Below are 72,089 nucleotides of genomic sequence, written 5' to 3' on the forward strand. Positions count from 1 at the left end.
TGGAGACGTGCTGTCTGACGCTCACACTGCCCAGCGCAGTCACAGGACACAAGGAATGGGTTTTCCATGAATGTAGGTTAACACTCGTGCTAAGGATGGTGTAAAAAACTGGACAGCACTTTTACGTTAATACATTTTTAATGGTGTTGGCTTTGGCTTGGTTTTAATTAATGACTTGGCTAAAACAGCTGCTTAAGCTCTGAGAGACCAGACCCTGAAGTGAGTGCAGAACCTGGATCACTTTATGGACTTGATGCTCCCTCAGAGCAGGACACACGTTCAGTCGTCACAACAGACGCCGTTACGGTGCGAGTGGGAGAGGAACACATTACAAGGTAGGTTTTACACAGTAACTGTATTGCAAAAGTAAACAAAGCGGACAATCATATCATTTACAACAATATGTTTGTTCCTCAGGATTTGTCGATGTCTTAAAAAAGTGAGCAATGATCTCAAACAGAATAGTCTAAATACAGAAAAATATAGATTCAGCTCAAAAAGGATTGTAAATACTTACTAGTACTGCAGATAACAGTAAGGGAAGACAGCTACAACAGGTACGATCCGCTGTCTGGCACAGCAGATGCATTTAATAGGTCGGACATACAAAAATAAATCACAACAAAACAACACGCATATTGTACAAATAAAAACCTGAAAATGTGCCCCGCTGACAGTTGGATGGGAGCGCATCTCATCTGTGAGAAGTGGACGCATGGAGTACATGTGTGACTAAAACATTGCTGCTATACAGTACACAGCGCGTTACACTGAATATGACCTGACCAGAAAAAAAGGGTGTGATTATAACTGTAATATTACCAAGAAGAATAATAACACTTTGGACATGTTTCCTATCATAACATTGACATTGAGAGAAGACAGTATGGAGATAAAAATGTGTGCTAATGGAGATCCTCGTGTGTAAAATTTTCCTGATGTCCCCTAACACACACGCATCCTAGAAAAGGAAAAGAAAAGGAAAGGGAAAACAACAACTGTCTGCTAAGGGAAATTTCACAAGTTGATGAAATAATTAAAAAGAATACTCTTAAGAATTTTACAAGTATAAAAAGCTACAAACATTAATAAATTACATCACTGACACATAAACACTTCACAAGGTGCTAGTAAAATAATTCCGAAAGCCTTCATGATACTACAAGTGGAACAAGAGGCTGGTAGCAGAAACACAGTTTCCTTTTTTCCTGTTATATCAGTGTCCTCCAAGCTGTGTCTGTTGTTCAAACAGAATCACAATACAATTAGCTTTGTGTATGTAAGGCCATATGACAATACAATGTATTATTTCTTCAGTTGTTTTCCAGACAACACCTTTGCATCTAATGGGGGTTCAACGAAGTTCTGCCTTTAAAAAATGTAATCAAAATCAAAGTAAATATATATATATATATATATATATATATATATATATGTATACATTTTTTTTGCAAATCTGGTAGAAATGTAGAATTAAGCCTTAAGGAAAAGCAAGGATAGAAAAGCAGTCATTTAACAGGCTATGTACAAGCTACATTCTATATACTGTACTGTGTGAAGGTGCTGCCTGGGAAACCAAGAGAAGAGAGAAAGTATCCCCATGTGACTGCACACCTGACATAGATGAGGCTTATCATTGGCTACAGCGCCACCTACTGTCGCACATCCTATGCTTTTCATTTCCAGACACTTGTGCTTTACAGTTGAAGTAGCTTCCTGTCTGTGACTCCAATCCAATAAAAACGTGAAGTGTGAACATAATGAGAGAAAAGGAGGGGAGGGGTGTTAATCATCAGTGTGGCAATGATAAGCTGCATCCATATAGGAAGAAATATTGAGTCGAATCCCCACACCCTGACTCAAGCGCACATGCAACTGAATACATGCAAGGGATACTTTCAGATCCTGGAATGACTGCAATGTGTTTTAATTCATCTGTTTGCAACCCCTGATAAACTGACAGCTGTAGTAAAATGAGACATGTTCTCTTAAAAAATATTTATAGTAGGTTCTGTACATCTTAATATCTGAAAGTTATAAAGTATAAGTAGAGGCAAAAACCTATTTGAGTGATGTTCTTCATAGAAATTGAAAAATGCATGATCTTTTCTTCCATCGTTGGATTTAATCAGTGAACGGGGGTTCCCAGTCCGTCTGCTGCATGCTACAGGAGGAGCTTTCCATTCCGATGGATCTTTAAAATCTTTCCAAGTCTCTGTTTGGCTGTCGCCATGCCTTTCTTTAGCCGCTTCGCTGTGAAGAGAAAAAGACAGGGGTGAGTGTTGCTGAGCCCTTCCACTGACGCTCTACTGCTGTGAAGAGAATGCTGAAAACGGCCATGTTCCTCTGGAGCGTGGCTTTGTTTTATGGCCCTGAAGTGCCACCAACTGTCCGACAGTGGAACGACATGCTGTTATATAGTGGTCAGACAGGCTGGAATACAGAAGGGTCAGAAGGGAGCATGCTACTGAGGCTGCTTTCAACAGAGGAGGGTGTTAATACTTATTGTAAGTACAGATCACTGCATGTAATATGCACATTCAGGTAGATAGAATCGAAGGATGAAACCCTCTTTATTTGTCACATACATGCACACAGCAGAGCACACACAGTGTAATTGGTCCTCTGCTTTTAACCCATCCTAGTACTAGGAGCAGTGGGCAGCTATTGTGCAGCGCCAGGGGAGCAATGGGGAGGGGGGATTGGAGGTGTCCGGTGCCTTGCTCAAGGGCACCACAGCAGGGCATAGGAGGTGAACTGGGACCTCTCCAAGTAGCAGTCCACTTTCCATACTTTTTCAAGTCTGTTCGGGGACCTGAGCCACTGCTGGACAGGTATTAGGTGACACTGCACTAACCTTCAGCACCAATCATTCACACAATGACACACAAATCTAAAGCTCTGTCTCCTCTGACTAGAAGAACATACTTTGCACCTGCTGATTGATGAGCCACTCACTTCTTATTTTATCCCACTGACTGTAGTCCATACTCATTATTAATCTGGTATGGGAACTTTTATTCATCATAAATATTTTGAATGTCTGCTTGCCTGTTCTACTGATCCACAGATTCTCATTCTGTTACTAAGGACTTACAAGAACCTTCTTGAGAAATGATTGTCTTCTTCTTCTTCATGTTGTATAAATATCTCCAAGATCAGAAAACAAGCCATCCTTAGCGTGCTAATATTAGCGTATTAGCATGCTAATATTAGCTTATTAGTATTACACACAGGTTCTTAGCTATCTTGCGTCTGATGCTGAGGCTGGAGGATCAGCAGGTCTCAGCGTGGTTCACGTGGAGGACAGCAACATCTGCTGTTAGATGCCTTGTGAGACAGCGTGGCTAACAGATCCACAACCCCCCGCCTCTAAACATCTGGTTGATGGGGGCTCACCTTTGGCGTCTGCTGACACCACACGCTCCACCTTGGCCATGCTGCTGCTGGTGGTGCTAATGGAGTTGCTGCTGTTGTTGTTGGGAGAAGAAACCGAAGGTCGCCTTTGGCTCAGAAAAACCCCGGGTGCCATGGGTTGTGGCCCCCCAGGCGACTTGACTGTTCCTGTGTTGAACTCGGGGTCCGTCAGGCTGCCATCGTCCACATTGTGCTCCGGCGAGCTGCTGTCCTGAGAGACTTTCGGGGGCTCCTCTATAACTACGGCCTTCTTTTTGGTGCTTTTTTTCTTCTTCTTGGTTTTCTGCTGCTCCTCCTGTGGACACACACATGTGGTTGATCGATGCTTACAAGAATAGTTACCATTGTTCTGTAAAGCTACTGTGGTGGCATACCTGATGAGAAAGCTTCGCTGCAGCTGCGGCCAGGCCCGTTTCTATGGAGGCCACTCGCGCTCCATCTCTCGCCGGCCTCTCCTGACGAGGAACAGAGGGTCCTACCCGTGCTGAAAGGACACCCATACAGATGTTTAAAACACATGTGCCTTTAAAGTGTATAACTTTCATTTTCATCTTCAGCAATACAAGAATGTACCTGTGGGGCTGTAGGGAGTGTCGTCATTGCTTTTTCGTTTTTTTGATCTGGATTTGAAAACCGGATTATCTTCTTCAGACTCCAACGAGGGATAAACTAAAACCGAGAGATGTAAAGCATTACTGTTAAGTTGGGCATGTAGGTTTCTGATGAGAGGATGTAGACAACTAAACAGTACTGGGTAATTATGTCACAAATGTAAAACATAGAGTTACTAAAGTGCACTTCTTTCTGTTTTCCATGTATGTGACGTTTCCAGGGACAGCATGCAGGACAGCTGTGAGACAGCTGTGAGACAGCTGTGGACTGCACAGGAGAGCTCTCATGTCTGATAATTGCATGATCAAGATAAAAAATGGCCTGTTTACAAAGAAAGAAACGAGTGCCAGTGTGAGAGAAGGCTTCACACTGGCCTGAAGATTTGTGATACAAACAACTAATTAGACCCAAATTAAAAGTTCAAAAAGGATGTAAATGAACAATTGGCAGCTCATGTTAATGGCTTACTAACAAGCTGAACAACTGTTTGGATTGGACTCTCAAAGAAAACACTTCAAAGAAAAAAAAACACAACTTGGAAAAACACGAAAGGCAGATTTGGAATGGAAGGCACAAAAACTACCCTATTGTGTGCTCTGTGTAATGCGAGGAATGAAAGAGCCACATGTTGATGCAGTTTTCTAACAGCACCTGTGCACGGAGGATCCGTCCTGACCACGCTGAGCAACATCCGGCGTCTTCCTAAATTAAATACAACAGGGGGGTGCATGGGCTTCAGCCTACCATAATCGGAGTCCTTAAAACACGCGTCCATGTGGTCCTGGTCGTCATCGTAATCCAGACTCTCGATGCTGCTGCTTTTTCTGGGTTTCTTAGGAAGCCGTTTGGTGGGCCGCTTGCTGTTGCCGCCGCCCGCCCCCCCAGTCGCCTTCCTGCCTGCCGGGGTGCTGTGAGAGTTGCTCTTGGACTGGCTGTTGCTCCACGGCTGCTGCAAGCTGTCTGAAGACGACAGGTTGGCCATGGACAGCATGCCCTGAATGGCCTCCTGTGTGCTGGGAGATGCAGGTGGCTGACTGTAAGTACGTCAATAAAGAATACACAACAACACAGCCATTACACAGCAGTCAGCACGCCTGCAGAGGTGAAGAGTCACTCAGAGATATGATCGTCCAGGTAAACGTCAGCAGTACTGCTGTGTTATTATCATTTGACAGCAGCAAAATAATAAAATATAAAAAATCAGAAGAGCAGTGTTAATCTGACAATACTCTCCATGGAAATATATTCCCACACCATTGTGCTATGAAGCTGCCAGGCTGAGGCTGGAGCAGATTGTCGCTTCACTCTCTGCACTCTCTGCGCTCTTCAAAGCCCAGAAACTATTTAGAGGGTAATATATTGCAGCCAATGTTTCTGTGTGTCTTTCACTGCTCATTTGTAGCTTTCAGTGTGGGTGAAGCAGACCATCACGAGCTGAAGCAGGCAGCACACAGCAGAAAGCGGGGGTGGGGGGCAGAGCCAGGAGCCGCCATGAATCAATCGACCGATGACAGGACCTGCTTCACTTGCTAGTGGATTTTTAAGCTCCAATATCTGCTTTTTCAATCAATTACAATGCTGTTGAGCAAGATATTTGTTTCCCAGTCGTCCCCGATGAAGGGGCATAAGACCTCAAATGTATTTGAGAGGAGAAAGAAAAGGGAGTGTGTTGCAGGAGCACAGTCTACCTGTTGGTGCTGTAGTCAATCCCTCCCACTTGCTTGCTGGCTTGCAGCAGGTCAAGAATCCCTGCTGCGCTACCGCCCTTCTTCTTGACCTTAGCGTTGCGACTCTTCACCTCGGGCTTGGCCTCTGTGTCTATGTGCAGGGTCTCTTCATCTGAGGAGTCCGCACTCTGAGGAGAAACAGACAAAAGAAACACAGAGGAATAAGGTGTGACTTCAAAGTTGAGACATATGCAGCCAAAGTTGTTTTCAATGTGACTTCTCTGACGGATTGTTCCAGGTCCTGTTCATTACTTCTCAATGTTTCTCTGCAGTTTTCAAGGCAAAACTGAGTTTGGACCCCTGCTGACCATCTCTTTGTGGTTCTTTAGTTTAACACAAATGTATTTTGAAATATGCAGTCTGCAAGACTACGTCATGGTCTGTACGACCGCCTCACAGCCCATAGTCCACATTATGGCCTGTAGGAATATGTTATGATCCAGAGTACTAGACTTCTCGGTTTGAAGGAACAGTCGAACTCTGTAGGACAACGTTACGGGCTGTATCTTTATGCTGCGGTTATGATGGTAGGGTGCCAGTGACCTCTTCCCAGCCCAAACAAGCACCGGCTACATATTCATACCCCATCTGTTACTTTCAGCTCAGGGGGTTCTGCTTCAGATTCATCTTTACACTTTAATGTGAGTTTTAGGGAGCATTGCAGCATGGTCTTGTCATGGAAAGCTGAACAACACGCTGGCTTTGTGTACATAGAGGACTATATTCACACAAGGATTGTCATCTGTAATACGTACCGGTTTCCCCATGGGCTGGAGCTTTGGTTTCTTGGCTGGTTGAATGGGTTCTTTAATGTCCGACAAAACTGGAAGAAAAAACATTCACCATTGAGCAACAGCTCAAACACATGTTTCACAGAAATATCGCTTCATGTTTGACTGTAAGGCTGGTTATTAGTGCTAATACTATACTGGACCAAAACAACAAAGTGAGACCCTGTCAAAATAGACATTATTGAGACTTGCTATTTTGTGTGCTTTTATCTTGACCAGAGTTTTACACAAGATTAGTCTCAGTGACCTAAAGCACTCTGTGGCCAAAACGCAACACCGTGAACATGAGGTCCCTGCTTCAGAGAAACACTCACAGGACAGATCTCTCTTGACCGTGTTCTTTTTCCGCCTGATGGGGAACTCGTCAATCTTCAGCTCCCCCTCGTCTGAGACATACTCGTACTCGTCTCTCACCGGCTTGGTTTTGTCTTCTTTTAGGTTTTGTAATGATCCAAAAACACTTGAGTTGGTCTGAGGTTTCAGCATCTTGGAGCTGAAAAGCAAAACAGAGGACAATGAGGCAGTGAACGGAGCTGCTGCTGTGATCACTGTAGACCACGTGAGAGGGGGTGCACGGACAACATACCCCAGCGTCTTCTTGTGAGACATGGTGAAGCTGAATCTGTCTTTGTTGCCTGACAGTGGTGTTCTGTCAAATTTGCACTCTTCTTCCATTTTCAGCAGGGAATCTGGTTTACTATTCTGTAACACAGGAAGTAACGTTTGAAAAACTTTCACATCAGAGTATTTTTACATTTGAGCTCTTAGTTTTGCAGCTGTCATCAACCTGGTGAACATGGTGGGGCATTTGTTCTGTCTCAAGTTGCAGATGAGAATGATAGAAGATGATCAAACGTGAATGTGGTGTTAGCGGCAACAAATCCAGCTGTCACACGCCCGTCCAGTCCAGCCATTTTACCGTGTTAATGTTTAATTAATAGTGAAGAATTGTTTTTCATTGCATTTTAAGAAATGATTCTCAAAGATAAAAAACAATAACAAAATAAACACATTTAGGTACAAACATCACCTACATAACAGTTGAGAAATCCTAGATGAAATCATAGTAATAATAATAATACAAATAAAATAACGGATACAATATTAATATTGTCTTCATCATCAAAAATCTTCATTTTAGTGTTCTATACTTTACCCATTTCTCCAATCTTTCCTCAAATACATGCATCTGGTTTGTAATTCTCACAGTTGTTTTTTCCATCCCATAGATTTCATTTACTAGATTCTTCCAATGCGAGTTAATTAAGTTATTATCTTTTAGACGATTCTTTGTTATTTATTTAATGACTGGTATTCTTACCACAAGAATTAGGTATGAATCTTTTTTTTTTTATTGCCTCTGGTGTTTTCCCCAGTAATAGGGTTAATGGGTTCTTGTTTAGAGAAATCCATCCATCCATCCATCTTCTCCCGCTTTTCCGTCAGGGTCGCGGAGGTAACAGCTCCAGCAGAGAGCCCCAAACTTTCCTTTCCCTGGCCACATCAATCAGCTCTGACTGGGGGATTCCAAGGCGCTCCCAGGCCAGCGAAGAGATATAATCCCTCCACCTGGTCCTAGGTCTACCCCTCGGTCTCTTCCCAGCTGGACGTGCCTGGAACACCTCCTTAGGGAGGCGCCCAGGTGGCATCCTCACTAGGTGCCCGAACCACCTCAACTGGCTCCTTTCAACGCGAAGGAGCAGCGGTTCTACTCCGAGTCCCTCCCGGATCACTGAACTTCTCACCTTATCCCTAAGGGAGATGCCAGCCACCCTGCGGAGAAATCCCATTTCGGCCGCTTGTATCCGCGATCTCGTTCTTTCGGTCATGACCCATCCTTCATGACCATAGGTGAGGGTAGGAACGAAGATGGCCCGGTAGACAGAGAGCTTTGCCTTCTGGCTCAGCTCTCTTTTCGTCACAAAGCGACTGCAGTACCGCTCCCGCTGCTCCGATTCTCCGGCCCATCTCACGCTCCATTGTTCCCTCACTCGAGAACAAGACCCCGAGGTACTTGAACTCCTTTAGAGAAATGCCAAAGACATTTGACATTTCTCTTAAAATCTTTAGTTCAGATGTTTTATTCCAAGCTTCATAGGATTGATTTTTATGTTCCTGACATTCATACATTATATTATATTTGTTGCTTTTAAAGTTAATTTCATTGACAGTGAAGTGAACTATTAATATGTTAGGTTTCTTTACATCTGCCATGCTCAATACCCGGGATACAATGGGTTCAATTTAAAGGAACATTTCTTTTAAAAAATCGGATAAACTTAGAAGGTTTTTCAAGCCAGCTAACCAAAAGCAGGATTCTTGCTTTTTGCTTCTGAGTTTGAATTTTTATAGTGGATTGCACTGAGGCTTTTCTCAGAAATATGGATATTCCAAACACAAAATGCCGCTGTGAATAAGGAGGAACTGTAGCTGTCCCCACATGGCTAGACTCAGCACACAGATGGTGTGCTGTGAATGCTGTGAACACACTCAGGTCACTTTGTTCGGGTGATAGCTGCTGTCGAAAATGAATGACTAAAACTTAAGATGGATGATCAGAACCTGTCTAATCAGCTCATTGCAATCCCTCCTCTGTGGTGAGAGATTTGATTCAAAGAAATGTTTGAAATCAGAATGATCACCTGATCGATTTTCTTAGCCAATTCAAACTAAACTCAATTAACCCATTTGTACCGGATGCTGCGCAGCGCAACATTCCATCTACCGCCGGCTGCTGCGTAGCGCAGCTTTGAAGCTCCTGCCGGCTGCAGCGTAGCGCAACATTGTTGATTTGTCGTCATTTTCATGAGGCATGCAGCATATGCACTGTCATTGGTTCAAATACACGAGGTGGGTTTTGTTGGGTTTTTTAAACCACGTGACCACCCAAATGTCGTGTGGTTGGCCGACAATCACGTAAATCAATCACACATTCACGTGCGTTTGTTTTTAAAGGCAAAAATGGCTACGATCGACGAATACTTTGACAGCGACGGCAGCGATTTGGAATTGGGAGAGAATGAGGAGTTTGAGAGGGAGGTGGAAGTAGAAGGACTTTCCCACCCCTCCCCACTCCTTTCCCACCTCTCTCTCATACCAAGGTGCCTTGGTCTGTGTGTTGGCATGTTTTAAAATGTTATTTGTGATTTGTTATTTTATCATATAAAATATTTTCCCTACCAATCTGATTTTGAGATTTTTTATAAAAATATGTTGGTATGTTATTGCTAAGGGAGTTAGCCTTAAATGTTTTAATACAACCTGTGAGTCTTACCTTTTAAATGCAATTTATTTCATGTTTCTATGTGCCTCAGAGGCTTAGATATTAAGGTTTTCATACATGTTGCCAATTCTTAGTATTTTTTCAGAAAACCCTCAGGAGATAAGGACATTTATATCTATTATACATAGGGTTTTAGAGCCGTTTTTTGCAGGCGTTTTAGGAGTAAATGGGTTAAGGAATGCATGAATGGCCTGAACATCACCGATGAGCAAACTGTGTGGTTAACTATCATCCAAGAATAAACATTTTGTCTCTTAAATGTAAGGCATGTGACGCGTGGTGTGACCGGATGCTTTCTGTTCCCTGAGGATAACATGCAGCATTAGTTTTAATCATGACTTTATCAGCTTACCTTATACTTCCATTTTGCTTCAGTCTTGTTTTTATTCTGCTCTCTGAATTCAAACTTTTCTGGGTTGTTCTGCTTTGATATTTCCTTCTCTGATATACTCAAGATGTTTTTGACAGCCTGAAGGGAGACACAATTGTTAAAAGTGAAAAGTAACTGAGGGTGATTGGACATATTTATCAAGTGTTCTGCAGAATGGAAAACAAAATGGCTTAAGTGAAGTCACAACTAAGGATGCACATAATCACTCCACAAAGTAAGAACAATGTCAGTGAACCTCACATTAACACGCACTCACCTTTGTCTTTTTGGGCTGGTCCATTTTGCTCAGGATGTCTTTGGCATGGGACTCGAGAGCTGCAAAGCTGGAGGGTTTAGGAGGCGGCGACGACTCTTTCAATTTCTTTGCCTTCTTCTTTCCTCCTTCCTTGACCTTGGGCACCTTTGGAGGCTTGGGGGCTTTAGGCATCTTGGGGGGTTTGGGAGGCTTCGGAGGCTTGGGGGGTTTGAAAGCTTTCTTTCTGGCCTTCTCTCTGCTGGGTGAGGGGACATGGGCCGGGGAGACGGGCTCTTCAGGCTCCGAGTGTGTGGATGGGGGCTCCTCCACTGGAACCTTGATGCTGGGCTCACTCTTAACAGCTTTTGTGGCATTCTGAAGTAAACACAGGGGATTGTAAAGGGTATACATTTAATCGGCAGTTCAATCCCACTTGAAACTCCCCTGAACTAGCGCTGAAATTATACGTCAATCCATTTATTTTAAGTTGATCACAAACAATTGGGTGAAAAGGTGAAAAATACCAAACATTTGATAAGTGTTTTGAGGATCAGTGGTGCGCTGTGAATGCAATTTGTCATTTTCAATGCAGTGTAAAAATAAAAAGGTTCAACCATATTTGATCATGTTTGATACCTTTATTCAGTTTTTATTTTGCTATTGGTTCCAGTGTTTTACTGGTGTGCAGAACCTCGGCCCTGTGAGCCACTAGGAAGAGAGTAAGTCGCACTAAAACCTTCCTTAACTTTAAATAGGGTCAAGACTGTGACAGCAATATTATATTATAAGTGCAAAGTCACTTAAATCCCCTTTCTCCCCTCTTCTGATGCTCCGTCAGAATTTCACCAGGTCCTCTTGACCATGTCTACATGCCTAGAGGATTTAGCTGCTGCCATGTGATTGGCTGGCAGTTTTCCATTAAATAATGAATATAAATGATTTAATAGGCTACATATAAGAAAATATGTTTTACTGTTACACTTTCCACAACATCATTATTATTATTATTATTATTATTATTATTATTATTATTATAGCTATGGTCAACACATTGAGCAGATGTTTTCCTGCTGCAGTGACAGCAATATGAAACTCTTCTGCGATAAGTCCCAAACAGCTAAACACTAACACAGTGATTTAAAAGGTCAGCGTTTGTATGTTAGCCTCGGAAAGACCAGTAGATTTATTTTAATGGTTGAGATATCTGGACTAGCTCTCAGATCGCACATCCCAACAGTGGCATTATTTCAATGTCGAAAATGAAATGTGATACCTCTGAGAGTCGGATCTCCTTTGCAAGATCTTTGATGAGCTGGGATGGTTTCATGTTTTCTGGAAGCTCATCTTCGTGTTCTAACAGGGCCTGGTAGGAGGAGAACAAAGGTTTCGACTTTCCACCATAGCACGGACGCTCAGAGACACACTGATGTGCATGTGTCCTTACCTGTTTCTTAGTCCAAGCTCTGAAGGCTCCGTTGATGATTTTGGCCCCATGTATCAGGTACGGGGCCGGTTGCTTATTTGCTTTATGTAAACCTGCAGAAAAAGAGACGCAAAGGTTATCAAGGGAAAACTGTACAATGCTCGCTATATGATGAAAATAAAGCTAGTTTTGCATGTTTATGTATATCTTGTTGTCCAGACAACACGATGATATTGTCTCTCACTCCATGTTCACAGGGATGTACTGCACTGTAAGTGCTCCTGTGCATAAGGAAGCTGCAGCGCAGCCTGCCAGACGCCTCGGCATTTGTTACATTAAAGTTTTAAAAAGATCAAATAACAATAATGTTTAACAGCCAATAACCATTTTTAAACATGAGCAGATAACGTATACAAAAAAAGAAAAGGGATCCCTTCAACATGTATGATGTTTTCTAAATAGTTATAATTAAGATGTGTATGAGTAGAAGGACGTACTGTCAGGGCTCTCATACTGTATGTGGGGGTGGAGTGGCCATCATTCAGGCTCTTTCACAGATTTGATATGGTCCTTTCAGTCACATACACCTCCTCATCAAATATATTACTCTTTTATTTGTTATTTTTGTTTGTTTATTGTTATGTGGGTTTATATTTTTGGCAAATACTCACCAGTTTAACTACAGCGCTGAAGGTTTTGTAGAATTCCCCTTTAAATTCACTTTTACGGCAGAACAGCAGTATTTTAATCTGTAGTTGTTGGCTGGTAGCTGGAGAGGTGCCGCTTCCCCCCCCGACTCAGACTGGCACCTTTTAAAATGCATTTGCACATGTGCACCTACACTTATAGTCCAATGCGTGTGTGTATCTGTAGTGTATGTATTGTAAAAGATACAAACAATGTGGAGAGCTGAATTCCCCCCCAGGGGGGTCAACAAAGGTTTATCTGAATGATTGATAGTAGCAGCAGCCTTTTCCAGCACTGCAAAATCTGACCTTCAGTTTAAAAGAATATTGTTAGGTGGTGTGTTACAAGCTGTGTGCAACACACACAACCACAGACCGGAGTGGAAAGCCAGCGGGGGGGCAGGGACGGAGGAGCGACCGGGACAGACATATAAACCATTTCTCAGTAAGGGATTAATGTGAGAGCACTGCGCTCCTCATCTGTGCAGCACACAGGCACACACACTTATTTCTGAGAGAGTGTAAATTAAAATATAAAAAATGAGACTTAGTAATAAAACCAACTGTGTTGATAGGTTACCCTTGAATCGCTCGAGGAGATGTCGTCCGACATACCAGCACGCCGTCTCAAAGTTGGGGAAGGGGGTGAGAGTTCTGACCTTTAGCCGCTTCTCGATTTCATACGCTCTGAGCAGAATAACCAAGATGTTTCAGCTCAACATTTACAGCATCATCAACAATCTTATTGCAACAAACCATTTAAAATCATGAGGTATTTTCAAATGTGAAATCATTCATAATCCCATTGGTGGAATTTGGATCTAAAAACAAGTCCTTAATGAAAGACAGGCTCAGCCAAGGCCCAATCTGATGTCATCAAGTCACACCATGGAGACATGACATGATCACAGCAATTCAAACTAAAGATAAACCTGAGGATGAGCAGGCAGCGTAAGGATGAGTGAGTCTTCACCTCATCTGCATCTCCACACTCAGGTTGTGGACGAAGTGTCCCGAGAAAGCCAGGCAGTCCACCGGGGTCAGGATGGCATTGATCCAACCTGAGGACACAATAACAGTTCAAACACCACGAGGAAACTGTAGGGATACGCCTTGTATGTTGAAAGATAGAAACATTATTACATGAAGTTGTGATCCGCTCTCTCTCCCCCACAGCGTCATTCTAACCCTGGATAAACCACTAACTATTATGTCCATTACGTAAGCTTTCTATTTGATTTTTCTATTAATTCATAGATTTATCAATTGTCCCGCCCCACGTGGGACCGAGGCATAATAAATGTGCTCTCTGCTCTCTCAGGGACAGATTTGGTTTGGTCTCGATCTGAACTGTTTCCGCCTGGTTTGTTTTATTTGAATAAATCCTGACCTGAGGGGATGAACAGCGTCTGCCCTTGCTTCAGAGTGCATTTGTAACACTTGTCCACCTGGTCGGCAAAGAACATCTCACTGTGATTGGACGACGACCTCCAGCGCTCGTACAGAGACAGGTTGGCAGAGGTGGGCTTTATGAGGAAGAAGATCTTTTCCCCCTGCAAATACAAACACTATCAGTTCTGGCACCATCACTACTGTATGAGAGACGGAGTTCCATGTTTCCCACATTTTTTACTGAAAAACATTTCAGTGGGACAGACCTTCAGGACATGGTACCAGACAGAGGCGCCTCCACACTCGATGTGGAAGTCTGTGTAGCTGTCTTTGACACAGATCAGACAGTATTTTGTGACTTTCGGCTTCCCAAGCAGAGCGTCGTCAGGCCAGTAGTTTTCTACCCAGGACAACTGACGCACAATGTGTGGACTCTCAACTATAGTGTTCATCCTGAAGCAGAAGAGGAGGAAACAAGATGAGTACCCAGACTTCTACAATCAGAAATCCCGTCAGGTAAAGAGCATGTTACCTGGTGTCAGAGAACTCCAAGTTGATGACATTCAACACTTTCTTTCTGTTTGTGCTGTAGTAATAATCGACAAACTCTTTCAGCTTCATCTTGCCGTCAGTCTGTTTGGTGACGTCCACCACATCCACACCCACATCTGGACCTGAGACAATAACAGAGGGGACAGAACATGATAAAAGATGTTCATGTGTTAACGTGACCACAGAGCACCAGTGCACAGAGACATGAAGAACACATGCACCCCCACACCAAAAGAAAATGCTACAGTTGATTTTTTATGCAGTATTTTCTCAAAGGGGAATTTAATGAATTGCAGTAACCGTTCGAATGGATCGGAGAGACATCACTTTCAATACAGACCTGTACATCCTTGGGTGGGCATTTGATATGCGAGGGTGGGCCCAAGGTAAAATAGGTAAAATAATTAATCTTGTTTGCAACATAGTTAAAGTGTATTCGCAACTCAAAAATGAAAACAACATTTCCCGGGAAATCGTTGATCAGTGTTGGGTGTAACAGTAATGTATTACTTTTTGCTGTAACGCAGTAATATAACGCATTACTTTTTACATTTTGTTAATATAATATCCGTGACAATTCTCAGTTACAACACATTTCAACCCTAGACTAAGTGGTGTTTTTAGAAAGCTTGTCAGCCAAATCCCCGTTAACACACCAATGACAAGGTGAGCTAACGTTGCCATAGAGACTGGTTTATATACAGTAGGTTACAGGACGGCGCAGAGGCTCCACTAACATGTTATTATAACAAACAGCGACGTAATTTTACCGGTATCAAATATTATTCAGCCCAGTTCCACGGAGCATGAGTTTAAAATGTAGCTATCTTCTTAATTTTCAGCATGTACTGTATCTCACAAAAGTGAGTACACCCCTCACATTTTTGTAAATATTGTATTATATCTTTTCATGGGACAACACTGACTATATGACACTTTGATACAATGTAAAGTAGTGAGTGTACAGCTTGTGTAACAGTGTACATTTGCTGTGCCCTCAAAATAACTCAACACACAACTCAACAAAAGTGAGTACACCCCTAAGTGAAAATGGCCAAATTGTGCCCAATTAGCCATGTTCCCTCCCTGTTGTCATGTGACTCGTTAGTGTTACAAGGTCTCAGGTGTGGATGGGGAGCAGGTATGTTACATTTGGTGTTATTGCTCCCACACTCTCTCATACTGGTCACTGGAAGTTCAACATGGCACCTCGTGGCAAAGAACTCTCTGAGGATCTGAAAAAAAGAACTGTTGCTCTACATAAAGATGGCCTAGGCTATAAGAACATTGCCAACACCCTGAAACTGAGCTGCAGCACGGTGGCCAAGACCATACAGCGGTTTAACAGGACAGCTTCCACTCAGAACAGGCCTCGCCATGGTCGACCAAAGAAGTTGAGTGCACGTGCACAGCGTCATATCCAGAGGTTGTCGCTTGAAAATAGACGTATGACTGCTGCCAGCATTTCTGCAAAGGTTAAAGGGGTGGGGGGTCAGTCTGTCAGTGCTCAGACCATACGCCGCACACTGTATCAAATTGGTCTGCATGGCTGTCGTCCCAGAAAGAAGCCTATTCTAAAGATGATGCACAAGAAAGCCCGCAAACAGTTTGCTGAAGACAAGCAGACTAAGGACATGGATTACTGGAACCATGTCCTGTGGTCTGATGACACCATGATAAACTTATTTGGTTCTGATGGTGTCAAGCGTGTGTGGTGGCAACCAGGTGAGGAGTACAAAGACAAGTGTGTCTTGCCTACAGTCAAGCATGGTTGGTGGGAGTGTCATGGTTTGGGGCTGTGTGAGTGCTGCCGGCTGTGGGGAGCTACAGTTCATTGAGGGAACCATGAATGCCAACATGTACTGTGACATACTGAAGCAGAGCATGATCCCCTCCCTTCAGAAACTGGGCTGCAGGGCAGTATTCCAACATGATAACGACCCCAAACACACCTCCAAGATGACCACTGCCTTGCTAAAGAAACCGAGGGTAAAGGTGATAGACTGGCCAAGCATGTCTCCAGACCTAAACCCTATTGAGCATCTGTGGGGCATCCTCAAAACGAAGGTGGAGGAGCGCAAGGTCTCTAACCAGTGAAGGGCAAGTTACTTCCAAAATGAGAATTGAAAGAGAATTACTGTCTCTGAACTGTAATGCATTACACTACTTTTGTGTTACTTTAAGTTACTTTCACCAAAATAACAGCAAAAGTATGGCTTTAAATGCAAAAATGTAGTTTATTGCAGCTCATTAATTAAAGCTATCTATCTATCTGGCAGTACATGCTGAAAATTAGGAAAAGAGCTAGAAATTAAACTCATGCTCTGTTTAAATGGGCTAAATAATATTTGATACCGGTAACATTACGTCTCTGTGTGTTATTAATAACATGCCCTGTGACCTGCTGTATATGAACAAGTCTCTATTCAACGTTAGCTCACCTTGTCATTGGTGTGTTAACGGGGATTTGGCTGACAAGCTTTCTAAAAGCCGGCGACTCCACAGAGGACAGAGGCTGCAGATCTTCAACACTCTGCCACGAGTCTCTGAACTTCTCGGGGTTCAAGCAGCAGACCCAGAGAAAGTTACCTTCTGTTGCTCTCCATTGCGAATCTGTTTCTGCAGCCCTCTTAACCAATAGTAAACAGGCTTACTGAGTTACTATTCTACCGGCACAATTATTTCTCTGGTGTCGGAATGTCTCTCGATGTTTGTGATTTCTTAAAAACAAAACACATCATTTCAGGTTAAAACGTGTTGTAATTGTGTTACTGCGAATTGTAACGGGTATTATATTACCCAAATTTCAGAAGTAATGCGTTACATTACTGCGTTACATCAAAAAGTAATACATTACTGTAACTCCGCTACTTTTGTAACGCGTTACACCAAACACTGTCTCTAACATCGACAATTCCAGTGGCAACCTGTGAAGCTGTAGGGGACTCTATGCCCAAGAGAGTTAAGGCAGTTCTGGAAAATAATGGTGGCCTCACAAATATTGAAACTTTGGGCACAATTTGGCCATTTTCACTTAGGGGTGTACTCACTTTTGTTGCAAGCGGTCTAGACATTAATGGCTGTGTGTTGAGTTATTTTGAGGGCACAGCAAATTTACACTGTTACACAAGCTGTACACTGACTACTTTACATTGTATCAAAGTGTCATATCTTCAGTGTTGTCCCATGAATACAATATTTACAAAAATGTGAGGGGTGTACTCACTTTTGTGAGAAACTGTATACTGCCAGATAGACAGACATGTGCTAAAGAGTTGGATAAAGCTGTCATGGCTTTTTTGATTCTGACAGTGATGGATACATATTGGATTGGCCATGAGCCTTCACTGAGCCTTTTAGAAGTGGTTAGTAGCCTTAAGCTGCCCTACGCAGTTGTTATGCTTTGCAACACATCGCCTTTCAATGGCGGTATAATCAGCGGCAATAAACTACATTTCGCATTTATAATGTCTAGCCATACTTTTGCGGTTATTTGGTGAAAGTAACTCAAAAGTAGTGTAACGCATTACAGTTCAGAGACAGTAATAATGTAATATAACCAGTAAAAAGTAATATATAATGTATTACATTTTGGAAGTAACTTGCCTAACCCGTCGCCGATATGTTCTCTGAGGGGGTCCGGGAATTTTTGGGACAAACAGTCTCTATTCTGATGGTTTTTGATGCATTTTGGCTTCAATTACAGGCACACAACATGAACATAGAAAAATGTAAATGTGTAACTTTACCTAAAACGCATGTTTATTTTGAGGATTAGATATTAACTGTGATGTAAAAATGTTCCTGCTCTTTCAAAGCCCCTCTTCTGCTCAGGGCTGAGCGAACATGTACAACTATCTCATATCACACTTTTATTTTTCTTTACATTTGCGATAGTAACAGAAGTTAGTAAAGAGCAGGACTGAAGCTGCTCGGCCTCTTACCAACGTAGTTCTCCACATCACTGATGTAGAAGGTGGGGGGGGGCATGCTCAGGCCCAGACCCTCCTTCTTCAGAACCAGGAGGGGCTCGTTGAAGCCCCCTTCCTCAAGGTAATCCATGGTCAGCTGACCGCCACTCAGCTTCACCACCACATCATCAGCACTGACACACACACACACACACACACAAATTTGAAGGCAGAATTTGAAAAGTAATTTGACACTGCCCCCTAGTGGGCATATTATGTATTATATATTAAATGAGGAATAAATGGGACTCTTTAGTCACTAATGAAGGCTTCATCAACAATAACAGAATGATTGAGTGTTTAAACTTGAGGTGTGATTGAGATTATACAGTGTCCCCCTTCAGCTCACTTGACCTCTCTGTCTGTACAGTTCAGGAATGAGACAGTGTATCATGTCTTTACCTTGGAAAGGTCCTGCTGCGCAGCTCCTTTATGAACACCTGACTGCCGTTCTGAACAGCTTTGATATCTGTGCTTTGTCCTGTGTCATGTTTGCTCCAGTTCTTTTTCTTTTTCACTGAAACAGAAGAACACATGACACTTGAGACCAGTAACAACGCAGAACAACATGACAACACATGACCGGAACAAATCATTTTATTCCATATTAAGACTTATAATAATGTTTTCCTTAGTAACACAGTCTGATTTGAGAGGTTTACATCACGTGACGCACCGTGGAGAGGAACTCTGAACTAGTTAGCGCTACTTGCTACTTACAGGTGGATTTGCCGTGGTTCTTCTCACAGTTTGGACAGTGATATATGTCAATATCTGGAGCGTCATCTTCATCCACCTCAACACAGCTGAAACAGAATCATGGTTTAAACTTTAGGAATGTGAGCATGAAGAAGGTTCTGCAGAGTGTGCTGACGCTGCTGTGTTGCGAGGTCTGCAGTCACAGCATGTTTTAACAGCAACATGAAAAACATTTAAAGTCATGAACACATCAAAGCTTTTTATGGTCATCAATGCTAAGTTTCATATGTTGAAATGAAAACTGCGTGACCTATTAACCCTCTCTCATGGTTTTTGAGGTGAGAGTTTCATTAACCTTAAGAAAAACAATTCCATCATCTCAGTTTGAGTCTGAAAGCACGCATTCAATTCATTAAGATCAAGCAAAACCTCTTCAGTATCGAGCAAACAATATGACATTTTCCAGGCTACTGGTCTGTCAATCAAAATCTGAGTAGCCAATGGGGACGCACCCCTGAAAGTCCCGCCCACACAAGAGGTTTGTGCCAGAATTGCAAACAAAAAATAACAGAGCACAAATGAGAGAGCAAGAGTCTGATCAGTGAGAAGAGAACTGTAAACAAAAACAAATATATATTATAACAGTTAAAAAGACTAATAGTTTACACAAGTTATTTGTTTGCATGTTATAGTTTTTTTAATACATTTTTTTTTGCTTGACAGTTTTTTTTTCTCTCTCAAACTCTTATTTTTGTTTCATACTGAAGAAGTTTAGCTTGATCTAAATTGCACAAACCCGACTCAATGCTGCTGCGTTGAGGAGTTAAACTCGTGTTTATTGCAAAATTTCAAGTTATCAACTTAAGGCCTTCTGAAGTCAAGAGAAACTCACATAACTACCTCAGAATCTGTAGATTTGTATTGTTTACTTCTGTATCACTGAGTCAGTCAAATGATTCTTTAATTTTAAGAAAATACATCACAGCACTAAAGTGTTAACATTAGCTTACTGCCATTATTATACTACTAATATATTATATTATGATAAAATAACCAAAATTGTCTTCAGTTTCACCACAGGTTAGCTAGTACAGTGAGGCCAGTGAACGCCTCATCTCATTTTTGAAACACTGAAACTGAATTGGCTTGAAAGCCAAATAAACATCCTGTTTTAGGATCTGTTGGCTTATCCATGACGTGATTGATTGTCGTGAATGCCATGAACGTGTTTGATTGAGAACTCTAAAGTAAATGGGACACATTATACACACTTATGTCTCACTTCTTCTGGTTAGGCTCTAGCAGCGCTGGAGAAAATGAGTTTTATTGGAGATCATTTACAGCTACACTGCGCTCATGGGATGGTTTTACAGCATCGTCTGCTAGGGACTGCAGGATGACATGTGACAACAAAATCTCATTTATTTATTTATCGTTATTTGGTAGGGACAGATACAATATACATTGACAGACTGAAAACAGCTATCCGATGCAAGTATCGTAGTGCATATAGCGAATGCTAGTTTGCAACACTCGTCCCTAGAAGTGCTTTTATGGAACTAGGAAATTACAACAGTGAGGTAAAATAGAGTTAAACAGAATACAGCAAGATACTGAGACTCATTATAAAATCATGATGCAGTCCAGCTGCTCAGACAGCAGCAGCTCCTCACAGCTCCAGACATTGCTTTAAATTCTAAAATATATCCATCCATCCATCCATCCATCTTCTCCCGCTTTTCCGTCAGGGTCGCAGAGGTAACAGCTCCAGCAGAGAGCCCCAAACTTTCCTTTCCCTGGCCACATCAACCAGCTCTGACTGGGGGATTCCAAGGCGCTCCCAGGCCAGCGAAGAGATATAATCCCTCCACCTGGTCCTAGGTCTACCCCTCGGTCTCTTCCCAGCTGGACGTGCCTGGAACACCTCCCTAGGGAGGCGCCCAGGTGGCATCCTCACTAGGTGCCCGAACCACCTCAAATGGCTCCTTTCAACGCGAAGGAGCAGCGGTTCTACTCCGAGTCCCTCCCGGATCACTGAACTTCTCACCTTATCCCTAAGGGAGATGCCAGCCACCCTGCGGAGAAATCCCATTTCGGCCGCTTGTATCCGCGATCTCGTTCTTTCGGTCATGACCCATCCTTCATGACCATAGGTGAGGGTAGGAACGAAGATGGCCTGGTAGACACACGGTGCGGTAAAGCGACTGCAGTACTGCTCCCGCTGCTCCGATTCTCCGGCCCATCTCACGCTCCATTGTTCCCTCACTCGAGAACAAAACCCTGAGATATTTGAACTCCTTCACTTGGGGTAAGGCTTCATTCCCTACCTGGAGTGGACCGTCCATCGGTTTCCTGCTGAGAACCATGGTCCAGCAGTGGCTCAGTCAGTAGGGGCTTGGACTGGGAATCGTAGGGTTGCTGGTTCAAGTCCCCAAACAGACTTGAAATATGGAAAGTGGACTGCTACTTGGAGAGGTCCCAGTTCACCTCCTGGGCCCTGCCGTGGTGCCCTTGAGCAAGGCACCGGACACCTCCAATCCCCCCTGCCCATTGCTCCCCGGGCGCTGCACAATAGCTGCCCACTGCTCCTAGTACTAGGATGGGTTAAATGCAGAGGACCAATTTCACTGTGTGTGCTCTGCTGTGTGCATGTATGTGACAATAAAGAGGGTTTTATCCTCAGATTCTATTCTATCAGATTTGGGGGTGCTGATCCTCATCCCAGCCGCTTCACACTCGGCCGCGAACCGATCCAGTGAGTGCTGAAGGTCACAGACCGATGAAGCTATTAGGACCACATCATCTGCAAAAAGCAGTGGTGCAATCCTTAGCCCACCGAATTGCAGACCCCCTCCCCCACGACTACGCCTCGAAATCCTGTCCATGAATATCACAAACAGGATTGGTGACAAAGCGCAGCCCTGGCGGAGGCCAACCGTCACCGGAAATCGGTCCGACGTGCTGCCGAGGACCCTGACACAGCTCTCGCTTTGAGAGTACAGAGATTGGATGGCCCTGAGACCCCCTCACCCCATACTCCCGCAGCACCTCCCACAGTATCTCCCTGGGAACCCGGTCATACGCCTTCTCCAAATCCACAAAGCACATGTAGACCGGATGAGCGTACTCCCAGGCCCCCTCCAGGATCCTTGCGAGAGTGAAAAGCTGGTTTGTCGTTCCACGACCAGGACGAAAACCGCATTGTTCCTCTTCAATCTGAGGTTCGACAATCGGCCAGACCCTCCTTTCCAGCACCTTAGAGTAAACTTTCCCGGGGAGGCTGAGTAATGTGATGCCTCTGTAATTGGCACACACCCTCTGATCCCCCTTTTTAAAAAGAGGAACCACCACCCCTGGTCTGCCACTCCTTCGGTACTGTTTCCGACTTCCACGCAATGTTGAAGAGACGTGTCAACCATGACAGTCCCTCAACACCCAGAGCCTTCAGCATTTCTGTGCGGATCTCATCCACCCCCGGGGCTTTGCCACTGTGGAGCTGTTTAACTACCTCAGTGACTTCCCCCCGTGAAATTGGAATTGATCCCCCTTCATACTCCAACTCCGCCTCTAACATAGAGGGCAGAGTTGTCGGATTCAGGAGTTCCTCAAAGTGTTCCTTCCACCGCCCTAACACACTATCAGTTGAGGTCAACAGCGTCCCATCCTTACTGTACACAGCTTGGATGGTTCCCTGCTTCCCCCTCCTGAGGTGTCGGACGGTTTTCCAGAACAACTTTGGTGCCGACCGAAAGTCCTTCTCCATGGCTTCTCTGAACTTCTCTCACATCCGCTGCTTTGCCTCGGCCACGGCTGAGGCTGCTGCCTTTCGGGCCCGTCGATACATTGCAACTGCGTCAGGAGTACCCAGGGATAACATATCCCGGAGGGCCTCCTTCTTCAGTCGGACGGCTTCCCTGACCACCGGTGTCCACCAGGAGGTTCGAGGGTTACCGCCCCTTGAGGCACCTAAAACCTTGAGACCACAGCTCCCCGCCGCAGCTTCGGCAATGGAGGCTTTGAACACCACCCACTCTGGTTCAATGTCCCCAGCCTCCACAGGAATGCCTGAAAAGCTCCGCCGGAGGTGTGAGTTGAAGGCCTCCTGGACTTGGGACTCCACCAGACGTTCCCAGTTCACCCGCACTACACGTTTGGGCTTACCAGGTCTGTCCAGAGGCTTCCCCCGCCACTCGACCCAACTCACCACCAGATGGTGATCAGTTGACAACTCTGCCCCTCTCTTCACCCGAGTGTCCAATACATGCGGCCTCAGGTCCGATGATACGATAACAAAATCGATCATGGACCTTCTGCCTAGGGTGCTCTGGTACCACGTACACTTATGAGCATCCTTATGTTCGAACATGGTGTTTGTTATGGCCAATCCATGACTAGCACAGAAGTCCAGTAACAAACCACCACTCCGGTTCAGATCAGGGGGGCCATTCCTCCCAATCACGCCCCTCCAAGTGTCTCCATCATTGCCCACGTGTGCGTTGAAGTCTCCCAGCAAGACTAAGGAGTCCCCTTCAGGAGCCCCATACAGGACTTCTTTCAGAGTCTCCAAGAAGGCCGAATACTCTGAACTGCTGTTTGGTGCATAGGCACACACAACAGTCAGAGTTTTCCCCCCCATGACCCGCAGGCGTAGGGAGGCGACCCTCTCGTACACTGGGGTAAACTCCAACAAAGCGGCACTCAACAACTAAAATATATATTTTTTTTGTAAAAGGTAATCATATATTGTTAATCTATAGTAAGTTTCTCTCCTAAAAACAGTTATAATTTAAAAAAACGTTCAATCAAAAGCTTCAAAATACATTATTTGGAAAATAAAGGTTGATAAAGGTGGCAGTTATGCAAAGTGACTGCAAACATGCCCACCATTTCCACAATGTGGATGCGGCCTAGGGCCGGCAAAACCATGGATCATCATCATCATCATCATCCTTATCATCTTCTTCTTTACTTTTATAGCAAATTACAAACCAATGTTTAAAATGTGCATGCTGCCCCCTACTGTACCGGAGTGTGTGACATCAAGACTGAAAGACAATTTCTTTAAATGATATATTTAAGACAAAAAATGAAAAATAATAAACTATGCTATATTCTACAAATTAAACCTGTATTGTTCAAATATTTAATATTTAAATCCCTTTGAAGCTGAAGCTGTTTTCCCCAATCTCTGACAATCCTTTTTGACTCCACTCCCCTCCTTTTGCTCTCAGCATATTCTCCAGTCATCTACGACCTCATCACACATGTTCAACCACCTCCATAAAATAAGAAATCTCACATTTATCTGAAGGTGGCCTTTTCTTTATGAATAATGTATCAATGTGTCCTAATCTCAACCTAGAGAAAATAATCTTCTTTTCAAAATGTCCCTTTAAACTTTGATACTCTGACAAACTGTTGAAAATGTTTATACTCTATTCGTTCCAGATATCTTGCCATGATTTAATTATTCCCCATTGAATTAATGATTTTACCTCTGATCTCCCAAAACAAGTTTCTAAAATGTTATTATTTTTATTTAAATCCCTTTTAATAAGTTTGTGTGCAACCTAATTTCCCTTTGTTCCCACAAAAGCCGGTATCCAACAAAGATATTCCAAGCTGTTCAATATTCAGTAGTGACACATAAATTGAAAGATCCTCTTCAACAGTTTGATCTGATTTATACGTGTTATTGCTGCTGCTGAATCTGAACATGAAACTGTCTTGATAGGTTTAACCTCCAATACCCACTGGACACTAAATATAAGTGCTGTCATTTCTGCTGTGTATACTGATGATCTGTTTGATATTCTCTTAGAAATGTGTTTGTTCAATTCTGGAATATACAATCCCACTCCTATATGCTCATTACTTGAATGTTTGATCCATCTGTAATGAATATTTATATGGTTAATGTTTTTTTTGTTGTTGTTTAAACTCATCTCTGTCCACTCTCTCCTCTATTGTATTAGTTCAGTATTTACCTTAGGTTCTGGAAATATCCATGGAGGTGTATTGCTAATAATGATTGCTGGAACATTATATAATGTTGTAATGTTTTACTTTGATATCAATGTCCCATCCAAAACCTTTCCCTAAAAAAATCAGCTGTCTTGATTTCCTCCTCACTGAATTCTTGTCCAGTAGGTTAGTGATAACGTATTCCTCCTTCATTTAAATGGAAGTGTTCCTGATTCAAAAAGCAAAACATCACTATCTGTGATTGTGCCTGCTCCCACATGGAGTCTTGTTGCTCTGGATGTATTCTGTCGAGCTTTTCAAGAGGACTTTTTGCTGCTGCTTCATACAGCATGCAACCATGATCCAGACAGGATCCATCAGAGCTAGTAATGCTGCCCATTCAAATCCTGCCACAGCTCCTTAAATGTATTACCTTTTTGGATCTCAATAAAAGCAATAAGATTTTTTCATGTATATTTTTTATCAATCCATAAACCCAGATATTTGAAAACTCTTCCTCTTTCCATAGGGGTAGAGTATGGATCACGTCCTAGTCCAGGACCTATTTGTTTTTTAGTGGTAAGAATGTAGTTTGATTTTGTTGCTGAAAGGTTGAATCCCCAATCGAAAGACCCTCTCTGAATATTGCTTTCTGGTAACATTTTATTACGTATGCAATATGTGTACCCCTCTTCCATATTGTTCCATCATCTGCATTAAGATATGACTGTATACCTGTTCCTGTATTTTCAAAATGTAATTATGATGTTAAAGAGTATCTGGCTGATGCCATATTTCTGAACCTAATTAAGCTTTAAAAAATCTGTTAGATATAAGGCCTTCCACCAATACCTATCCTATTCATTTAAAGGAAAAGCCCTTCTCTCCACATTGAATCATAAGCTTTTTCAATTTTGAAAAATACGATAGCCATTACTTCCTTCATTTTGATGGTCCAGACCAGGTAACGTAAAAACCACTCAAATAATAACTAACAAGCACTAACCGGGGGACACAAGGAACAGGAGCAGAAACACAGACAGGAGCAGGCAGGATACAGAGACGACTGTCGCACAAAGAACATAAGGGAGGACAGGCCTAAATACACACAAGACTAACAACAGAGACACAGCTGGGGAGGGGAGGTGAAACACAGGGGTCACAGGGTTCACACTCAGAGGGAGAACACAGGAAGTAAAACCAGACAAGACACAAGGAGGAAAATAATTTCAAAATAAAACTGGAATGGTCAACAGAAACCCCTTATCATGACAGCTAGCTTCCATTTATGAGGTGATGTGAGGTGATGTTCCCTAATTTGGAACATTTCTATTGCTTCTCCTGGAAGAAGTTTAACATATGTGATCTTCCCCTGGAGCAGAAATCTTGCTAACGCCATTTTTATTTCCATGGTAGTAAATTGCATATCCAATTATCCATGGTTGAACTAACTTCTATCTTTTTTTAATGTATCTGTTCATTATTTTTTTTAAATGTCTTCTTTCTTTGGGTTTGGTGTATTTCAGTAAGGGGATTGCACTAGGACCCTGGCAAATACCTTTCCTGGAATGTTCCATACATGACCCCACATCATCTCTTCCTATTAATCGACAAAACTGTTACCAGGGGTTATTTTTTAGTAGTTTTGATCATTTCCGTGCTATGGCTCTCTTTCGTTTACATTATATCAAATTTTAGAAATTCTAATTATTTCTGTGTTTTCTGAGAGCACATTTTCTTTCTTTTATAGGCCATGTTAGACTCTTCAATCCACCATGGTACAATTCCATTGTTTTGTGTTATCACTAGCACATTCATCTGCATTACTATTCATTTTAATGTGACGGGAATACAACATTCCTTAAATATCTCCCATTAAGCCTTTTGAAAACACCATCAATATAGGAGTACTTTCCTGGATGTATTTTAGGTATTTTTAGTATTAATATTAGGAAAGTGATCACTATCAATAATATCACTGTATGTTTTCCATTCACATAAACTTGATATATTTGCAGGAACCAATGTTAAATCAATGCATGAGTTAACTCCATTCCTGGATCCTATCCTTTCTTTAATCACTGCTCCATTGTTATCACTGTGATCTCTTCCCCATACAGGATTGGATCATCGAAGTCTCCATACCACAGGTCAGGTTGGCTTTGCTTTCCCAGAATTTCCTCAAACTTTGGATAAGTCAAGAGTATGAGAGGGGTTTTAGAAATTGTATTATCTTGTCTAATAGAAATCTATCCTGCTATTCCTACTGAGGCTTTGCTTCCTTTTCATTATCGACCCTCTTAACGGCCTCTGCATATGTTTAACATCTAAACATTTGGGATTTCTCTTGCATGATCCTGTACTTCACGATCCTCCAAGCTGCTCTGTGATGTGATCTCCTCCACAATTCCAACATCTGTCCCACATTGCCCAAAAGCATGATTCCTTCCACATCGGGCATCTTTCTTTACACTGAGAGTATGTTCTTTGGCATTTAAGCATCTTAAAGCAGGAGGAATATACTTCCTTACTAGGTAGATAAATAAGGCTTGCATAACTTTCTTTGGGATTTTGAGGTTCAAAATCCATGATTACTGAAAGCCTTTCTACAATTCCCAAATTATTTTAGAAGTAATGTCTCTTTCCCTCTTCAGACCTGTTCTGATATATTCTATTTATATAAATAGTGGGACTCCAGATGACACCACTCTTCCTAGCATCAGATCCAGGTTCAATACATTAGATCTAGTACAGCATTTTGATGTTCCTTATTGGGTGAATGAGTATATGCTAGTTAATTAAGTATTTTGTACACTTCACTTTTTCTAACAGGTGAAAACTCATCAAACACAAGTATGCCTTTCCATTTTTTATCTTGCATTTCAGTTCTCAGCCTCTGACATCGCTGGGTCTCTGACTTGCTCTAGCTCTCTCAACAGTTTCTTCTGAGTTGAGTGCACAAAGACTGGGTTTTACACATCTAATAACTAGATCCTGCTTTGAAAAACACAAGCCTCAACAGCACCAAACGTTGAGTTAAGTTTGTGGCTAACTGAATATGTGAGTTTATACCAGGTCGTCTGCTGATGACTTCTGTTTCCTATTAAAAAGCTCTGTGTTCAGCTGCATTGAAAAAGATGCTCTTTGAAGCCACTGTAGCTTCAGATTCATATTTCCTGATGGAACTCCAGTCGGACGCTCTGGCGCTGCTTTGACTGACTAACAACACATATTGGTTTTCCAGGCTATACGTCATATTACTCCAGAGCTGTTAAAGGTCTCCTATTATTCTATATTTTACCAATATATTGAGGGGCCACATCTATGCAAAAGTTGTCTGTGAAGTGTTTTGCTCAAAATACCAAACAGATCACCCATTGTAGCATGCCTCATATCCCTCTATTTCAGCCTTGTTCCTGAAGTGCTGATTCTGTGACTGTTGCCTTAAATTTGAGCTGAGCTGACGCTGGCCACGCCCCTTTTGAGCGCATGCAGCTCTCGGTCTGAAGAGCAAAGTTTCTAACGGAGAAACTCAGCTAAACGCTGCCGCGATTCAACCCCATATTATGTTCAAAACCACATCAAGCATTATTTCTGAAACACTTCTCAGTGTCTACCACTAGAACAGAAACATTATATGTATTATATAAACTACAACTGTAAGTCCCTCCTGCAGACATCCTGCTGAACACACATACACATTTTGTGAGTCTCCTTACACACCGGGGACATATATTTATGTATAAAAAACATCAAAAAGGGCATTTTGCATAATAGGGGACCTTTAACATGTTCTCTTTATATGTCCGTGATGCAGTCAGCAGTTTGATTAATGCAGAAGTGAACGTGGCTCTATGGCACACCGTCGTGTGGAAGCAATAGATTGTGACTGGCTTAAAATGAAGCAGACATCTGATTGGATAAAGATACTTCCCTCTTTAAAAAAATGCATTTGTGAATCTAGCTGCACCAGGGGAGTCTCACAAATGCAGGGGGTCAGAAAAGGGCACAAGCTTGGTTCCCAAATAAAAACCCAACATGTTAATGTTATCCACCACTCAATTTCATATTCACAATTCACCTCATACAGTTTAGGAAACTTGTAAAAATAAATTGTTAATTGCAAACTTGTTTTTGCATTCACAAGTACATTTTGAGACATGCAACTTTCCTTAGTCACCCCGACTAACCCCCCGACTAACTGTAGTACTGCGGCCTGCTGCTGTGACACAGGGTCCAACTACAAACAGTCTTTGGGTCCAACATACTTACTATATGTTCATACATCGTGCAGTTGCCCGTATCACTGCTCAGAAAATTCATTCAAATTCAAATCTGTTGCTCGTTTGCCTTTCATTACATTTTTTGTTACATATAAATACATTTCTGTTTGCGCACATATAACCCAGGTCACAAAGGGTTAACCAAACTGAAGTGCCCCGAGCCAATCAGAATGCAGTCCTGCAGCACCATAGGTGAGCTACACTGCACAGCTAATCAGAGGCGAGGTGAGGTGTGGTTTTTTTAAGGTATTTTATTTCATGTAAGAGAATCTCATTTAAAAAAAAAAGAACAAAAGATTAAACACTGTACCAAGTTATAGTGTCTAGTTTAAATTAAACATTCTTCATCAGAAAGACAGTTTATTAAAGAAAAACAATTACTTTTATTCAGGATTATTTGAAGTTGATGATGGGCTAAACCAGATAAGGCTTTAGATCCCTGGAGTGAAATTCCAGGGAACCCAACCTGCCACCGTTCTCTCCTGCTGCGGCGGTAGGATAAACACCACAAAGTGTACTGGGCTGCACCGCTCTAATACTCAACTCCCAGCACCACCTGCACCCCACAAAATACAGTGCCACTGTGCCGGTAAAAAGGACAGAGTGTTTCCGTCACTGATCTCAGTGAATGGACTGTGTATTCATTTTATGATATGGTGTGTGTGAGAATAATCAATATATCAAATGTTATTATGTGCTAATAAGGTAATTTGCATAGCTAAAGAAGTGTTGCACAATATTTTATTTGGTTACGCTTGTCTCTCTGAGGGCGACTGAAGATCTGATTGGAGCAGCAATGCGTTAAGATGATGTCCTGCTAACAGTCACTGTGTCACTGCTGTTACAGTAAGGTTACTGCTGTTACAGTAAGGTTACTGCAGTTACAGTAAGGTTATTGCTGTTACGGTAAGGTTACTGCTGTCAGGAGGAAACAAGTTGAATTGTGAAGAACGCTGATGTGAGAGGACGCTGTGTTGACTGTTTGCCGTTTCTCTATCCAAACCTTAACTTTAGGCTCCATAGATCGCTACACTATCCAGTGCCGGCGCTATGGGGGGGCATTCGAGGGCCGTGCCCCCTCTAGCGGTCATTGATGCCCCCCCTAACACAGGACTTACCTCGGCAAAAAAAATATCCCTTTTAGTTATTCTTTGAATATTAAATGTGCAAAGTGTAACTTAAATGAAATAAAATAAAAATAACGGTGAGAACGCATAATTTTGGTTGTGCATGCATAGCAGGCTACTAGGCTTGGTCAACGCTCATTGGTCGCTGAATAAACTTGATTTCGCATTCTAAACATAACAGTGAGCTGCAGCGCGCAGAATCCATTTCAAGTTGTTGGTTTGAAATTGAAAAGTTTGTCCGTCTATATCATAATGCAGTTGGCCTAATTATCGACAATGGATTTACGAAAATGGCTTAGACCTCCACCTCCTCCTCTTCACCAGCCTCTTCCAGCAGTAGACTCTGACAGTCCAGCCACCACCACCACCAGTACAGCCACGGTCTCTGAGAGTCGACCTGGTCCTGGCCCTTCGGCTAACGCTAGCTTCGGACAACCGCCAACGGTCTTAACCAGCGCAGCACAACGATCTACAAGCTCGCCTAGCCAGCGGACAGTGGTTAATGATCTGGGGACTGACGGGCCTGTCCAAATTGTGTTAAAACAGTATCCTGTAACTGACTACAATGGTAAGGGGCGATCATTTGTTGAGAAATGGTTTCACAACAGAGAGTGGTTGGAGTATAGTGTCAAGGCAGACGCAGCATTTTGTTTTTGCTGTCGGATGTTCAGCTGCACTAGAAAATCTGGAACATTGGATGCCTTCGCTAATGTGGGCTATCGTAAATGGAAACACGCTATGGCCAAAGACCGTGGATTTCATAAACATGAAACTTCGAAGGACCACATGTCTTGTTATGCAATGTGGAAAGAGAGAGAGATGCGTCGCAATACAGAGAATGAGGTATCAACCCTTGTCAATGCAAGCCAACTGAAGAAAAACTGGTATTATGTGTCGTCACTAATCGATATAGTTGGGTTCTTGGTTGGAAACCAGTTGCCGCTACGGGGGAAGGTTGATGCTTTGGATGACATGTCGGAGGGGGGGTCTGGACTTTTCCTTTCCATGCTTAATTATACCATCCACAAGGATCCTGAATTGGCTAATGTCGTGAAGACAATCCCTCGCAATGCCACTTACACCTGTCATGATATGCAAAATGAACTAATAAGAACACTCAGTAGTGTCGTGACAGAGGCTATAGTGGAAGAAGTTGGTGACTCCTACTATACTTTGAAAGTTGATGGAACGCGTGACCCCACAGGATGTGAAAATATTTCCATTGTGCTTCGGTTTGTGAATGATTCATACGAAGTTACAGAGCGTCTACTGTGCATCGCTACTTGTCAGAAAGGTGACGCACAGACATTAACTGATACCGTTCTCACAGAGCTGAACAAGGTTGGCCTGGATACCTCAAAAATTCTGAGTCAGGTGTATGATGGAGCTTCGCTTATGTCGGGGAAACGTGGTGGTGTTCAGAAAATTCTACAGGAGAGACTTGGACGTGAGATTCCGTATGTGCACTGCCTCAACCATCAGTTGCATTTGGTTGTGGTCCATGTCATGTCTGCAGAGTCTGCACTTTCAGAGTTTTTTGAGGTTTGCAATTCCCTCTACAAATTCTGTAGGAAGCCAACGGTTGCTATGCATTACAAAGGTGTTCAGCTTAAACGTCTTCTGGAACAGAGATGGACAGGGCATCTTGCCACTGTCTCAGTCATTTGTAAGTCTTTCAATGACATCAAATCAATTCTGACCGATGCTGACACAGTGCTGAACTATGGCGCAGAGACGGGAATGGAAGCTACTGGCCTACTACGCGAGGTGTCTGAGCCAAGTTTCATGTTCCTTGTCAACTTAACCCACAGGGTCCTTTCTCTATTGGATCCACCGAACAAGCATCTACAGAGAGAGGACACTGACTTGTTGACGGGTTTAAGTGTTGTGGCGAGTGCAACAGCATGTGTTAAAAAACTGCGTTGTGATGAGGAGTTTAAGCAGGTGCTGGATACTGCCACAGCCACCAGCGAGTCACTGAGACCTGGGCCCAAACGGAGACGCACAGAGAACACACGGATGGATGGTTACATCGTTATGGGGCCTACAGGAGGATACAGAGCCAGAGGTGATGATGACTGCGAAACTGAACTTCGGAGATTGTACTACAACACGATTGATTTGGTGGTTGGGGAACTGGAGCGTAGATTCAGCGAGCGCAACTCACAACTGGCAAGTGCACTTGCAGCACTAAATCCTGAAGGTGATAATTTCCTTGATGTGAAAGCTGTGAAGCATATTCTCGACCTGTCACAATCAGTTTTAATTGACGCTGAGTTCGAAGTTGCTAAAGAGTTTTTAATGTCACAAAAGCAAGCAATGGAGGGAGACTGGACCATACAGCGCATCATCTCAAAGTACCACAACCATCTGATTGCCATGCCCAGTGTGCTGACTGCTTTTAAACATGCATTAACATTTGGTGCATCTACAGCAATGTGTGAGAATTCCTTCTCCACTCTGAGAAATGTTTTTTCGGAACACAGACGCTCAATGTTACACGAGAGAAAGGCCCGGTTGGTACAGCTTGCATTCGAAAAAGACTTGACTCGCAAATGCACAAGCGAATGGAAGGACACAGTACTTTGAAAGTTCAGCAGCAACACTCGTCGCCTGCAGCTCTTCTGACCGTAAGTTGTTGTTTGTTAATTTCACTTGTTGAAGCCAGCCCTGGCTTTCATGATAAGGCCTAAGCAGGTGAATTGTTGATTAACGTTTACTGGGTCTATCTGCATTTGTGTTTTATACTCGGCTGCCTGTAAAATACATGGGCTTATGACATTTCTGCCTGGTGTGTGGCTTGTCTGTTAGGCTACTTGCTGCCCGAATGCGTGCCTAGGCCATATGTCGTGATGTCAGCCCATAACGTCCGGTCATTTTACCTAGACCTAATATAGCTATGTTGTACAGGGCCCTGTTTATGATGATGAGGTTGTCTAAATGTATATATGTATATAACCAGCCTACCGCCTACTAAATGGTTTTCTGGAGGTGCATTTAAAACTATTTCTGACATGTCAGAGGTGGGCAATCTGTTGTTGTTGTTTTTTAAGTGTCGCGAACGGAACGCTTCAGTTATGTGCCCGGTGTAGCTTCCCTGAGTGACATGATATAGAAATTAGCAACAACAAAAAACTAAATTCGCTAATGAAATTAGCCTATTATTATTATTAATAAAGAAAAACATATTTTGTTTTTAAAATATTTATCAAACGGCAGTGCCCCCCCACTGCTGAACCAATGCCCCTCCTGTAGATCTGCTCTGACGCCGACACTATCCCAGTTTTTCTCAACATCTAAAATAATATTGTCTACTAGGGCTGGGCGATATATCAATATTTGAATAATATCAATATTTTTAGAAAAAAATAGATATAGAACGAGACACTATCGTCAACATCGATATACAGTAGTTTCGTTTTCGTTGAAAGTACAACACAGTTGTTTGAAATAATAGCCCGTTTGAGCCGCGCCTGCCACTGCTTCTCTCTCCCGCTCTGCGTCCAGCTCACTCGCGCGCGCGCGTCACTCACTCACACACTCACACACTCACACACTCACACACTCACACACTCACACACTCACACACTCACACACTCACACACTCACACACTCACACACTCACACACACACACACACACACACACACACACACACACACGTCACGTCACGTCACGTCACGTCACGTTTTTAAATACCCAACAGCGTTAAACATGGCGTCCCAGCAAAATGTCAATCGTGGCGCAGAGCTGGTATGTAAGCAAAAGACAAATGGATCAGTCATTTGGAAATGGTTTGGTTACAAGGTGTCTGACGAGTTAGAGCAACAGGTGATCTGTAGAGAGTGCTTAAAATCTGTCGCTACGAAAGGGTCGAGTACAACCAACCTCTTCCACCACTTGCAGCAGCACCACAAGGTGCAATATGAAGAGTGCTTAAAATTACGTGCCGCGACGCAAACTCCTAAACTGGCTCGCAGTACCCCGAAGCAAATATCTCTTACAACTTGGTTTACAAATGCGGTACCTTACGATCGATCAGGCGACAGGTGGCGGGATATCACTCGGTCGGTGACATACCACATCGCTAAAGACATGGTGCCCATATCGACTGTAGAGAAGCTTGGCTTTGATGAAGCATCGGAGCGGCTGTCACACGGTCTGTTCAAGAAACATTGCCGCAGCTCATTTAAGATGGGCTATGCAGACTGACTGCATGCACCCACCGTTTTGCTGCTATAGCAGCATTTTGCCTTTTATTAAACCAGGCTGTTTCTACCACTATCAAAGTAGGCAGGCAGACTTGATATGTGACCATGTAACCTACACCCAAATTTAGGCTTGAGTTTGCAATCAACAAGGCAGGTTGAAGGGCACAGCGACTCAGGCAGGCTGGAAATGAAAGCACACAGCGGCATGAGCGGCATGAGTTGGAGCGGTAATGTACAACCAAAAACACAACACGTTTTTGAATAAAATAACTAAAAGTACATAAGAAAAAGAAAAATGAGATAACAGTAATTACTCACAAAATATACAAAATACAGAATACACATGTAAGCTAAAAATAACAATAGACAAACAAAAATAAAATAAAGCAAAATAAAACAAACCCAACCCTCCCTCCCAGACATATAAACACAAACAGACACAGACACACAGACACTACATGAGGGATCATCCATCACTTTAATGCAGTGAAGTTTATGCGGGGTTAGATATGTTATTTTATGTTTGACCAAACACCCACCCAACTGAAATCAGGGTCCAAAACTGGACAATCACGTCTCCATACTCTGTCGAGTGATAGGGTATCGTAGGAAGTCTCTAGAAAGAAATGATACAGTGTGGACACCATACCCCTGTTTTTTACAGTAAACAATTTATAAAGAGGATGAACGGGCAAAGGTTGTTGCCATGGGACACCATGTGCCTAGAGCAGATCTGAGCTGCAAATAAAAGAAAAACGAGCTACCTGGCAGATTGAACACGCTCTTAATTTCTTGAAAGGCGCGCAAACCCCTGTCATCATAAATGTCACTCAAGTGGTGAATGCTGCTGTTGTTCCAATGAGAGGATGAAACGGGTCTCCCACCAATTAGCAGACCTATATTGTCAAATATAGGAGAAAGTGTGTGCCACTTGCAGGAAATCTTACATTGTGATTCAGCTGTGCGCCAGATCTGGACGAGATGTGAAACAATAGGGCCAAAGCGCAGTTGACATTGCTTATTTGTTAAATTGGCAAAAAGGATATCTTGCAGGTTCCACGGCCGTATGATATTTTCTTCAAAATTACGCCAGGAAACGGATAAAGTAGGGTCACACCACACCAGTAATGGTCGAAGCACAAATGACCAAAAATACAACTTAAAATTAGGCACTGCCAGACCACCACCTTCCCTCCCCGTCTGTATAGTGGATCATTTCAGTCGGGGACGCTTTGTATTCCAGATAAAGCGCTAAATATTAGAGTGAATTTTGTTCCAGCAGTCAACAGGGGGTAAGAGCTGACAAAATTAATCCTGGGTAAAATGTTCATTTTGACTATTAGGCCCAAAGAGAGTTCGGAAGGCTAATCCATCTTTCCAAATCCATATTGATTCTGTTCCATGTTTCTGAGTAATTGAATGTTACAATGCGATTTGAAGATGGGAAAATGTCTATCCCAAGATACTTGAAGTGCTTGACAACTGGGACACCGGGTGGAAATTGAAGCATTTTTGCTGGCTCATTTAAGGGTAAGAGGGCGGACTTAGACCAATTAATCCTAAAGCCAGAGAGACAACCAAACTCCTCACAGATAAGTAACAACTCAGGCATAGATTGAGTCGGATATTCCATGAAAACCAGAATATCACCTGCATATAGCGCCACCTGGTGGTGAGTGTCACGAACAGAAATCGCCATATACATCTGTTATACGTAATATGTGCATCTGTCTATACCTCCTCATTCAACAGTGTAAAGTGTATTTAAATTACTGTACAGTGTATTCCACATATGTATATATTTCACATCCTCAAATCTTTATTGTTGTTATTGTAAATATTCTTCTCTCTTTTTGCACTATTTTATTTATCTTATTTGCACCATGTATGTTGAGTTGTTGGAGGAGCATGGGATATAAGATTTTATATTGTACATGCTGTGCATATGACCAATAAAACCTTGAAACCTTCTTTAAGAGTAAGGAAATCAGGGCTAGGTTAACATCCCTCAAAAAACTGCCCTTAGCTATCGAATACACTATCATGTCCAAAAGTATAAGACCCAGTGTATCCCAAAATGCTACATAAAACTCGGGAAGTATCCCATCCAAACCTGGTGATTTGTTTCGTTGCATGTTGCATCTTTTAATTCCTCTAAGGAAATTGGATCATAAAGATGGGTGGAATCCGTGACTGTAAGCTGTGGGAAGTCTAGCTGACCAAGAAAGGCGTCACATCTATTCTTGTCCAACTGAACCTCTGACTTATATAAATTGGAATAAAAGGTGTGAAAAGTCTCATTTATCTGTTCGGCTCAGTTGTGACATTACCATTCAAAGATTTAATGGAGGGAATATCTGCAAAGTGCTCACTAGACCGGATTTTTTAAGCCAAGAGGTGACTGGGCCTAGACCCGTGGAAGTAATAACGCTGCCTAACCCTATGTATTAGAAATTCTGACCGTTGTCTCAAAATATCATTTATTTCCTTTTTGACAAGTTCCTGTTTAGGTGCCGTTTGTTTAGAGTAATTATTTTGCAAAATGGAGTCTAGTCGTAATCTGCCCGGATCTATCCTTACATAGATTTGAAGAGAACAATATGGTGTTGCTCCTTATAAAGCCTTTGACTGCATCCCATAGTATTCTCGGGTCCTTAACTGAGCCTATATTTACATCAAGAAATTCTTCCAATTGCATCAGGAATTGTTCTTTATATTTTCCATTTCCTAGTAAAGTGGAGATGAGGCGCTATCTAGTGGCACGCTTGGTTAAATTGCCCAAAGTGGCACAGCAGAATACTCCTTTGTGGTCTGAGAGGGAAATAGGAAGCAACAATACACTATCGATTTTCTGGAAAAGTTGTGGTGAGAAAACATTTGTGCCTGGCTGAGAAAAATGTGTAATCTTTCACCCGTGGGTTAAAAACTCGCCATATGTCCACTAGTCCCAAACTCCCAGCCCAAGATTGCAATTGGCAGTAGCCGACTCCTGATATCTAGAGGCTGATAAAGTTGACCTTTCATTTGAATTCCATACTGCGTTCATATCCGCTCACACTATGATAGAATACTCGGTTAATTCTAACATTTTTTGTGTTAAGGTTTCATAAAAATCCTTATCAAATGTATTTGGGGCATAAGCAAAGATAAGAGCCACCTTTCTCCCACATATTTCCAACCTTGCGATTGTTATCCTCCCTGCCGTGTCTGCCCATAAATCCAGCACTTTCACGTTCCGATTTCGTCTACACACAATGGCTACTCCTTTAGTTTTGGAGTTAGCTGAAGAGGATGCAATAGTGTGATAGAACTTATTAGCAATACGCCCGGAATCTTTACTTAGTAGGTGTGTCTCTTGTAGGAAAGCCAGATTAATTTTCCGGCGATGTAACATAGACAAAACATTAGTTTGCTTGTGAGGCGCATTCAACCCATCGCAGTTCCACACAAGAACAGATAAGTCACCCATTGGGCTGCACTGCTCTCAAAGCTGTCAACAATAAACTGAGTGGAATGTCAAATGACAAACAACCATATTCACTAAACTTGTGAACAAGACCAAAATAAAATGAAGTCCCTCCCCCAATAAACAATCCGTCACCATGCGAGCATTTCCCATAACGTGACAAAGACGAAAACACAACAATTCCCCATGAATTCCCCCGGTAACAAAAACAAGATGATAAAGAAAAATAATTACGAAAAACTAAACTTACAATAACTAAACAGTAAATGAAACAGATATTCCCAATTTGATCCGTGACCTGTTGGGCATGGGGCTGCAAAAAGATTAAACGTAAACCTCAACCCAGTAGTACTTAGAACTTACTAAACCGTTGTTTACAGACTATAACTAAATGAGATCAGCAAAGGCAACAATGATCTTGGGAATTAGAAGAAGGAAAACAAAATGTAAATAGGCTAACATTATAGCATACACTGTTTGGTTAACTAAACGCACATCTTACCGGCCATTGTCCATTCACCTCTGACATGCACATCGGATCCGCCGTGATACATCAAACCACATACCAACAAAACGGCAGTCAGTTTTTAAGTCAAAAGTATATTACATGGTGTGATCCAACAATCAAGCAGTAGGCTCGCAAGTTAGACTGTCCAGCCAAACAAAGATAAACAAAAATATGTCTCCGGACGAGTCCAGTGTCAGACAAAATAAATAAAAATAACCTGCAGAAATAGTCCAGTACTCTGGCAGAGATCCCAGTCGACGCAGAGCAGTAGGAATTTAGTTCAAAACAGTGACGTTACGCAGTTCAACAAGTCCCAAAGAACCGCTAATCACCGTCAGACGAGCGCCTGTGCTCCGGATCCCCATCCCTGCCCATTGCTGCAGCCTGCATCATCGGTAGGGAGACGATGAAGTCCTCGGCATGTTCCAGGGACTGAAACGTCTTAACTTGCCCAGCATCCTTGACTTTCAGTTGTAACGGGGTAAAGGATGAAAAACTCCACACCTTTGGCCCGGGCTGTATCCATGGCTCGGGAGAAAGCCTGAGGACGTTTAACAGTGTAGCTGCTGTAGTCAGGGGAAAAGCGAATCCTCTGTCCATCAATTGTGAGCGGGGCTTTCTTTGCGGCACGGAGGATGTCTTGGCGGGTGGTATAACGGAGATGGTTGAAAATCAAAGTGCGGGTGACGCCCTCCTGCTTTCTCCTGTTGTCGCTGTAGATACGATGAGCTCGCATTAAGTCGCCCTGTAGATTACCTAGGGAGGGGAACCACTTCGGAAGCGAGTGTGTCAGAAATTGGATAGCGTTAGACCCTTCAAGTCCTTCTGTTAGCCCAGTTATACGGACGTTACATCTTCTGCTCCGGTCCTCCATGTCCGCTAGCTTAAGATGCATCAATTCCAGCGTAGCCTCGTGGGTGGCTAGGATGTCAGAATTGTTCACCAACAGGGGCGTCTCTGCATTAGGGGCCGGTGGGGCCGGGCCCCACCACTAGTGGCCGCTGTGGCGCAGTTCACGACATGATCAATAATTCGATTTCCACTAACAACAAGTAATATATATGTATTTTATTCGTAACTAACATTATTGCGTGTTTATTACATGATATGACATAATATGACAATGGTAGCGCTGTAACTGTCTGGTACATTCCAAATCGCTTCCTGTACGTGTTGAGTAATGGTCACGCTTCTCCTAGCAGTCTTCCTCAACGGGCATGGGGCTGGCCCCTCAGCCCGTTTAACCAGGTTAGCAGTCAAAAACACAGTGCGCTTGCTCAACGCGATTTCAATGATGAGCGGTGGGGCACAACTGTTTTGGCCCCATAGCCAATGAAAAATAATAGAAGGACATACGTCACACATTACCATCCACCGTTGAAGCAGAATTCTGTACAGTTAGACCAATCAGAGTTATTTGTTTGATGCATTTTTATTTTATTTTTTTTTTAGGCTGAGTGGGCTTTTTGCTAGTGGCTGCTGTTAGCCTAACTTAGTTAATGTTAGCTGCGCTCCACTGGCACCTAGCCGTTCCCATTCCCATTGAGCTTGAAGACGACGGAGGAGTTTTTCTGCCAGGTGCTAGGCCCACCGGAGAACCGGGAGCTGCCACTACCTCACCAGTCTCTGCTAGTGCGGCTGAACCGGTAATAATAAAGTAGGCCTATATGGGGACTTGTATTCAGGGGTGCGTTTCCCGAAAGAGTCGTTGAACAACTACCATTGTTACATGATAGAGAGACTATCATTTTGAACGCTCTCTCTCCACAGTTACGACAGTAGTTGCTCAACGACGCTTTCGGGAAATGCAGTCCTGGCCCGCTGTGGCATGGTGGCATGGAGTTCAACTTCTGAATTGTGGGATTTGCTTACTGTATTGTACTATAGGCTACTACACCTGGCTTATGTGATCTCTCTTAGTTAGCAGGTTAGCAGGTAGGTGCACTTTACACGACTCACTTACAGCGAATATATGTGTACTACTTCAACAGCCCCCCGCGTGCGCAACCGGGCCCCACCAGTCTTTTCGTGCCAGAGACGCCACTGTTCACCACATCACAACGTATCTTGCCCATCTCCGCCTCCAGTTGATCACGTGACTCAACTCATCAAAATTTAAAATAAATAAAAAGCTCCATCTGCGCGCTGCATGTGCTATGATGCATCAGCCGGAAACCCCCTCAGACTTCATTCAAGCTGTGCCTGGTCATAGGTTACTTCTTTCAGACAGGAAATCCAAAGTGTGGGATCCTTCTGAGCGAGTAAACAACCCCACAAGATGACATGCAAACTCTACTGGAAAAAAGCTGCCTCTGTATCCATGCAATCGGCGCAGCTTCCTGAATGCAAGCATCATAACAAAACAGGGAGCTTTATTATCCTTGACAACGTGTGTTCCTTCCTCAGACTCAGAGGAAAACAGCAGCAGTGAGTCAGGCAGTAACCTAGCTTTGTATCAACATATATAGACCGATAATATATCGTTCTGAGTTCAGAAAACTATCAATTCAAGCTTTCTTTTCATGATGAGGGCTTGATGTGCGCAAGGATTTTTGCCGACGAGCATATCGCTGTATCCATTTCCTGTGTAGTATTTATTGGGTATTCAGATATGGAATTATAGAAACTAGAACTAAATGCTCCGCGTGTGTGTTTGCTGCTTGTTCCGACACACATTAAGAATCCTTACTGGAGCTTCTGCTGTTTGTACCGCTGTTGGGCGGACAACTTCATGATTACGTGTACTTTTAGACAACACAACAGTGGATAATGTGTATCACCTTGACATTTATTGAAGGTAAATACTAATACTGTAGTAGACTACGGCTTGATCCGCGAATGTATTGTCTTACTTGTTTTTGTTCTCTCTCAGCAAGGGCTACTAAATAAAAAAATAACGACTCAAAAAGCACGGCAGAAAGATTATATTGATTAAAAGGTTTCAAGTCCCCATTTAGACATGCTGTTATAATAACGTTCTTTATCATCCTTTGAAACTGAAAGCATTTTGGGAGAAAGAAAATAAATCATTATGATTTTTTTTAAATAAATTATAATATATCATATACGTGGGACGATTAGTCGAATAATTGCCTGAATTGACGACTATTAGTCGAAGAGAAACAACTTTAGTCGAGGGCAGCACTAGATCGAACCCTGGAGCGTTTACCCCCTTGGTGCGGTTCGTTTGGGTTGGTGTGAATGCAGTCCGAGGCCTCTGATGTGAACTTAACAACCAGACTCTGGTCCGCTTAAAGAGGTGGTCTTGGGCCGTTTGCTAGTGAACTCAGGAGAGGTTCATTGCTGGTGTTAATGCAGTCTTCAAAATCTTTATTGAAAGAATGATGCACAATGGATTTAACCAGAGTGATGAGTGAACAGTGTTGTGTAGAAGTAAAAATCTCCATCAACAATACATAAAATCATCTGATCAGAGCCGCCTGTCATCGGGGAAACTTCCTCTTTAATGCAAGACGTCTGTCATTATATGTGTTATAATGTTTTTTAACGTGTTTTGTCTTAATTCTATAATAATATGCGCCATCTGCTTGAATCTGTGGATATGCTCTCCAGATTAACAGCAGCATGAATAACCTGCCGATGCTCCATGGTGGAGGCTACGGTACAAATTACCGGGATTTGTGTTTTTACCCGCTTAATATCTGACCAATTGTTGAACAGCATTTCCATGCACATGACTTTTGTTCACAGTTTATAGTCTCTTTGAGGTTTGCTAGTGTGAACACAAACCAAACCTTTTGAAAAATGAAACATGAGTCTGGTGCGCACAAGACAACCGGACAATGAGGTGTGAATGCGAGCTGAGACACAAAAAGCTGAATATTAAATGATAAACCAAAAATACGAGTCATATGGCATATGGCGTTTGCTATTGATTCTTCATAAATCCATGGTGAATTAATATTAAAAGAGTAATTATCCTCTTTTCAGCTCTGAATAACTGTGATCGTCGGTCAAATTTAATAAGCACTACTTTCTTCGATGTACTGCGTAGAAGATGCACTAGCAGCAGACCCGATAGCCTTCACCTTCTCTGCCTCCTCTGCTCCCTCGCTTGTGACCTGCATTCCCACAGTTTTCTTGCGAATCCAACGCAGATTCCTTCCCAAGCTTCCATCACCTGCCATGCTCGGGCCGTCCTGTTGCACCCGTCAATCCAACAAGTCTGTGGCTAGCGACCATTGACTCCATGCTTACAATAGAAGGCTGGTATGATACAATATACTCAATGTTGCTGTATCATGCTGCAACTTCACCCTTCCACCTTGCATTATCTGACTATTACATCCCGTCCATCTGGTCCAGCCTTCGCACGGTCACACCCCCACCGCGTAATCACAACACACAGCATGTGTACTCCACCTGCCTCCGAACACCGGTCAAAGCAAAGCAGCCCACACAGCAACAATCGCTTCTGAGATATCACGGACAATACACAGATTTTTTCTGCTTAACTGCAACTTGGCAAAAAACCCTAGAATACTTCTCCCTCAATCAAAAACCTGCTGGATATACCTATGGGGAAAAACCAGCACAGATGGGCAAGGCGGCAGAATAGTGGAATTACTTCGGCAAGCAATAAAAAAAAACAGCAATATCCATCCCACCTCATCCTCAGTTGGACACCCCTGGTCTTACTGTTATTTATCCCCCGAATTCAAAACCCCACATTGTCAACCCCTCCCATCTCTCTTCAACTTTGTTTGCCACCATCTTTGACTCTTTTCTTTCACCCCAAACACCTCCCCACTTGACCTGGTTAACACCTACAATGATGATCCTCCTGTCTATACAAAATTGACCCATACAAACCAAACCTGTCTCCTTCACCAACTCAATCTCTCCGAAACCAAGTGCCATTTACTGGAAGAACAGACTCACTGTACACTTGGATGCCTACAAACTCCACCAACAACAATACAGAGACTCAACACATCTGGCTCCGCCCTCTACTCTTCATCATAAAAAAATATATACTTTTCTCCATATCACACAAATTCCTCAAGCCCATGGACTCCATCTCCAACTCCTTCACCACTTACAAATGCAACTCTTCCCTTTCATTTTCAATTGACATAATACACAAACAACTGGCCGCCTGCTCCTCCACCACAACTAGAGTTGTTCCGATTCCGATACCATCCAGAAATGTCTCTGATACTGCCGAAAATGCTGGCATCGGTATCGGCGAGTACTGAAGTCCAGGCACCGATCCAATACCACGTAATTTATTAAAATAGGAATCTATTTACTGGTTAGCACCGTAAGCTCTGACACAGTTCTTCTTCGCCGCTCTTAAAACAGTTGCGCTGTGCTGCCATCTGCAGCCTGCTGTTTTAGAGGGGCGGAGAAGAATTGATCACCTGACAACTGTTAGAAAAGGAGCTAGCACTAGCATATCATGTCAGCAGTGTGGCAATATTTCACGCTGGATGCTCCCACCAGCAAGACTGCGACATGCAACACATGCCAAGACAACATTTCGAGGGGTGGCACGAGTGTTGCTAATTTCAACACCAGCAACTTGATTAAAACACCTGAAGATGCGTCACGCTAAACAGTATGAAAGTTTACCAAAGCAAAGGGGAAAAAGAAGGACAAGCTGCAACAGCAAACTCTGGAAACAGCCTTCCAGCAAGGAGATACATTCCTGAAAGACCGCCCAAAAGCAACAAAGATAACAGATAAAATTGTGGAATTTATTGTCCTGGATGACCAACCCCTGTCTGTCGTCGAAAATGTGGGATTTCGCCGCTTAATGGAGCATTTGGAGCCAAGGTACTGTTTGCCAGGTCGTAAATATATCTCTGAAACTGCGCTACCCAAATTATACGAGCCAGTTAGGGCACACATTTCGTGTAAGCTTAAAGACGTGCATGCAATCAGCTTTACCACGGACGTGTGCCCCATGTCTTTGATAAGTTTAACGTCACACTGGGTGGACAGGGTCAACATTCATTTGTATTCATTCATGTTTTACAAAGGGTTTAACCTGAGCCAGGCCTTACCACAATGATAATCATATCACAGTCATGCAGGCGTAGAATGATTTTTTGCAACATACTGGTATCGGTACTCGGCAGGGTGGGAATTTCACGGCGGCCATGGCCTTCATTGCCCCTCGGTCTGGCCGTGATGCCCCGAAAATAATTGTACGTCCTACGGCCACCATGGCCGTTGTGCCCTGTTACTGCTAAAATCTCGAAGTTGCTTTAAAAGTGTCAGAGCGGTGGTCTGGGCTCTGAACTGCATTAGTCCTTGTAGCTTAGATTGTTTGCACGAACCTCACATCGCATCATTCAATCATCATTGTAGCGACTCGCTATAAGAATACAAGGAGGCCTCGTGTCTCTTTTTGTCCGTGAGTTTATTCACTTCTGAGATATGTTACTGTCGTCCGTAACCACGGCAAAACAGAGAAGAACGTTAATTATCACACACATATATACCGTTTGCTCTCTCATAGCATTCCCCCGTCTCTCTCTCTCTCTCTAGGAACCTCCCTTCCCCTCACCCAGTGGCGTTTTTATATGTACAAAACTGGTGGGGCACGAACAACTTAGATATATAAAGGCTTTTTATACCTTAATACATGGAGTAAAGAGCGCTATCACAAAGCAAAACTTAACAATAACAGTGATGCCTCAGCATGAAAACATCAGACTGTAGGAAAACACAGACACTCGTCACCGTGGTTACAATAGTAATCGACCCATCGATATATAAACTATACTTTTGCTCACCAAAGCTCCAGTAGATGGTCAACTTCTTTCATGTTCTGTTTGTATTATTTACCGCTGGTGATGTAGTCTAAGGTCTCTCGTCGGCTCTTCATAACTACACTTTTCGCACACACACTTACAGCCAATCAGCTCTGACTTATGAGATGACTTTCTCAGTGGGGCTGCGAGCGCTTTGCTCCCCTTGTGATTAGTTTTTTGCCGCACATATTGAATGAAAAACTACTCTATTCAATGCGCAGTGTAGTAAAAAAGTAATTTGTTTCCCATGTCATTCGTGTGTTTTTATTATCAGAAAGTTAAGTTCTTTATTTGTAAGCTCCAAATCCTAATTTTTCCCTAAATGGCCTTTGTGCCCTAAAAAAATTTGTGACACAAAAGGCCAAATGGCTTTGCCCCTAAAATGATGAAATTCCAAGCCTGGTACTCGGTATCGGCCGATACCTACAGCACAAGTATCGGAATCGGTAGGGAAAAAATGGTATCGGAACATCTCTAACCACAACTGTGCTTCAACCCAAAAACCCCCGCCGCCAAGCCCCTCACTTACATCCTTCAGAGAAATCAAAGAAAGCAATCGTTTGTCAACCTGTCCCTTTGGCCCTATCCCCACCTTCCTTTTCAGGACTGCCTCTCCCCAATCATTAGCGACATAATCAACTCCTGCCTGTCCACTCGCATCACCCCCTCTTCTCTCAAACATGCTGCTGTCCCCCTCCCCCCATACTTAAAAAAACAGGACTTGACCCTGACAATCCATACAACTTCCGGCCTATCTCCAGACTTCCCTTTCTGTCCAAAATGGAGTGGAGCAGCTGCTGCTCAACTGAAATCTCATCTCAACTCCAAAAACCTCTACTAACCCTTCCAATCGGGTTTCCGTTCCTAACAAAGCAAAAATCACAAATGACAGACTTCTCTCAGCAGAGTCCAGTGTTTCAGCCGACCTCAGTCAATGTTCGTTTAAAATACATATTTTAATATCCCTTTTACACTCACAATAGCGGCCCTATCAGGCATATATTTATTTTATAATAAATACATGCCCACATCTCTAACATCTTTGTGTGCATGTTATGAATATGTGTGTGTAAAGCTAAGCTGTGAGGTGGGTTGTGTCCGATAAAACTCTGATGGCGTGAGTTGTAAAGTTGTAAATTGTGGTTCAAATGTAATCTACTGCTTGAATGTAGGTGTATAATATCTAATTAATTCTGTGCAAGCTGAGAATATAGGCTATTTTAAGAAGGTCCCCAACTAGCTTCCCGATCACCGTCCTAGTTCAATGTATTTATTCTGAGGATTTATCAGGCCGCCGACCGTCACACAGGAACAACACAGTGGAGCATTTTGTTCATATAATTCATAACGGATAGGAAGATGTTTCCTTTGTTTAAATGTCTCTTTTGAAATTGATTTATTGTATATACAGTATCTGTTATTTGATATGGGAACAGTACAACATTTGTTAAATAATTGACTTAAATATACGTTTTTTTTCTAGTCATCAATTTCATCACACAGTATATTGTTTAATTTATTATTTCTAAATGATAAAACTTATTTTCAGATTGTTTTTATTCATTCTGCTGATTAAATTGTTTTTAAAAGTTAAACTATTTAACCCAGAACACATCGGACACAAATCAAATCAAAGACGGGATCACATAAAAACATTAGGCCCCTGGTGCACGAGACTGTAGTTAATCTTCCCATAATGTTGAGACAAAACAAAAGCAAAACGTGTATGTACCAGTGCCACCCAGTCCAGAGAAATTGCCTATTTAGACACTGATAAGCAGCAGAACCTTACTAGGAACCATATTTCGGTTCCCAACCTTTGCAACTATTTTCATTTGTATGGCCCCAAAATCTAATTCAGTAACAAAGGGTTTTGACTGTAAATGTTCAAACATTTGACAAAAGGCAGACTAATGCAAATGACGTATTTCCTCATCCAAAATATATTACAACCTTATTGCAAAAGCTCCTCAAGGCCAAAATGCTGAAAATGTGACGTACTAAAATGTAGCATTCGGTGATGGTTAACTATTTGTGATATTATCAAAATTTAAACTGGAAGAAACCTAAATAAAGCAATTGTTTGAAGCATCTTAAACTTCTTTACATTCAAAAAACTAAATGCAAGCTGTTATAGAGGAGTGTGTCAAAGTACATTGGGTTATTTGTGTTTGTTTGTTTTAGCATGCTCAAACTGGAATCGTGGAAGTTTGGTGGAACTGGTACTGAACAGTACATTTCCGTTATGATGACAATCCTAGTTAGAACATCCTCTTGTGACATGCATGTGTAAAACATCAAAAAGCATTGTCCAAAGAAGTGATACTCTTTGCCACACATGTTGTATGTGGAATATTTAGCTAGATAGATGAGATCCCCAGGGATCATTATGGTTCAATGCTTGTTGGTTTGTTGATGTTGCAGTCATACAGACACTTTGAATTACATGACCTGTGCTGAACATGAACTACACTGATAACCAAATGATACCATAACATTCAGCCTTTATCTCAGAACTAAGATCCACACATTCAGTTCCTTTAAGAACAATAAGTCAGGGCATTAAGGATAACTGTGTTCGTCTTGATTCTAAACATAAACTGCTATCAGGTATTTTTGTATTTTGAGTTAAATAACCTCATTGAATACACATGGGGTGCTGAATGATGTTTTTTTTTATTCTAAGCAGGTATGTAGGATGTAAGGGAAATATATATATTTTAACACTTTTCTTTCGCTTACTATTGATCCTATTGATCATGTACCATACACCTGCCAGACCTAAACTGTTCTGTAATAATATATAAACAGCATCAAGCTGATGTGGGAACATTTGTAAAAGGGTCTTTCTTTATTGCTGGTTTGGCTTTGCTAATGCATGAGTGGAGGTCATAGCTCATTCCCAGCTATAGCTCCTCACTTTTGATAAAGCTATACAGTAGCCACAGCCAAGCAGCCAGGGGGAGCATTAATGGGTTAACATTCAGGCGCGTAAATACTGTCCTTTGATCTAAAGGGGATCGTTCACCTAACGAAGCACGATTAACACCTGATGTCTCCCCAAAAGGCAAGCAGAGTGCCGCCGAAAGGCAACAAACAGACAGAAGAAGGGCATAAAGCCCGGCGATACATGCATCATTACAGCCCGCTGATGCAGGCTTCAGCCCGGGCTACTGTATTTGACGTTAAGGTGGGGAAAGTGATGAGCCCGTTTCATCACAGTAAAACAAAACAACCAGTATTTACAAGTCGAAATAGGGTTACTGCCAGCCCTGCTCACTGAACGATAATAACTGAGCCTGTGTCTGTTCCCGCTGGAGCTCAGGGCTCCAGTCCGGGCTATTGTCAGCCATAGCTGCTGCCGCCTGGCAGGAAGGCAGCAGGGGCTCGGTTCAGACTCGGGTCGTGATTTTCAGCCATGATCTGTAGAAACCCTCGGTGAAAACTCGCAGAACAACGGTTACACAAAAATAAAAGCAAAGTATCGGCCTAAAAGCGGCTATTAAGAGGGAGAATGGAGGACAAATGTGCCGCGAGTGTGCCGAGGCTTCCCTCGCTGCCTGTGCCGCCCGCCCGCTCTCTAACCCGGGGAGGGTTTGTGTGGGCTATGCGGGATGTCAAATACACACCAAGTGCAGATAATAGACAAAGCACAAAGCGACAGAGCGGTACAAAACAACGGAACTTTTAATAAGGGAATCTATTTTGTTTTATTCGCAAAAAATGTCACAGCCCGGTCTGTCTATATTTAACTCCGCCTTCCCCTTCTTCTCCAGCGGCCTCTCTTCAGATGTACACGGCCGAGCGAGATCCACAAAGCTGTCAAACGCGCCGAGAGCTCGCCATTTTTGTTTGTTTCCAGCAAATGCAACCCGCCACAAAAACACAACGTGAGCAATGTGGGCTTACCTTCCGTGGAACCAGTCCTTGCAAGCATCGCACTCGATCATAAACTGGGTCACGTCGTAAGGTAATCTGCAGATGCAATATACTGGTACAGTCGCCATGTTCAATTCACAACTACGTCGGGATAGACTGGGGGGGCTGCAGGAGGAACAACGTCCTGCAAACAATATGATCCAATATGATGTCCCCCAGAAAAAAAGCCAGGGGCAGAGCCGCCGGTCGGACACATGAACCTAAACGCACCACTCCATCACAACACGACCGGAGGCTGGAAACGACGGAGGCTTGTGTAGAAGGCTTTCCTCGATGCATTTATCATCATTATTATTATTTGTATTATTACTATGTGCATGCCCCCTGGTGACTGCACTGCACCGAGGCGCTCATATGAGGAACCACTAGAAAATGAAGCCTCGATATGCTGCCTCATAAAGAAATAAAGTAAATGTTACGTCAGAGATTGCTTTAAAAAAACACTAGCCTTTATCAAATAATAATAATAATTAGCAATTACATAATTGCTACAATTATTACGTGGTATATGTTTCATCAAAGAAAATGTCATTAAAAAGGAGCAAATTAGTAAAAAGTAGGAGATCGTACATTATATCATCATTTGTTAGATAAGGTATCAATGTTTATTCATTTAAGAAACAATATCAAATCGTGAAATTACAAAAGCCATTCACTGATTATTCGTGTTTGTTAAATAAGGTAACATAAGTTATTTATTTTTCTAATAATTTCTCATATGGACTTGGTACCATTAGCGTTATAACATCTACATTTTATTTTATTTAAAGGCTGAGCACTCAGGCTATATTTGTTTTATATGTGTTTCTATAGTTAAATCAAAAAATAAAAAGTGCAATCCTCCTTGTTTTGAGTTATAGTTGTAGAGTAGATTTATTGCAGGAATTATTAAATGAAAAGTAGTCACATCTCTGGCTGCATATTTACTATGCATTTATTTTTAGAGGCCTTGCAATACTTAAGCCTCTGTTTTTCCTACTATTTGCAAAATGGCCTCGCTGCATGTTTTCCCAGAAATATGTAATCGTTTTAAAGTTGGGTCTCATAATGATGCTGCAAGTCAAAGTTCACCCATACCCATCAGCCTAGATGATGTAGTATTTGTACATGCATTGCTATTTATTTTTTAATAAAAACATTTTTTAATTGCTCAAACACTTTTTTTTAAATCAGGGCTCATTTTCTCAAAACACTAAACACAGAATCCAGGATCATTCACAAAAACAAACACTCAAAGTGCAAAACACCTCATATCTTGCAAAATGAAGCACTGCACCCAAAACTACATTAAAACTTACATTAAAACTTACCAAAACCAAACTTTAGCACCAAATGCCACATACTTCATTGATAGTAAATGACACTTTGTTCAACCAACTACACACGGATGTGATCGATCAAAAGCACACTCATTTTTACGGGCTTTTTCTGTATGGGGAGAATTCTGCACAAAAGAAATGTGTGCAGAAACACAAATGTTCTTTTGACACAAACCTCATTTATTTGTCTACACAACTGATGAGTGCAACATGCATGCACAACACATACAGGTATAGTTATGTGAACAAAAATGTGTCTATTTGTCTTAATGTTGATGACTATGGCTTACAGCTAATGAAAACCCCAAAATCAGTTTGTCAGAAACAGTGTCACTCTAATCAGCTGATTAACTCAAAACACCTGTGAAGGTGTCCTGAGCCTTTAAATGGTTTCTCAATCTGGTTCAGTAGGCTTCACAATCATGGGGCAGACTGTCTATTCATAGAAATTTGAGTGGAAGGAAAAAGTGTGGCAGGAAAATGTACACAAGCAACAGGGAATAACCGCAGCCTTGAGAGGATTGTCAAGAATAGGTCATTCAACAATCTGGGGGAGCTTCACAAGGAATGGACTGAGGCTGGAGTCAGTGCATCAAGAGCCACTACGCACAGATGTATCCAGGACATGAGCTACCAATGTCGCATTCCCTGCGTCATGCCACTCCTGAACCAGAGACAACGTCAGAAGCGTCTTACCTGGGCTAAGGAGAAAAAGAACAGGTCTATTGCTCAGTGGTCCAAAGTCCTCTTTTCAGATGAAAGTACATTTTGCATTTCATTTGGAAATCAAGGTCCCAGAGTCTGGAGGAAGAGTGGAGAGGTACAGAATCCACGTTGCTTGAAGTCCAGTGGGAGGTTTCCACAGTCAGTGATGATTTGGGGAGCAATGTCCACTGCTGGTGTTGGTCCACTGTGTTTTCTCAAGTCCAAGGTCAACGCAGCCGTCTATCAGGAAGTTTTAGAGCACTTCATGCTTCCTTCTTCTAACAAGCTTTATGGAGATGCTGCTTTCATTTTCCAGCAGGACTTGGCACCTGCCCACACCGCCAAAAGTAGAAGACCTGGTTTAATGACCACGGAATTACTGTGCTTGATTGGCCAGCAAACTCGCCTGACCTGAACCCTGTAGAGAACCTATGGGGTATTGTCAAGAGGAAGATGAGAGACACGAGACCCAAAAATGCAGATGAGCTGAAGGCCGCTATCAAAGCAACCTGGGCTTCCGTAACACATCAGCAAAGCCACAGGCTGATCGCCTCCATGCCACGTCGCATTGACGCAGTGATTCATGCAAAAGGAGGCCCAACCAAGTACTGAGTGCAAACATATGAACATCGTTTTCAGAAGGCCGACATTTTTGTATTAAAAATCGTTTTTTTATTGGTCTTATGTAACATTCTAATTTTCTGGAAACTTATTTTGGGGTTTTCATTAGCTGTAAGCCGTAGTCATCAAGATTAAAATAAATAAAGGCTTGAAATATTACACTTTGTGTGTAATGAATCCATATAAAATGTTGATGTTCATACAGCTCCATGCTGAAAACAACTCCTCCATCACTAGATCTCCCTTGAGTTCTTCTTCTCACTGCTATGTCCATATATCAATGTGGCAGCCGGGTGTGGTTAGAGCGCCGGCTGCTGGGGTGAGGGGAGTGGCTCGGCCGGAGACCAGACAGCTGATCGGAATCAGGTAATCAGGCGTTTAATATAAGGCATGTTGGTAACCTGGTTCTGATCTGTCTTGCAGTAGGCTGGGTCCTGGGAAGACGACACACCCCGTCCTGGCCTTCCCCGCTCGGAAAGTACCGCGGAGCTGCCTGTTGTGTGCACAATTCTCAACCAATAAACGCTGTTGTTTTTGCCCAACGCCGAACGCTTCCGTCTCTTACCTGTTACCTGAGCCATCCCGCTCACAATCAATTGTTGTTGTAAAAAGTTATTACGTGAAGTCTTTTTCTAGTGCTTACATCCTGATTATTGTGTCAAGAATAAAGCAGTTCCGTGTTTATGGTCATTTGGTGCGTGTGTTTGTTAACTGTTTCATTTGCTCTTTGAGTGCACTTTAAATAATTATGCTTTATGTGTAATTTTAGTGTGTTAGCAATCGAAAAAAAACTGTAAAGCGTGTCTAAGATCAGGTACTCAAAAGAAAAAGACTATGCTGGACATGTCCTCCTACATTCCCATCTACAAGACATTAAATGTGTGCATGTACTAGAACTGCTGATGAATGTAGCGATTTAAATAGGCAGCAAGTGAGTCGGGAAGAGGTGTAACACCAATTCCTACATGCTGTGACAGTATAATGAGGAATGAATACCCAGACAACAGACAACATGTACTCAAAGAATAGAGCTTTTCAAGCATATTAGCATTCAAATACACTAGACCAGCCTTTCTCAAACTTCTTAGTCCTGGGGCCCAGTCATCTCAGACTTTGGGGTTAGGAGGCCCAAAACCCTGGCCCCGCCCACACCAAGGACACGACCATGACCACGCCCCTTTGTTTAGATAGATAGATAGATAGATATTATAATAATAATTATTATTATAAATACTATAATAACTATTATTATCATTATTAGTATAGTTAATAATATGTGTAGTATTCATATTATTATGATTATTATTATAATCATTAGTAGTAGTAGTACTATTATTAATATTATAGGCCTCTAATAATTAGAGGCCTATGTGCCCATAGATATATATAACAACAATTATCTAAAAAGAACCCTACAAAATTGCTTTGGCTGAACATAACTGCCAAAAATAGCTATGCTAAATAACCTGAACTTATTTTCAAGAACATTCCCAACAAACATCAGAGAATGATTTTATTTTGGCTGAACAAACTGAGCCTACAATATGATTGATTTCACAGAAATGTAAGAGTTATGAGGATTGAGAGAACAACAGCTTTTGTACCTAGGCTACATTGCAGGCTTTCATCATGCACGAGAATTTGGGAGGCGGGAAATAATGGGGTGAAAAGAAGAGAATGACATTCTAATGGGATGGGTGCACCTGCTTTCTCGCAATTAAGTGGTCGAAATGAGGAAGACATGCCGACAAGGTCACTCGGAGCGTGTTTTCTGAGGCAAGTCGATTGCGGTATTTTGTCTTTGTTGCTGTGAGGTGGGAAAACGCTGTCTCGCACAGATACGTGGAATGGAAAGGCATCGTTGTTTTCACTGCCATTTCACTAAGATGGGGATGTTCCTCAAAGCAGGACAGCCAGATCTGAAAGTCGGCCGAATCGCAACTGTATACCTGCATCGCATGAGAGGTCCAAAAGTTTATCCTGCATCACAGGTGGCAGGTCACTCATCTCTGGATTGGCAAACGGATCTCGTACCCATTGCTTTTCCGAGAGATGGGAGTTTGAGGGGAAGTACAACTCGAAATGACGCAGTGTTTCGCTAAGGTGTTGAACTATAATGTATACACACCTTCATCAGCAAGAAAAGACACACAGCTGAACATGTCATAGACACCCCTGCCAGCTCTGTCGCTCCACACCGAGAGCTTTTTTTGAAGTCCATTATTTTGTGATTGTCCTGGAAGATGTCACACGCTCTGCCCTGGATTGACAATGGTCCATTATGTCAGAGACATAAGCAAATTTTATGATCCATAGCATAGGCGTGGATTATTGGTTACATGTTCAGGCTATAATACCAGTGGCTTTGTTGTGGTGGTTTTGCTTTTATGGTGGTGAGCTGTTCATTCCTAAGTGGGTCATTCTTTTTAATCTTTTTATATTGAAATATTGGCGTATAATCGAGTAATTAATTGAATAATTAATTGAGTGAACAACACCGATTACTTGATTGATTTGATTGATTTATTGATTGATTTTATTTATTGATTGGTTGATTGATTTATTGAAAAAATAAATAATTAAATAAAAGAGAGGGGAAGCAACTTAAATAGCTTTAAGTAGTTTAAAAGTCTCAGCAATTGGGTTTAATTTAGAATTTGGGAACGTAAAAGAGCCGTCACAATGAAGAAAATTAACATTAAAGTTACACATCCAAATGTAATTACTCCTGGGGATGTAGTACAGAAGAATCATCCTTTAATTAAAGGTATTGAAAAGATGTCTGGGAAATGGCACAAACGTTGGCCTGATATTGAACAACCATGGCCAGTGGAAGGGACGCTTAACCTCGATGCAATCAAAACAATGCAGGTGCTCGTTTCTACCTACAAAACTGACCAAAAGAAGGGCAAGAAAGGGAGGCAACATAAAGAAAAGAGACAAATAGAGCTCGGTATTCTTCAGTCGTTTGAAAACGAGGGACAGAAACGGTTAAAAGTAACAAAAGATAAGAATGATAGAGGAACGGAAGTAATTCGGAAAAATGCAAAGGAAATACAAAAATTGATAGCGGAAATTAATACACCTTTTTCGCATACGAAACCAATCAAGAGCCCTCCACCTTATAAGAAGGAGGCGACCATTGAGGAAATCTATCCCCAGCTCCCAGTGATCAGTCAAAGGGGTGGTTAACGCATCCGAGATGAAGATGACTAAGTAATAGAAACGGGACGAGCAAAAACAACTATAAGGATGTATCCAAGTGCCAAAAGTAAGAAGAAAAAGACCCTTTTGGAAACAACTGAGAGGGGTAATACTGAAGGGACTGAATGCTACAACAGCGACAACATCCTCAATGTCTTCAAGATTTGTGAATGGGACGCAGACACATAACAAGACTTCTTTGACATTTAAGGTGATAAGAAATGTAACCCAGAAACCTAGGTTAAAGATAGAGTCTGGTGTGGACAGTGGTAATGAGACTTTTGGAGTTGGAGAACAGATGAAGGAAGAGAAGAATGTCGATTCATCTGTGACAGCTCAGGAGGTTAGTCTAGATCTGGAAGAGGAGTTTGTTGATCTTGATAGGTTACCAGAAGATCGGACTGATCAATATCATGCAGTACAAAAGAGAGACGCGACATGGAAGGCATATGGATTTGATTCTTCAGTGTTACAAAGTAAAGATAAGTGGGCAAGTAGGAACTTATGGTTCCAGCAGCTGACTCATTCCATAAGATCGGTTAGAGGATTTAATTGTCCATGTGTGGTGAGAGTTCCTCCACTAGGCACATGGCTTTCGATTTTAGAGACAGTGCCTCAACCTTTAAAAGCTAAATGTCAATCTTATGCCTTATCGTGGTTGTTGTATCAGCAGCAATCAGCAGCGGAAATGATGTTGTTGTCACGGCATTTGTTTTGGCCTAGATTAAGTTGTTTTTGGTTAAGAGATTTACCTTATGTGAATTTGCTTGCTCAGCAGGAAAATAGGTTAACAACGGTCCCTGAGGCAATGGATGTGACCTCCGTGAAGGCCAGCACCTGTTTTTGCTCAAACAAAACTTATGATGGATCAGGTATGTTTATGGGAATATCTGACTGCAATGAGTATTTGATTACCTTGGGTAGCGGTGACCATACGGCTAGGGATGGACAGTATAAGGTGAAATTCTATGTCCCTCATCGCGAACAGCATAGAACGGTGTTGGTAAAGGATCAGCTTTTGCCTGGTAATGTGACTATAGGGAATTTCAAAGACCTTTGGGGGGTCTGCGGCGAGAAGACATATATATTTCTGCCATATGGGTGGACAGGATGTTGCTACATGGCAACACTTAAACTCCCATATGAGGTCTTTTCTATGCAGCACCTGATAGGAATCAATCTAATTGTCTCTCCGAAAGTAGAAGGAAAAGGGAGTTGGCACAATTTCATAATTTGGAGTCCTACCATTGGAGGATCAGTATAGGAGAAAAATGGGGTATAGGGCTACTTCCATGGTATGATGTGACATTTTTGGCGGATCACATTGATAATATCACTTATACCTTGCAGGGGTTTGCTAATGAAACCATAAGGGGGTTTGACTTTTTATCCAATACTCAAAAGAGCCATAGGTTGACATTGTTAAAGCATGATATGGCGCTGGATTATATTTTGGCCAAACAAGGTGGCCTATGTGTGGCGTTGAATTTAACCGGAGATGTTTGTTACACTTTAATTCCAGATAGTTCGGACAATATAACTAGTGTGATAGACGCATTGAAGCATATAAGGGATGCGTTTGGCCCATCAGAAGGAGCAGGATGGTCTGCAAATACTTGGTTACAGGACAAATTCGGACCACTAGGAGCAGTATTGGTTGAAGTCATGGTGGCAGTTCTTCTATCATTATGTGTGATGTTTTGTTTCTGTACGCTGTTATTGACCTTTGCAAGGGCGATGATACTGAGATGGGTTGGTATTGTAATGCCTGGTGATCCATCTCAGATGCCATTACTACAGATGGCTAGTACAGATGCTGCTGAGGAGGAAGTGTGGATAGAAGGAAAGTTACTGGAGAAATATCCATAGTGAACATCGGACCCTAATATACTTTTGACATGTATATCTATTAGAGTGTTGTCATTTGGTAGTTATACTGGGGGTTTTAGGTTTAGGGGGGAATATGGAAATCGTGACCTATAATAATATGTCGCAAATCTCACATTATAATCAGTGTTTGATGTTTTACTTTGCATCTGTTATTTTCTACAAAGTTACTGGTTTTTGTTTTTCTTTCCTTTCAAAAGGACAAGGGGGGAAATTACACTGGGGGGATCCAGACACTCAAAAAAGAACAAATACAATGGACTGCAGGACTCCAAACAAGGACGCTGTGACAAAGTGTTCAGATTCGATACATCAGCGACCCTACACTAAGAGAAGTCAAGGCTGCTGCTGCGGAGCTGCAGTGTGAATCACTATTGTGTCTTTTTTTTACATATATAACTACTGTTGTGTCTTTTCTTATATAACCACTATTGTCTCTTTTTCTTACATATATTTGTATGAGTTATAGTTAACCTTCCATGATATTCTCTTTGTATCAATGTGTGAGGAATGATGTTATCTGATATTGAGTAGATATATTGGGACCTCAGATGTTTTCTTTTTCTTTAACGCCTAGGGAAATTGGGTTTAGGCAGGGAAAGGTCCACTAGGTCGATGGGTTGACCAGCCTAAATTTGGACATTGTTTTGATTTTAGTTTCTGAGGTTTCCATATGTATTTGCTTAAGTTATATGCTACACATATTGTTACAAATAATTAGAGTTCCTTCTTTTGATTGGTTTGGAGTACTTTGTGCGGTCGCCTAAGGCAGAGGGGCTGTGGGGAAATTTTCCTGTTTAGATTGTTTGAGGGTAATTTGGGAAGATGGCTGCCGGACAGGTTTTTCACTCCCCCACTCCATAAAATTATTGTATCCATAAAATGATAGTACTGTTAAAGTTATGCTGTAGAAAGCATGTATTGGGGGAATTGTTATCTTTATCAGTATTAGATACATGTATGGTTTATTCTTTTGGTTTTTCGAGAGTCTGTGTAGTCTCGAAGGGGGGAATATGTGGTGTATTAAATCTGTTCATACAGTTAGTTAAATGTTTCATATACAGTTAGGCACTCTCGGAGGTCATAGACAATGCAGAGAAGAGGTTGTTTAGAAAGTCCCATCTGTGGTGCCATAGGAGGTTGCATAACAACCTCTGGAATACGTCAGAGGGCCTCCAAGGATGAGTAAGAAAACTACATGTTGGACAAACGTATATCTCACCTTATTTGGGTACATAATCATATATAGAACATCGCCTTTGGTCACACACACCATTGGACATGCACACACATTTTCTTCTATAAATTGTATGCACAAAGACAGTTCGGGGGGACTTCCACAATTGGCTTTGGGAACCTCGTATTGCCCGTGTTGGTGTATGATACTGTGCTGTTGTAATAAACCTTACTATAGCTAGTGTCTCTGGAGACTTCTTCATCATCTTCACAAACATCGCTACAAGATACCTCAGTAGTTCTTTGCAACACAATAAATTCTCGTGAAAGCCTCCTTCATTAGCATACCTGATGTACACCAGAAGCATGGCTGCATTGGAAATATCAGTGCTCTCATCTAATTGAATTGCAAACCAGTTTGATGTTTTTGCTCTCTCTAAGATTTGCGTTTCAATGTCGGCTGCCATGTCCGCGATTGTACAGCAGACTGTGTCATTAAGGGATTTCCCTCACCTTAGCAACAGCAGCCGGACCCAACACCTCAGAGCAAGCACTGACTAGCGAGGGCATGACGAGTTTCTCCCCGAACGTGAATGGAGCCTGGCATTTTGAAATGTGGTGTGAAAGTATGTATGACGCTTTTGTAAGTTTCTCGTTTTCTGTCAAATTGTTCGTAAGTACTTTAGTTTGATTAGCCAACTCCTCCCTTTTCTTTTTAAATAAATCCTCTGTTTTGTCTTGGAGATGTGCATGTTTTGTCTTTAAATGCCGGTGCAATTTCGATGGTTTCATAGCCTCATGACACATATTGGCTTTGGGTGGAGCTATCGCTTGAAATAAAAACAAAATTAATGTACGATGAGTCGTAATTACGGGAAAATGGGCGATGTTTTTTTGCCTCTGGTTCTTCGTTTAAATTGGCATCCTTAGATGCTGGTTGTTTCCTAAAAAAGGAATCTAAACGTGATTTCTTGGAACACGCCATAATGACAGCTCGACTAGCTTGCGATTGAGTGAGTTCTCGCAGGCTAAGGTTAAAGTAAAGGAGAGTGGGGTCTCCAGGAAATTGTGGTTTAGAGATGGCACGGTGTGGGTGGGTGTGTCCCGGTGTTCCAGTTTAACTGGATTCCGGTTTAACAGGTTGAGTTTGTTTACATTTTCCACCAGATGTTGTGGTTGCCAGGTTCGTAATTTTCACGTAACTTGTGTGTCTGAAGTGTGACCAGACAATGTAGAAAACCTCAGCGAAAAAAAGTTAACATCACCAGTTCATGTAAAATGCACATGTCGAGATCACCTACAGACAACAACAGAAAATATGCTGGCCAAAAAATAAAAATGAAAATAAACAATATTCATACTCCAGCGACAGGATTCGAACCCTTACATTTGGGTAATATATATGTCAACCATGAATGTTACTCATTACGCCACCAACCGGCTCAAACAATGCCCTGCTTGAACCATATAAGTGTTGTCAGTTCTTGTCAGCTGTTTACAATCACCGTTTGACATGGATGAAATAAACCCCACCATGTTAACTGGTGATATTCACAATATGACACACGCAAGCCTCAAAAACGAATTCAAAAGCCATGTGTTATGGACAAAACACTAGCATGGCCATCTGAAAGGATGTTGCTTTGTTTTTTTGCCTAAAAAAATGCATATAGTGACCATTACAAAGCACATATCAAACGCTATGAAAATAGCCGCTGTGAGATACGAACCCAGTCATGCTTTCAAAAGGTAATATTCCACTGCCTTACGGCTAATGGCCTGAGCTACCGTTCAGATGTTGAAAAAGCAAGTTGAATATTTATTATTGACAAATTACTTGTAGCTGTTCCCAACAATTGGGAAAAACATTAACAACGACATTGAAATTGATCACTGGATGATGTCAATTAGCTAATTAGGTGGCAAAGGATATATATATATATAGCTGTTCAGACACTTCTGACGGCGAATTTGGTGATTCAGAGAGAGACAGAGAGAGAGAGCTAGATAGAGAGAGAGTGAGATAGAGACAGAGAGACAGAGAGAGTGAGAGTGTGTTGTGTGCTGTGAGAGTGTGTTGTGTGTTGTGAGGTGAGGAGAGGTGAGGTGAGGTAAGTGAAGTTAAGAGTAGTGAAAAGTTTTTGAAATGGACCCACGATTGGTGAGGGAGGTAGAAGTCTTCCTGAGGCATAATGCCTATCCTGTGGGCTCCACGTCCAAGGAGCGCTTTGTAATAAAGAGAAGATGCGAGAATTACCGCATTAAGGGTAAGTGATAGTGCTTGTCATTTCAAACTATACTTCACTCATTTAGATTTACTAATACGAAGGGCCCATCAGATGGGCTGCTTCACTACATATGCCATAGAAGGAAGCAGGGTGACTATCTCGCCAAAGTAGTCACCTCGCCAGAGGAGGCAAACCAGGTGTTTGTGGGTTTCCATGCTAGTGAGCATGGAGGCCATCATGGCATGGAAAAAACGGTTGATGCCATTGCCTCACGGTACTACTGCCCTGGGTTGGAGAGGACATAAGAAAATGGGTGAGCTTTATCTGAATTTATAAGTGATCTCTGTGTATGATTTACTTTCACAACGATTATATATTCACTGTTGACTCCTTTGTTTAGATATCTGAGTGTCCCGAATGCTAGGCCAGAAGGAATGTCTTTAAAATTAAGAAGGCTTACATCCCAATTGAGGTGATTGAATAAAAATATTATTTTTTTCGCCCAAGAGTGAGGACATATTTCCATATAACATGCCCTCTTTCCTTAGATCAATGAGCCACTAGAGCTTGTGGGGATGGATTTGGTGGGCAAACTGACCCCAACAGCAAAGGGCCACCAGTACATCTGCGTGATGATTGATTATTTTACGAAGTGGACAGAGGCTTATCCACTGCTGAGTAAAAATGCCAATGAGGTCACTGAATGTATTCTAGCCTTTTTTTTTTACAAATTCGGTGTACCCAAAAGGATTTTGACAGACAATGGACGAGAATTTGTCAATCAGGTAAGCACACATTTTCATGCCATCTGTGTCTTCATTCTCATGGGGTCTATATTCATGTTTCAACCTTTTCTGTCAGATCAACTATCAAATATGTGACAAACTGGGGATCAAAAGGAGTTTGTGCTCGCCCTACCATCCCCAGATGAATGGTTTGGTCGAGAAGATGAATGGGACTATTCAAAGGAATTGTAAATGTATATGGTGTGTGTTTTTTATCCACTTTCCAATCCTATAAGTGACTTTGTTGTGTATGTATGACCTTACAGGACCTTGACAAAGTTGGTGGCGGAGAAACCTAATAGTTGGGACAGCCACCTCCCGGCCACACTCTTTGCACTCAGAACCAACAAGCAGCTGACAACAAGGTTCTCACCTTACTTTCTGATGTTTGGTCGGGAGGCCAGGTATCCCAGAGGTTCCCGAAGCGTACGAGGTGTGTAGTAAAGTGCTCCATATATGTGTTGTGTGTATGAGATTATGAAGTTTGACTGCATGGATGCCCATCTGATGTGCTGAAATTGTGCCATGTGTATTCGTTGTTGCCACAGATAACTGATGAGCATTTGGAACACCTTGCTGGTCAGGAATCCTTGTCACCAGGTGTTCAAAACCTACCTGGGCACTTCACTACTGCCCAGGAGAACACAGAAAAGGTAAGGGCAAAAGTGAAGCGGAAGAGGGAGGAGCAGGGCCATGATGACTACTTCAAAGTTGGCCATAAAGTGTTGCGGCAAAATATAAGGCAGGAACAACGAAAGGGCGGGAAGATGGAGTCGTCAATGCTTGGGTCGTTTATAATCGTCAGCATGGATGGAAAAAGTGCTGACATAATGTCAAAGAAGGGCAACACCTTGCATAAAGTAAATATAGACCAACTCGGCCAATACATAGAGCCAACACCACGTGTGCCGCACAAATGGCAAACTGGTTCCCCATCCACAATTACAGACCCATCCCCACCTCAGTCCCCATCCCCACCTTAGTCCCCATTCCCACCTCAGTCCCCATCCCCACCTCAGTCCCCATCCCCACCCCAGTCCCCATTCCCACCTCAGTCCCCGTCCCCACCTCAGTCCAGCCCTACATTTCCACAAATACAAGAAATACAAGCAGACACTCTGGAAACTGGTAATTATGGACTTATTTTGTCGATTGATGATGTTGTTTTATTACTGCAAGTCATTTGCCAACATTTCTCACCACAGTGGTTCATAAAATTTGGACTGGGGAAAAGGAGGACATTTTGTGGAGCAAGATAGGCCCATATAAATTGTTCTCCCGAAACCTGCGGGAGCACTTTGGTCCTGGGACCCTTGTGGAAAGTGAGGTGAGCAAAAGTTTGGTGTTTGGAAATTGGCATTTCCGATATCGAACATTTAACATTAAATTTCATTACAGATCATAAATGCGTACCTTACCACAACGGTGAGGGATTTGAACAGATCAGACAAACGGGCATATTTAATAGACTCATTCCAAATGAGTGCCATTTGTCAAAGAAAATACAAAGGCCAGAGGAGGGTAAGTGATAATAAATGTAATCACACTGTGGACAATAAGGAGGTAGTCAGTGTCATTGCACTATATTGCGTAATTGCAGGTGGACCCCATGGATTATGATGTCATGGTGGGAGCGGTTTGTGATGAGAACCACTGGACATTCACAGTAAGGGGCCTTGGCTATATTTAGATTAGATTACACATAACTCATGTTGATGTAATTGTTCCTTATATATCTGTTGCTGTTGTCTAGGCCATCTATCCGCAAGAAAAACGCTCCCTCTATATTGATCCATTTGGGGCTCAGTCTCAGGCACTGAAGAGATGCACAGAAGTCAGCAGGTATACGTGAGGGACACGGTGTGGGGAGGGTCCATTTATTTTGGGTGAGGGGTTAGTCACTTTGGGTGTTTATTCATTCATGAGCCCTCTACTAAACAGGGCTTTCATGAGGCAGCGTGGCCTTAACCTCTCCCGCTGGTCATGTGAAAGTATCACGCACCCACTCCAGCAAGATGCTACAGCATGTGGCGTTATTGTGTGTAAAGTAAGTGAATTTGCCTTTGATCTTCCATCAATTCAGAGAACTGCATCACTGGATTTGTTAAGCTTCCATGTATCCTCAACGTATTTCTTGTTAAAGTTGGCAGACATGATTTTAAAACAGAAACTGGTGGCTGGTCACTTTGATGAGCAGGGGATCAGCCATCTGCGAATGGACATAGCCCAACAGCTCATCACGGAAACGGGTTGGTTTCTAATTTGTTTTCAGTTGTTATGCAAGTGCTATTTATTCCAGCCAATAACATGGCTATCTGTAATCAACAGATGATTTGTCTGAGCTATGTCGGGTGTGTGGCGAACATGACACCCATGACGAATGGGTCAGGCAGTTTGGAGCACTTGAAGTTGATTACTGTAATGTTTTTATTATACAACTGTCCTAAAGCATATCTTTTTTTTTGCCCTTTTCTTCCAGACGCTTTGTAAAAGCTGGTATCACAGCCTTTGTGTGGGGGAACCACCAGTGGACAAAGATTACTACTGTCCTGCATGTATTTGACGGCCAAAAAATAAAGTCCCTTGCCAAACCATGCCTCTATTTGAATGTATCCAGTGATGAAGTTGTAGCCAATTATGATTATTTTTCTCAATTGGGAACAGGTACAAGCAATTTGTCAATATGAAATATTCAGCTTGTTGCTTCAACGTCTGAACAGTAGCTCAGGCCATTAGCGGTAGGGCAGTGGATTAATACCTTTTGAAAGCATGACTGGGTTCGTATCTCACAGCGGCTATTTTCATAGCGTTTGATATGTGCTTTGTAATGGTCACTATATGCACTTTTTTAAGGCTAAAAAACAAAGCGATATCCTTTCAGATGGCCATGCTTGTCTATTGTCCGTAACACATGGCTTTTGCGTTCGTTTTTGAGGCTTGCGTTGGCAGCGTCTGCCTGTGTCATATTGTGAATATCACCAGTTTACATGGGTGGGGTTTATTGGTGGGTTGGGCAACGACTCATGGCTGAGACTCATATTTTCGGGTTTGAATCCCGTCAGTGGAGTTGGAATATTGAATATATATTTTCTATTTCTTGGCCAGCCTATTTTGTGTTGTTGTCTGTAGGTGATCGCCACATGCGCATTTACAACTGGTGATGCTTACGTTTTTTTTTTTTTTAATATTGTCTGGTCACACTTCAGACACACAAGTAAGGTGAAAATGACGAACCTGGCAACCACATATGATTCGGCCCGTACAGCGTCATATGACGCTCAAGGAGTGGAAAACGTAAACAAACTCAACCAGTTGAACCGGAATCCAGTTAAACTGGAACACCGGCGCTTGTCAATAGTTTGAAAAAAATAAATAAAAAGCATTCAAACTTGTATTTCAGAATCCACACAAATGTTTTTTTATACACACACAAAAGCTTTATATTTCATATACATGGAAATAAAATCCAAATACAGAAAAAAGTTTTACATGTGAATTTTTGAAACACACATATTTGTTTTCCGTTTCAAACTGCTGAACCTGCATACACAAACGGCTCTATACAAGTGTGAATGCTTTTGTGGATCATGAAATACAAGTGTGAATCCTTCTGTGTATTATGAGACTGATCTGACCCCATACAGTTCTTCCACACCAAACTCATCCAGCCATGCCTTTATGGACCTTGCGATGTGCACTGGGGCACAGCCATGCTGGAACAGAAAGAGCCTTCCCCAAACTGTTTCCACCAAGTTGGAAACATAGAATAGTCCAGAATGATGTGAGATGAACCATTAAGAATCCCCTTCACTGGAACTAAGGGGCCAACCCCAGAAAAACATCCCATAAAATGATTCCTCCTCCACCACACTTTAGAGCTGGCACAATGCAGTCAGGCAGGTAACGTTCTCCTGGCATCCTCCAAACCCAGACTCGTCCATCAGACTGCCGGATAGAGAAGTGTGATTGGTCACTCCACAGAACACGTTTCCACTACTCCAGAGTCCAGTGGTGGTGTGCTCTACACCACTCATTGCAACATGTTTTAAATAGTGTAAGCAACCCCACACAGCTCAGTAAACACTGTGAAATGCTGACTTTATTTGATAATTTAGTAATAAAGTAACGTCATATTTCTGCTTTTGATTAATATAGTGTTGGACGTTCTAAACAAAGCACTTTGTCAAGTTGAGGTATTACTTTGCTTGATAAGTTCTGTAACTTTCATGATATGCATTTCTCGGTCTAATCGGATGTTTCCTTGAACGACCGAATGTTGTGTCACGTTAAATGTTGTGGTCACAAGGCATTGTGGGACAGCATTTTCTCCTTTCCTTTCTAAAGGAAGGTCCAGTGTTTCCTAAGCTAAAGGAAGTTATAAAGGAAGTTTCAGAGCTCCTTTCCTATCATCTACAGAATTCAAACAGCTCTTATCATGGCTGCCACTGAGGGACTTCCGGGTCATTTCACTCCGTTAGGAACCTTCCTAAACTAAACTGACAATTTGACCGCAACCCATATCTGCTCCATACCTTGCTCAAACCTTTTGGGATTTAAATGAGCCAATTCTTAAGAAATCTACTCCCACCTTAATCTGCCATCGACAAACACTTTGGAAGCATTCTTTTGTCAAGAGGACTTATCATCCTGATCTATAACAAACTTTTATCTTTCACGATCATATTCTAAACATGTTGTAGTGCGCCTGGGACAAAGAGTTGGGTAAAGAACTTGGTGATGAGACCAACTCCTCATGTGCCCGTCTTGGTCTAATCAAGTTTAATGTTACACATCACACTACAAACCAGATTGAATGGCTTCCCTCTTTGTCGCACTTGCCTGTTGTTGCTAACATAAATCCCACCCCAGCCTTCAACGCCAGCCTCCATTGTATGTGTGTGCGTCAGATGAACATGCGTATCTCCGCTCAAGGCACTCATGGAAGGCACCGCCGCCTGAGGACAGACAGAGGGACTCTTTAATTACCTGAAGCCATGTGTAATCACTTCTCCACTTAATGTGCAGTGTGATTTCCCTGATGGTCATTACCTTTACAAACAGCACTCATGATTCAGTCTCTGCAGAGTAAAGATGAGCCATCAGCTTTGGCTGGAAGTGTAGCATGAATAAATAAATGATCACAATTAGCAGCAGCAGTTCCAATGCCTTTCATTTAATCTGATCAGATTATTTGACTTGAAGCAGCATTTAAGTTTACTGTCCTTTCCTAGGTAACACAATGCACGCTGTGACTCTTGCATCTGTGAATGTCATTGATTTATGGCTGGCTCTGTGCAGGACCATGCACATGTGTAAATTACATATATTTTCCCACGTGGCATCAATTTGAGCATTTTCCTATCCTGAAATTTCGCAATGAATGGAATGAACCTCCTTCTTGGTTTCTGAGGAGCAACATGGAGCTGAAACTCCTCCTGTTTTCCTGAGGAGGAACATGATTATTAGGAAGATGATAACGCGGGGTCATGTTTGTATAAAACAATTTAAATAAATTGAATACTCTGTGGGCTTATTCCAATACATTTAAAGTATAACCCAATCAGAATGTACAGAGAACCGCAAGGAGGCGGGAAACAAGCTGGAAGTTTAGGTTTAAAAATTGTTAAAGCAACAATTGAGGGAATTGTACAAATGTATATAATAGGGGTGGGAATCACCAGGGTCGTGATACTGCAGCCACGATACGATAGTATTGCGATTGTACGATATATCGCGATATGGTGCATTTCTGATTTCTTTCTGCGCTGACTCCATCTTTGTTTTGACTAACTTCCTGCCAATCCCACTGAATTGCAATATGAATAGTTTATATAATAAAATATCGATACTTGGCATCCAATACAATATCACCATGCAAAGTATTGCGATACATGCTGTATCAATTATTTCGCCCACCTAGTATATCAATTCCTCCCCAATATACTTCTCGCCCTTGATTGTGCTGGTTTCATTGAGGTGCAGGACAAGCAGACTGCTTGAGTCAGAATAAGGAGAAAAAAATGCTTTGGGTTCAATAGGTGTTTAAACAGCTTTGTTGTAGCTCGGTCTATAGGGTCTTGGCTTAGGAACAGAGTATTCGGGCTGATACTTTGAGAGGGTTAGTTCCCCTCCTGAGCATGCCAAGGAACCCTTGAGCAAGCCACTCCCAAAGCGCTGTGTAAATGATAGCTGCCCTGAGACAAAGCCGACATGGCCTGATCTACACCTCTGTATCTTATTTCATAAAGTTGCGGTAGAGACAATTGATTTAAATTATATGGATAGAGAGAAAAACCACGTAGTGAGTATCTTTCCATGTCTGCTAGTGGATTGTGATTCTGCCCAATGTTTAATCAACTGAACAATGTCAGTAAGGGGCCTGTACCAATGTGTTATGCAGCGTGTGCAAGGACGTAGACAAATTGTTTGGTTGTTTTACTGTGTGATACTAACAGCTCTACAAAGCTGCAACAGATCAAGGTACACAGTCCATTGTGTGGAGTGTCGTTTACTTAGGCTTAGGTTGTAAAACTGCAGGAATAAAATGAAAAATACATCCCAACTTACACAATTACAAAGACACATGTGCAACAATAATACACATTTCAAAGTTCTTCTTTAAACGTTTTCAAAGTTACAGTAAGTAACAGTTGTGCGATGTAACTAATACAGAGCAGTAACATGCATTTGCATTAACCATGCGTTAACCTCAAAAGTAGCATTTGAAAGCAACCCATGCTAGGAATTACATCAAAAAAACATCACAACCCTTTTAAGCAGCATTTTGGAAGCACATAACTAAACGAAAAGGTAAGAATAAATACTTACGGACAGATCTACACCAAGGATCAAATCTGTTGTGTCGTTGCACTGTGCTCACGTGCACTGTTGCCAGTGTTGTGCGTGAACGAGTTCAAAAGAACGCGTTCATTGAACACGCTCATTTTTTCGTGAACGTTGAACTGAACGCAACACATTTTTCAATAAAGAACTTGAACGTGAATTCGTTCACATTATGTGTCATGAACGGCAGACATCACTGTAAATGAACGTTGGCATTTGTTTTCCATTGAAAACTGAGTGACATCTGTTTTCTCTTTTGAAACGCAACGAGAGAGAAAGTTCCTCCCTCCTGTAGGTGCCGCTTAAATCATGTATCAAAGCAGAAATAGTTTTGGCACTGTATGCGCAATGCATTGCTGAGGCTGAGAATAGTTGAGTTGAATAGTTGAAACGTACTGGCTTCCGCACGACGTTACCCATGATGAATTGCAGCAGAGCGGTTTAGGCATAGCAACGCCGAGAGCGCGGAGGGCTGGAGGCTCGAGAGAGAGAGAGATACAGAGACCAATGACGAGAGTGAGAGAAAGCGCTGCGATTTAAAAAAAACAAACAAGATGGCTAGTGGAAGTGATGGCACGGAGACGGACTCCGATTCTCCTCACGAACATTTAAAACAATTTTACACTCTTGCAAACCAAGACCCCGACGGCAAAAATCTTTCCTTCCTGTGTAAGATGTGTCCACCTGCGCAGCAAAAACAAGTTAGGACATCGACAACGTCCTTCTCGAATTTGAAACGGCACATTGAATTAAAACATCCATCCAGTGTGAATGCAATTCAAGAGTTTTGCTCATTTCATACACACACATAGGTATATATAATATCATATATATCAAATAATATATTCATATTTCATATTATATATTCTTTATTTAATTGAATGCTAGTAGATTTCATTGCACTAAGTATAGAACTGGTCTATCTTGTCTGTATTGCTACAAGTTTCAGCACCTGTTAAGAAACCCACAATAGCAGTGTTATGAGCAAATGTCTACAATGAACAGTTTCAAAGAACGTAGCCTATAGTGATTTCTAGCTCGTAGTGTGAAAAAAAGTATTTATTTGAATATCTCACGAAAAAAGTGAAATGAACTGAACTTTGAACTAGTTCAGAATTAAAATTGTGAACTTTGAACGTGAACTGTTCACTTTGAGCATGTATGAACTGAACTTGAACTAGTTCAGAAAAGCTGTGAACTGGCACAACACTGACTGTTGCTGTGTTGCACACTAACAGAGCAGACCACAGCCTGAAGCTGCAGTGCCAGACATTACCGCTAGGCGGCACGGTTTGACAACAAAATGCTGTCAGAACTGTCACCGTTTTTGCATGGTTCAGAAACTGCTCTTTAATGCAGAGGTGGGAGAAGTACTCAGATACTGTACTTGAGTAAAAGTAGAAGTACTCGAACCTTGTACTTGAGTAAAAGTAGAAGTACCAGAGTGTAGGAATACGCTTATGTTCCTCAAGTAAAGTAGAAAACTATTCTCATCTAAATGTACTTAAAGTAGCGTCAGTAAATGTAGTCATTGTTTGATTGATCCATTTCAGAATAATATCTCTGATATGTTTTATAATTATTGATCTTTAAAGTGTTATCAAAGCTGGTAAAGGTGCAGCTAGTTTTAATGGATTTGTATACTGCAGGGTAGCTGCTGGATTTAGCATGAAATGGAAATACTCAAGTGCAAGTATCTCAACGTTGTCCATGAGTTTCCATTTTGCTAAATATTCTTTATTATACCAGAGCATCAGTGGCCTTATCTGTGCCGCTAGATAATAATCTTTAAGGTTGGGTAAGCCCATCCCTCCGCTTTGCTTTGGCAGCTGTAGAGTTTTTTATCTCACCCTAGGGGGTTTGTTGTTCCATATGAATCGTGATATCACTTTTTCCCTTTCTCTAAATTTAGTATCTGGAATATGAATGGGTAATGGCATAAACAAGTAAAGGAATCTGGGTAAAATATTTGTTTTAATTGTCATAATTATGTTACCAAGATCCAGGGGCAAAGAGGCCCACCTATCTAGATGGTCTTTTATCTGTGAATCTATATGTTCATAGTTATTGGAGTACATCCGAAAAATGTCTTTTGTTAATTTACACCTAAGTATTTAATGGATACGGAGTCCCAATTATATTTGTACTTATGTTTTAGATCCAACGTTGGTGTAAAGTTGAACACTAGAGCTTCAGTTGTATCAATGTAAAGAGAATAATCTGAAAAAGCTCCATATGTTTGCAACATATCCATTAACCTTGGGAGTCCTGACTCCGGGTTCTTTAGACTGACCAGGACATCGTCCGCATAAACACATATTTTGTACTCTGTATCTTCCTTTATGATGCCTTCCAGGTCTGTATCTTGCCTTATTGCCTGGGTGAGAGGTTCAATAAATAGATTAAAGAGCCCTGGACTGGTTGGGCAGCGCTGGCGACAGCCACGCTGCAAGTGAATGGTTCTAGACAGACTTCCGTTTACCTTGATTCTAGCCATAGGGGATGTATATAATGTTTTAATGCTCATAATAAACTTCTCATGAAATCCACATTTTTCCATAACATTATAGAGAAAATCCCACCAAAATGAATCAAAGGCTTTTTCTGCATCCATACTGAGGAAGATGGCAGCAAGTTTTTCTTTTTGTATAGAGTCAATGTTATGGAGAATCCTCCTTATATTATCCTGGGTCAGCCTACATTGAACAAATCTACACTGGTCCTCATCAATCAATAGGGGCATCACTTCCTCCATTCATTTAGTTAAAATATATTTTATAATCCTGATTGAGTACACTGTTTGGTCTATATGACCCACATTTTTTCAAGTCCTTGCCTTCTTTAGGAATTACTGAAATGGTGGCCTCGCTCCAGGATGGAGGGAGGGAGGGCTCCCTCCTTCAGAGGGTAATTAAGGCTTTTATGAAGTATTGGTATTAATTGCTCTCTCAGTGATTTATAACACTCTCCTGGAAATCCGTCTGGACCTGGAGATTTATAGGATTTCAGGGAGGAAATAGCCTTATCAATTTCTTCCACTGTTATTTCTTTGATCAATTTGTCATTGTGCATTTTCCCCAGGGAGGGCAGGTCCAGCGGGCTCAGAAACTCTTCAACCTTATATTCATCAAATGGGGTGGTCTGAGTGTACAGGGCCTGATAACATTTCTCAAATGCTTTTTGTATCCCCTCCAATTCACATATAATCTTTTTAGAAAGAGGGTCCCTAATTTTATAAATTGTATTTTCAGTTTGCTGTTTCCGCAACCTCCAGGAAAATAACTTAGAGGCTTTAGAGCCTCCCTGTTTTCTAAATCTTGGATTTTTCTCCACCACATCACAAAATATCTTATCAAATTCTTGTTTAATTGGTCTCATTTGAGAGAGTAACTTTGGATCTTTAGTTTTTCAAGATCGGAAAGGTTTTTTTTAAACTCTAGGAGTCTCTGGGTTTTTACATTTTTCCATGATTCCAGTGTTATTTAGTACACTTATATTTAATCCCCACATTGTCCTCCTAGTTCTACCATCTAAATGTAGTTTTAAGTGTACAGTGGCATGATCAGACAAGTCTCTCTGAATTATTTCACCCTATCTATGCCTCTCACAACTGTGCATGAATAAATAATCAATCCTTGAATAGACATCATGACGGTTTGAGTAGAACGTAAACTATCTATCCTGATTATGAAAGTCTCTTCAAACATCTATCAAGCCTAGGTCCTGAATCCTTCTTTTAATCCATCTTTCAGTGGAGTTTTTTTTTTTCTTTTTTGATAACTTGTGTCAAGCTCTGGATTCAAAATCATATTGAGGTCTCCTGCACAGACTCCAACATATTGAAATGCAATTAAATCAAATGC

The 72,089-nt window shown here is 42.1% G+C and overlaps 1 protein-coding gene across 2 annotated transcripts; it reads right to left on the reverse strand.

Moving 5' to 3' along the window:
* Nucleotides 1–336: 336 nt before the first annotated feature.
* On the reverse strand, nt 337–49,815 carry phf2 (PHD finger protein 2). 2 transcript variants are annotated; one of them, XM_063911363.1, is made up of 22 exons: nt 49,429–49,815; nt 19,201–19,286; nt 18,883–18,997; nt 18,454–18,614; nt 14,490–14,631; nt 14,224–14,410; nt 13,956–14,118; nt 13,539–13,626; nt 13,146–13,252; nt 11,901–11,992; nt 11,730–11,819; nt 10,478–10,831; nt 10,183–10,299; nt 7,134–7,249; nt 6,862–7,040; nt 6,512–6,579; nt 5,718–5,884; nt 4,774–5,042; nt 3,991–4,086; nt 3,792–3,901; nt 3,400–3,712; nt 337–2,253 (listed from the first exon to the last, which is right to left on the reverse strand). In XM_063911363.1, the coding sequence occupies exons 1-22, from the start codon at nt 49,524–49,526 to the stop codon at nt 2,165–2,167; spliced, it is 3,207 nt and encodes a 1,068-aa protein (XP_063767433.1). In that variant the 5' UTR covers nt 49,527–49,815; the 3' UTR covers nt 337–2,164. The 2 variants fall into 2 exon arrangements, with proteins under 2 accessions (XP_063767433.1, XP_063767432.1); XM_063911362.1 differs by having other exon boundaries at nt 4,774–5,063; nt 49,429–49,814.
* Nucleotides 49,816–72,089: the final 22,274 nt, after the last annotated feature.

This window comes from Eleginops maclovinus, chromosome 20, assembly GCF_036324505.1.
Source record: "Eleginops maclovinus isolate JMC-PN-2008 ecotype Puerto Natales chromosome 20, JC_Emac_rtc_rv5, whole genome shotgun sequence".
Taxonomy (NCBI): Eukaryota; Metazoa; Chordata; class Actinopteri; order Perciformes; family Eleginopidae; genus Eleginops; species Eleginops maclovinus.

Coding starts and splice junctions, on each gene's coding strand:
- phf2 (XM_063911362.1), bottom strand. CDS start 49,526: ATGGCGACTGTACCAGTATATTGCATCTGCAGATTACCTTACGACGTG. Junction 14,411..14,489: donor TTGGAGTTCTCTGACACCAG/GTAACATGCTCT, acceptor CTTCTGCTTCAG/GATGAACACTATAGTTGAGA. Junction 3,713..3,791: donor CAGCGAAGCTTTCTCATCAG/GTATGCCACCAC, acceptor GTGTGTCCACAG/GAGGAGCAGCAGAAAACCAA.